The sequence below is a fragment of the Mauremys mutica genome, chromosome 4 (assembly GCF_020497125.1).
Source record: "Mauremys mutica isolate MM-2020 ecotype Southern chromosome 4, ASM2049712v1, whole genome shotgun sequence".
In the NCBI taxonomy this organism is placed as follows: Eukaryota; Metazoa; Chordata; order Testudines; family Geoemydidae; genus Mauremys; species Mauremys mutica.
In genome coordinates this window covers 138,686,676-138,757,586 of record NC_059075.1, presented here as the reverse complement: position 1 = coordinate 138,757,586, position 70,911 = coordinate 138,686,676, and the positions used below count along the sequence as shown (strand labels likewise).

The window sequence follows — 70,911 nt, the reverse complement described above, 5'->3', positions numbered from 1 at the left end:
GGGGAACCTGGGGGGACACCCAATATGTTCTATTGTCTCCGAGGACCCGGGTGTATTGAGGGAATTGTACAATGGGATCAAACAGCCTAATTCTGAAAGGGGGGGGCACTAAAAAGCAGTCCTTCAGATCTCTCCTTATCTCCCTTGCTATCTCCTGGGCTTAGCCTGGGTGTACTTGCTTGCAATCACTTCCTAACCAGCCCAGCAAGCCAATCAGGAGCCAAGCACAGCCCTCAGTCCCCTTGACTGAGGTGATTTATAAATGACTCACTGGTTTATATTTGAGCACAGTCCTCTGCACACCTCTACCTGGGGAGCAACTCTCTGCCTGGGCTTTCTTGACACATTTGCAGCTCACCTAGCAGAATTAGCCCTTTCTTCCCTCCAGCAAAGGTGAAGGTAAGTCCCTGCTCCCAACAATGGTGCTCTTTGTCTGGGTGGGCGTGGGGGATTCGCACTGTGGTTGCACAGCCACAGGGTGTGAATTTCAATATTTGGAGACCTGGTTGTTGAATGATTTTTTTTTCCCCCAAAGGGGATTTGCAGCAGCAGATATGCCAAGGAATTAGCAACAGCAAAGATCAAGGGGCCTGAGTTATGAAGAAAGGCTACAAGAGCCAAATATGGGAATTAATTATTATGGGAGCAAACCCTGCAGTCCTTGCTCACACAAACTCCCGCTAAAATTGGTGGCAATTTGCCTGAGCATGGAGAGTTACTCGTAGTTACAGAGCCTGTGGGTCTGGTCTGTTACCTGAGTTTGTGCTGCACCCATTCAGTCCATGGTGCTTTGCAGGCAAGTCCCTGCCCCAAGGAGTTTGCAACCTAAATCAGACTTTGCGATGCTCCCCACCGAGTTTGCAAGGTGGAGTTTGTATAGCTTAGCTAAGGAATAAATAGCAGGAGCATGGGGAGGGTGGCGGGGGGAATATAAAAGTCTGTCCCAGCCTAATATACCAAGGAGGAGAGGGGAATTATTGAAAGGTAGGATGAAATTAAGAAGAAATTCTAGGCTAGAAATCTGAAGGTGCTTCCTACCAGAGGTGTGTTAGATTGAGGGACAGTGTCCAAAGGGTAGCAGTGGGATTGCTTGGGAGTTTTAAATCTAGACTAGACCAAGCGTTAGGATCTGTATAAGGAACAGTCCTGCCCTGCATGGACCCTAATTAGGGTTCCAATTCTCTATACTCTGATCAGTGGAACTATGTTGTGGTGATTCTGCCTCTGTGTGCTGCTAAAATCCATCCACTTCTGACTTGTGCATAGGCTGAGAACCTTGGGACAGGTTCTCCCCTGGCACGATCCCTGAAGAGGCTCTTACCTACATTGTTATTTGCTGGTCAGCAGAAAGTGCTTTCAAGAGCTTGCTGGTATGCACGGAGATGATTTTTTGCCTAGGTTCAAACCCAGGATGTTCTCCTCTGCCCTTACTGTTGGGGACGATGGACTAGGTGACCCGCAAGGTGTTTTTCCTTCTCTTATATCAGGTTCCCCGGGGGAGGGAGTGTGTCTGTGTACATGAGAGAGCACTAAGCAGGCAACTTGGATAAGAGTGTTCTCAGGTGCTGCAGGAATGCTGCAGTCTGCAAACTTCCTAATTCCTGAAACTTACCATTGCCCATGTGCTCTTCAAAGGGCAACAGCAGTCTCAGTGCTCCGGGAACACATAGCCAGAGGGGTCTATTGGGGGCAGATTTTTCCCCTTAGCCCTCTAGTCTCTCTAAGTCAGTTCTCAGTCCTTTCCCGCAGAGCTGTGGAGATGCTGCCTCCATAAGGGGACAGGGAGCTGTGATGGAAAACTTCCCAAGGGCCAAACTCTGATGTTATTGAGATCAGTGGCAAGACTCCCATTGACTCCAGCAACACTGGGAGTTGCCCCTAAGAGTGTTCCTAAACTGGGTGATTCTGTAGAATCTAGCAGCCACCCACCTGACAGCACTTGAGAGAAGAGAAGAGAGGCCCCCAGGGGTTCTTATGACATTTAAACCCTGTAGCCTGCCAAGGGGCTGCTGCCTTGCTCCAGATCAGCTCTGACTGCACTAAGTCAATGGGCTGGCCTGGCCCTTGGAAGCCAGGCTGATGCTGCTGGTGGTGGTGGTGTTATTTTTGGTGGTCTGGGGGAAGGAGTGCATGGGCTTCCCACTGGAGACGTATCTGCTTCACCACTGTTACTGCCCCCCTGGCTGGCAGTCTCAGCAGAGAGGCTAAGGATTGTAGAGGACTTGGAGACTCCGCTCCTCTCCAAGCCCTAGAGATGCCTCCTGGGGGATCAGGACTGAGGCCCTGTGGGATGGGGAAAGCAGCACTCTGCTATATCTGTGTGGTGGCCATGGACAGAGGGTATCAGTCTCCAGCGCTGTCACGCTGGCACCTGCACTGAATTGTTCTGACGCAATAAGTGTATTGTTCTTCTGCACTGGAGCAGCGCTGCATTGGAGCCGGCAGAGCTGCTCATTTTTTATTCCATGAGACTAGTGCAGGGAGTAGGTCCTTCCCGCACTCGCTACCCTGATGTCTACTCCTGCTTGGCAAGCATGTGGCTCCAAGCCTCCTTGTACCCCGAATCCGTTCCTTTGTAACATGCCTACCGGCCTCCCCTTCTTCCCATAATTAAACTGGGACTAGTTGCAGCTGAAAAGTTGTGCATATGAAAAGTTGGGGCAGGGCTCAGAGCAAGTGGGTTATTTAAACAAATCAGAGAAAGACTGGGCTAAATTCTGGTCTCATTTATAAGATAGTCAATCCAGAGTAACTCCACAGACTCTAAAGGAGTTACTCCGGATTTACACCAGAGACCAGAATGTGGCCCAAGGAGTGAAAGCATTTTCTTTCATAAACCTCCTTTTCAACCAAATGCTTTGGCTTCACTTGCAGTAACTGGCAGATGTCTGCAGCTCTTATTATTATGGTTACCAAGTGCACAGCTAGTTTGGTTTGAAACGCCTGTGAAGTGGTACAACAAATATTGGCACTGGCCCAACGGTAGCAGCAAGAGTGCAGAGCCTGAGCTCCTGCCCAGTGCCTGCTCAGGTTTGTTCCTACCTCCCCGAGCCCTCCGGCCCCGAAGGACCATCTGCCTATGGAAATCATCTATTAACACTTCCAAATATTTAAACCAAAAGAAACCATTGTTTCAAACCTAGCTGCTGTGAAGCAAAGGGGCCAGACGATGGCCACTGGACTCCTCACTTTGGGCTGTAGGGGCTGAGCGTGAGAGTGTGAGAAAATACAGGCTATGGAGGGGTGAGGTGCGGAGCAAGGCATGCTCCACCTCTGCCACAGCGACCTAATCACCATAGGGTTTTGTACCCACCGCCATTGTGTCTGAGCACCCCACACAGAAAATAAAACCCGGTGACTTCAGGGTTGGGATCTCTGCTTTGGGATCAAGCTTTGGGTTTTTTATTTGTAGCTGATCTATCTCCACTCTTCCTTATAGCACTTATTATAGAGCCAGATTTTCAAAGTGCACAGCCCCTAGGGTGACCAGATAGCAAGTGTGAAAAATTAGGACAGGGAGACGTGTGTGCGTGTGTGTGTGTGTGGAGAGCTAATAGTATTGCATAAAACGAAGCCCCTAATACCAGGACATCTAGCAGCCCCCAACCACTCCCACTAGGCACTTTAAAATGTGGCCACTCATGTCTCAGTTCTGGTCTACATGTAAGAAGTTTTCCCAGCATAATTATGTTAGTTAGGGCTGTGGATTTTTGTTTTTGTTTTTTACCAGCTATTCCAGTAAAAGTCCTAGCATAGGTGCAGTTTTACCAGTATAAGGTGCTGCATACTGGGATGACTGGCATCACCAAATCAAAACCAGCTCTATTGTTATAAGCACTTTTATAAGACTATGTCTGCCCTCGGGGGTGGAGATGCGGGTCGAGGTTCTGCTTTGACTACACTGGCATAATAAAAGTAGCAAAACTTTTAAGTGCTTAAGCACTGAAATCTCTGGGTTTCCAAAGGACTGGAGATGGAAGTGGATAAACCTGTGGATTTTAGAACATTTCCTAGGTAAACTCATTGGGGTCGGGAGGACATGATTAGGAGAGGCTGGGGAAGTGGTCACGGTAGGGGATACTGGGATACAAAGATGAGTGCAGTAGAAATAGAAAAAGACTAAGTTTTCTGAGGCAGGGGCTTTTTACTATGTGTATGTACAGCACCTAGCATCATGGGGCCCTCATCCTGACTGAGTCCACTAGGTGGTACTAGAATGCAGATAGTGAACCCCAGCACGAGCAGGAAGGTGGAGTGAGTTTGATCAGCGTTCCTTGGAATGAGTGAATTACACGACATTCTGAAACAACTTGCACTGATTTAGAACAGACCCTTCTTTCTCCTGGAGCCTGTGTGATCGGCTAACCAGAGGAGAGGCTAAATGAAGGAAGGGGAAATAAAGGATGAGTAGTGTGGTATGTTGAAAACTGTGTTTAAATTACAAACTATCACTTTAAATGTAAGGGGTTTCCTGATCCTAATTAGAGGCTCAGGGACCTCTGTAGGGAAGTGTGCAGTCTGGATCTTCTGCAAAAAGTCCAGTCTGCAAAAAAGCCAGCGTAGAGCAAGGTGGGGTGAGTGGTGCCTCTCTGCCTTAGGGAGCAGCCTGCATGGTCTCTCTGCATTTGATTGTTTGTGTGTTAGATTTCTGAATTCTAAGAAATAAAATAATGTTATGTTGCAACCTTTCAGAAAGAGTAGCTAACTTTCTGTGTGCGTGCCATGAACCTAACAGGTGGGTGTTAAGAGGGGTGAGATGATGTTTAATTTGGGCAAGAGAACTTGCCACTATGGCAGTGTCATAGAAATACACTTAGCACTGGATCCTCAGCTTCGGTAAACCTACATACCCCTGTTGACTTCCGTGGAGTTGCACCAATTTACACCAGCTGAGGATCTGGCCCTTAGTCTTCTCAAAAAATTCCCTGCTGTTTCAATGGTTTCTATTTAATTTCCACAGAGGGAAAGCAGGAAGTGACCCGACATTATTTTAGCAGGTTTGGTTTGTTTAAAGTTTCTTCAGCACAGTCCCATTCCCCTCTCCAGAGTCACACCCACAGCATGTTGAGAAAACATCACAGGGATCCCAACTGCATGACATGGTTGGTTCCCTTGTCCATCCCTGTGGCCTCCAGGGCATCCCTACAGCACTGCTGGCTCTGACAGAGGCATTGAGGCTCATCCACTCCCACACTCCACTTGCAGCTGTGTTTGTAGCATTGCTTGCTGGGCCTTTTGAGGTATCTAGGTAGGAGTGACCAGAACTGCTAGAGGCAGCACTGCAAGGTCGGACAGAGAAGGCTCCAGTGAGCTAATGGAGTTACAGTGCTTGTGGTTCCCATGTGCACTGGGAACCAACATGGTTAGACAGCCCTGGTTCACTTGGACTAAACCAATAGGCCTAATCCTGGGTATTGCACCCAAAGCTTTACACCTGTGATGGGCATTTTATGGGTACATGAGGTTTTGCAGACTTTGCTTGAACAGCCTTGAATGTGCAATGGTTTGTTATAAAACTTCCTCATCTAGTGTAGACCCAGAGGCAAAAGACATTTTTAATGAAGCTTAATCTAAGGTTTGGAGACCCTGAACTTATTGAGACATTAAGAAATCAGGGAGAAAACCACAGGAGGCAGGAGTGAGACACATCATGTGTAAAAAGTCACATGTAAATGATTTGCATTTTCTCCTTAAACATAATGGGCCAAATTTCTCTTTGTGGAGCTCCATTGGAGACCCTTCACTTACTCCAGAAGTGAATCTGGCCCTATTTTAAACAAGATACAGTCCAACAACTGCTCTCAGAGAAAGTCAAGTTCCCACCCAGTTTTGCTAGTTTTAACTCACACACCCTGGATCTGAAGTTTCCCTCTTTCTCCAACTCTGTCAGCACCAAACAGTTGTTTTGTGCTGTCGGATCCTATCAACACTGAGCAGAAACTTCAATGTGACTTTCTCTCCCCAGACACAGCTATCAACAGTGCCGGGACAAGCGATAAGGGTTTGCCATTTGTGGCAGCGAGGCGGGTGCTAGGAGAAAAACCTGTGCTTGGCACACCTGGAGTGGTTTGAAACTGGCAGAACACGAGTTAACCAGTCAGGAGCTCACAGGGCACCCTGCAACATTGCAACTCAGCTGATACTTTGTGCTTGTCTGACCTCATGGAACAATTTATTTTGCCTGTTCCATATCCTTGCTGTGAAACAGTTCTGCCTCAATTCTGTGTGTGCTCAGAATTGTATGCCCTGGTTTAAGGATTTGGAGCGTTCCTTTATTTTTCACTCTCTAGACCCAGATTACCATGTGCTTGTCACTTATAATCAAGGCCATATTTCCCATTGCGCTGCACTTAGCACCCTGCAACACCCTCTGAAACACTGATGGGCCTGGCTTCTCAAAAGAGCTCCTCACTCAAGGTGTTTCCGCCATGCAGAGACTCCTGAGAATCTGGCCACTTGTTTTGGTGCCTAAACAGAAACTGAGTTCTTTGGAGAATCTGGCCCCGAGTTAACAAAATGATGGTTGGCAGCACAGCATTTTACTGGCTTTGGGATCCCGTCCCCGTAGATAACTTGCATTGTCTGTGGTCAGCGTTTTGCTGCTGTGACGAAGGCAAAACGCTATCTTGGGTATGTCTCCACCTGTTCACCTCCGTGTTACTCCTTCACCACCACGACAGCTGGCTTACCCTTTCGTTCACTGCACAATCAGGTGACTCCTGCTCTTTACTTCTGAAATCTCAGAGGTTTAGCCTGCTGTTTGATCTAGGGCAAGGCCATTGATAAGCCAACTCAAGAACTTGACTCTCTCCGAGAGGCTGACATCATCGGCCTGTTTGTTCAAGATGAATTTAATCATGAGAATATTTCCCTCCCCTCCACACTTGCTGTGTTTATTATTTTTTTTCACATTTGCCAGCACTTTTGCTCAGCGGCAAGACTTCACTAAAGAGCTGTGGTATAGTCAGCAGATTCAGTCCCTCTGATGGCATGACAGGCACACTCCTCAGATAGCAACGGGATTGAGAAATAAAGCTTCACACACCTGAAACTTAGGCCAGGGTCACTGGAGTTTGTGATCTTTTGCTGAGACTTGATTTGGGTTTTAGAATGAGCCATGGGGGACTGAGAATCTGGAGTAAGCCCGGGTGGGGGTGACTTGTAGAATCTGGAGTGAAGCCAGGAGTAACTCTGTATCCAGAACAAGCTGTAGGGGACTGAGAATTTTGGAGTGAACCTGGGGTGGGAGGGAGAACTGGAAATCTGGAGGGATGGGGCTCCTGGGGTGAGCCTAGGTGAGCTGGCAATCTGGACCAAGTCCAGCGGGGAGTGACTGGGAATCTCGAGTAAGTCTAGAGTGACTGGGCTTCCAGAATGAGCTATGGGGAGCTGGGAATCTGGAGCAAGTCCCGGGGTGTGGGGATTAAAGAATCTAGAATGAGCCTGGAGGGAATGAACTTGAAATTTGGGTCCAGCCTGGGGCTGTGTTTAGGGTGAGCCTGAGCAAAGTCTCAAATGACCCTGTCTTCATAATGGAAAAAACAAGAAAGGGAATGCCAGTCGAAGTGCTGACACCCGGAGGGTTCTGAACCCAGTGACCAATGATGCAGGAAGGGAAGGTCTCCTTGCACATGGTCAGACCACTGCTGCCTCACTCCTTGCCCTGTCATGTAAGCCAGGCAGGGGCAGTTTGGATAGAGACCTACCTAGTGTCAGGAGAAAATGGTCTTGGTCATGCAGTAAGTGACACTCCTCTGAGTCAGCACTGACCCACGCCCGAGACTGGTATTAGAGAGCCCAGCGCTGTTGGAGGTGCTGTATTTTGGATGATGGGTGCAACCTAGGTCTGGCTCCATGTGATAATTAGCGTTTTTGTGGCTCCTGTCACTGTATGAGAGTTGTCAACCTCAGGTCCCTGGCCAAATTTCCATTAGCACCATCATACTGCTGACCTATATTCCCCCAGCCATTTCAGCTGCTTGCATTATCCTTTGCTTCCTGCCCCAGACTTCTGTGCTATGTTACTGCACATTGTTCAAATCTTCCAGATTCCACCCCAGAGGTGGCTACCTCTCAGCTAACAGTGACATCATTCCTCTGGGCATACACTTCTGGGTGTAATCCTGGCTCCAGCAGGGCCAGGATTTCACCCAGGATGTTTAGGACCTGATCCTGAGCAGTGCCGAGCCTGAGGGGCAAAGGCTATAGGAGCTGAGCATGCTTGGCACCTCTCTGGCTCAGTCCTCTGCTGTGTAACACACTTGGGATGATATTTTTGGGCTTGACTAGGCAGGTGACACCATTGCCAAGTATTTAGAAGGCGCATCTGCACAGTAGCCCTGTTGCTGTGGTATCAGCCATTGGTCTCCATTAATGTCCCTCTCTATCAGAATGGAAAATGCTTTGGGAGCTAGTATAGATGGGAGCAAGCCATGGTTGATACTCATTCCTGGCAATCTATGAGGCTCCTGGTTTTACCAGGTGCTTGTCACACAACAATCAGTATGGGTAGGGCCAGAAGTGTCCAGAGAAAGAAAGAGTTAAGCCATTGCAAAAAACTTCAACTGCACTCAATAATCTTCCTGCCTGGGGTGAAATATTTCAAAGAAAGCTGGGCTGCCTGGAAGCTGCTGTCTGACTCAGATTGTCTAGTACAGGGGTCGGCAACCGGTGGCTCGCGGCTCGCCAGGGTAAGCACCCTGGCGGGCCGGCCTGGTTTGTTTATCTGCCGTGTCGGCAAGTTCGGCCGATCGCGGCTCCCACTGGCCGCGGTTTGCGGTCCCAGGCCAATGCGGGAGGCAGGAAGCCGCGGCCAGAACATCCCTCGGCTCGCGCCACTTCCTGCCTCCCGCATTGGCCTGGGACTGCGAACCGCGGCCAGTGGGAGCCGCGATCGGCCGAACTTGCCGACGCGGCAGATAAACAAACCGGGCCGGCCCGCCAGGGTGCTTACCCTGGCGAGCTGCGAGCCACCGGTTGCCGACCCCTGGTCTAGTCCCATCTGCACCTCCAGCTCTGTTCTTATGAGCGTGAACCTTTGTCTTTGGAGAAAGCCTGGAGGGAAAGCACAGTTTAGGAGGCTGGGAGAGCAGACTCCCATAGGAGTGTGTGATTGCTCTGTACAAAGCTATAGCCTGCAGCCATATGACCTTGGGCTAAGATCTCATCAGCTCTCAAGGTTGGACTTGGAGACCTCTCAAGATATATCTATGCTGTAATCAGCGGTGTGATTGCAGCACATGGAGACATACCTGAGTGTCAGGATCCCAACAAGGACAATCAGGCCAAGAGTCAGAGTAGGGTCAAACCTGAGGCTGGGAGTAGCAGAGGACTTTCACAGTCAGGTTCCAGGCCAGGGCAGATACCAAGGATCAGAGTCCAAGGGTCAGAGTCCAAGTCAGAAGGCAAAGTGAAAATCGAACCAAGGTCAAAGCCAGGATTTGCACACGGAGCAAGGATGGTCATGGCAGTCACAGATGTTCTTTGGGTTTATATCGAGTGGGGAGCCAATCATGAGCCCTGGGGCTGCTGCCGGTCAGACCCCTTGATGCAGGTCTTTCCATGGGCTGTGTTCATAGCAGGTCATGGGCAGTGGAGTGCAAGCTAGTTACAGCTGCTACTGGGTGGCAGCCTGCTGCTGTCTGCTGCCTAGTAGTTCTATAGGGTCTGGGTTCTGGATCTGTGGCGTCATACCCTGAGCTAGCTTTAATCTAGCTAGTTCGGGTACCACTAACAGTGAAACCCTCCCCATTTAGACTAGGAAACCTGCCTAAACTGAGAGGGCTTCAGTCCCACATTGCCATGGCTTTCCTACTATTGTTATTCCAGCTAGCTAGATCAAAGCTTTCTTGGGTATGTCTCCACATGCTGCAATCTCGCCTCTGATTACAGGGTAGACACACACGCTAAAGGGAAACCACTCTTTCCCCTGAGTCACTACTGAGCCAGGGCCTGGGAATGGGGCTATGCTGCTGGGATTCCATCTTTCAAATAATGGAAGACCACAGTCCTAGCCTCACGTAGGCCCGTCTATGCTAGACATGTTTGCTAGTAGTAATGGCAGATGGGGTGTGATCTCTTTTATGACATTCTGATACCAGCAAATGCCCTGGTGTAGATGCAGTTGAACTGGCAAAAGAAGTCCTTTTGCCAGTATAGCTGATTTCATTTGACCACTGCTATAAGTTATCCTGGCAGAAGAGCTCTTTCTCTGGTATAAACTGTGTCTACACTAGGAAGATTTGCCAGGATAGCCATACTGATATAGCTGTACCAGCAAACCCTTTCTAGTGTAGACAAGGCCCTAGTCACTAAAGATCCCTTGGGGCTGTTCTCAAGAGATGGGGTGTTGCTGGCTGTGCTCTGTCCACATTTTGAGGGTGGTAATTAACGTTCTGCCTCCCTAAGATCATCCCATGTGTTCAGTTGGATATAGTATCCTCCACTTCCCATCCCAAACTGGTGTGTTGTACTGATGTGCTCTCCTGAACAGGTGCCATCTTCTGCCCTGCATTTCAGTGGTGCATGGCGCAATCCTCATATACAGCCTCTAAAGCACCTTGCAGTCGATAATGATTCCCTTTTCCTGACTAGCTTTTGCCCCAGGCCATGTGCCTTGTGTTCGGGTATTTTAGGAACAGTGTCTCTCCAGATCCGTTGCCTGGACATCACATTGTTTTTATCCACCCCAAGACATGCCCAGACAGAGAGATTTTTCTCCTGGCATGTCAGACAGCAAGCCCAGGCCTACCACCCTCATTCACGCAAATGGTTCCCTTTTGGCAGTCACGTGAAATAATCTAGTTCCATTCTGAACCCGGATTGGGCTACAATGCAGAAAATACACAGAAAGTGCAAAGAGCCAAATTCATCCACTGATTTCAGTGGGCTGCCCCGGGGATGAATTAGGCCCAAAACATTTAATGTTAATGGCATCACTCCCAGACCATGGGTCTGTCTACACTGCAATTCAAGGTGTGATTGCAGCTCAACAGGGCCACCCAGAGGATTCAGGGCGCCTGGGGCAAAGCAATTTCAGGGACCCTTCATAAAAAAAGTTGCAATACTATAGAATACCATATTCTCGTGGGGGCGCCTGTGAGGCCTGGGGCAAACTGCCCCTCAGAATCCCTGACCCATCCTACTCCTTGTCCCCTGACCACCCCCCCGAGACCCTCCCAACCACCACCCCGGGACACCACCCCACACTAACCCCCCCCTGCTCCCTGTCCCCTGACTGCCCCGACCCCCATCCACCCACCCGCCAAGTCCTGACAGGCCCCCAGAACGCCCATGATCCAACCCCCCATTCCCCGACCCCTGATCACCATCCCCCAGAACCTCTGCCCCTCCCTGTCCCCTGACTGTCCCCGGGACTCCCTGTCCCTTATCCAACACCCCCCAGCCCCGGCCCCCTTACCATGCCGCTTACCCCTGCCTCCCCATCTCCCGGAGCCTCAGCGTGTCACGTTCAGGAGCAGCCCTGGACAGCGCTGCAGCGGCATGGCTCCGCGCCCCCCGCAGGAGGAGCTCAGGCCCCACCCGAGCCATGCCGCTTTAGCGCTATCCAGGACCACTCCTGGATGCAGCATGCTGAGGTGCCGGGGGATGGGGGAAGGTGGAGGTGGGGGGGAGCCTCCGACATTCTCGTGGGGGCCCCTGCGGGGCCCGGGGCCTGGGGCAAATTGCCCCATTTGCCCCCCCCCTCTGGGCAGCCCTGCAGCTCAATAGACATACCAGGGTGAGCTGTATCTGTGCTGGCGTGGCTGAAAATGAGCAGCGTAGATGTGGCAGCACAAGATTCAGAGCAGGCTAGCAATGCGAGCGCATGTCCAAGTTGCCTGGCATATTTGCATGCCCGCTGCCGTGTTTACACTGCTAATTTAGTTAAAGCTAGAGCAGGTACGTCTAACCAAACTGCAATCACACCTCAGATTGCAATGCTGACAATATACTCCATGCAGCCAGCACATAGCTATTCCTTTGGAAACCTTTATTCCTTCTCTCTGACCACCCCCTTCCCTCAGGCTTTCTCAGAGGATGGGCTCAATGTCATGTAGGCCTTTGTCTACAGGGGGAAATTGACTGGAAGAGCTATTGCAGCAGTCCCTTATTGTCTGCATGACCCTATTTTCAGACGCTTTGCTTCCTGCCACCCCCGACAGCATGGAAGATGCCATTCTGGCGCGAAAAATGGCATCCTCCGGGCAGCATGACCTTGCATGCACCGTATGTGTGAGGTTCTGCTGTACAGAGCAAAATGGTGTCCTCCACACACTCAGGATAGCTGTGACTGCATCTTTGGTTGCATGACCCCACTAGGTGTCACGACCCATAGTCACGACCCAGAGATATTTCTGTCATTGCACTATTCTGGAATTGAGTGATTTTTATTCTGGAACCGAGTGTTCGTATAGGGAGCTATTCTGGAATAGTTTATTCCACTATAGACATTCTGTTCAATTTCCCCATGCAAACAAGGCCTTAATCCTAGTTTACACTGGATGCTCTGGATATTCCTGGGCCCAGTAGAAAACAATTTTGAGACAGACATAAGGAGAATTTGTTATTCAAGTACTCCCAGAATTTTGGATGTAAAATGGCACCTGGTTCTAAACTAAAACGCAGCCAATGCAATACCCAAAACCACTTTGGATTTAGCTGTTAGACAGATGGGTCAACTCCAGAACCTTCTATTTGATTTCCTCTAAAATTTAGAGTTCTGGTAAAACAGGATCTGGATAAAAACCTACTCTGGTTTTGGTTCAGTAAGGCCAAAATATCCACTGACAAGGTTTTGCACAATGAAAACCTGACCCTATTGTGCCCAGTCTCTTGAAACAAAGGTCCAGGCCTAAATCTACGTAGCTCCATTGACATGAATGGAGCTATAGACGAGATTCTGCCGAATTCACATCTTTCAGCAATGTGCATTTCATTTCTGGAGAACTATTCCCTGAAATCCCAGCTTCTTTCCCGTCCTCGACGTGTGTGATGGGCAATGACATACTTAAATAAATGCCAGACAAAAATAATTATCCACATCCTCGTTTCAAATTTATGCATTCCCTCTCCCCACCCTCAGACTCATCAGCTCATAATGGTTCTCCCCTCTCCTCTGATGGCTTTGTTTATACTAAAGTGAGCCGTGGGGAGTTTATTATCTTCCTCTGGCGACACCTAGATATTGCATAGGACTGGTCAAACAGGACTGTTCGGCATCATTATCATACAAATAGGTCAGCAACTGTTACATCTCTGTGTGAGAGAAAATTGTTCCCAGCTTCTGACAGGAATCAAATATTAGCCCACAGCTCTGAGCAGGACAGAATAGCAACTCTAAATGCAAATATGAAACACTAAGGGTGTTATGTTTGTAGATGAATTAATGAGGCGCTGTAGCTGGAGCCTCTTGGTTGAAAGCTGCTCAGTACTCGTAATGTTAATATATCCCACTGCACAGCGCTTCACAGACATGCTAATTAATCCTCTCAGCAGTGCTATGACATATCATTAACCCCATTTTATGCATGGTGAAACTGAGGCATGGAAAAATCAGGTGACTTTCCCAAGCCCAAACAGTAAGTCATTGGCATAGCCAAGATTAGAACTGTACTTCCTGACACCTAGTCCTGTGCACATTCCTTTAGACCAAATTGCCTCACTTATGAGTTTCACTATAAAACAGGAGACAAAAATCCATTTTGTCCCAGAGGTGGTGACCCAGCTTGGAAACAGACAATCCCTTGCTCCAGAAGCCTGCTTGTGAAGGGGAAAGAAGACATTTAGGAAACAGAATACTCCAGAGGAAACCCTAAATGCCTGGATGAAGGAGGCTAGACCAAGTCTCTCTTTTTCTTCTCCTATAACTTCACTTGGTGGCCAGGTCTGCTCACGTTGATTCCTTTCTTTTCCTTTGTCTTATCTCGGAAGGATTTGAAAGACACGGAGATGAACCAAGCCCGACCTCGCTATGTTGTCGACCGGGCTGCGTATTCTGTCAACTTCTTCGATGAAGAGTTTGAGAAGAAAAAGAGAAGTTACCCGCTTGGGGAAAAAGTCAAGAACCTTTTCAGGTAATGTGGAATGCTACTGAGTCTCCTTCGGAGCATGTTGCCAGGTCAGATTTGGCTCAGCAGTGCGGTGTTTGGGGGCGTGGAGAGAAGGGGACGAGAGACTGCGAACCCTAAGATCAATACAACATTTCCATTTAAAAAAATTCCAGGGGAAACGTTTTTAAGCAAATAAATAGTCTCCTGTGGCATTTTACAACCCAGGCATTGCAGCATAGGGAAAGCAATGACAACCTGTTAGTAATTTTCTAATCAATTTCACAATTAGTAGAGAGATTTTTCAAAGGCACAAAGGGCAGTAGGCAGCCAGCTGCCGCTGAAGCAGTCCACGACTCTGGAGGTTTGATATATACACACACACACAAAGGATCTGTCATGCAGCTCTGGCTACATAAAAGAACCTTGAAATAATCAGAAATGGCCCCTTGAAAATACCCCCACGTATCTGGGGACTCCTCAGCTGCCATAGACCTAGTGTAAGGGCTCTGCATCTGCCCTATTATCAGCTCCCAGCATAGGGAGTGAATCAGGGGCAAGGCTGGAGTGCACTGCATTATGGCTAGTCCTTGCTTCCCGGGGTCTAGCATAGGCCAGCTGCTTTCACTTATATTGGGTGCAGGGCCCTGCCTCAGAATACAGGGAGTGCACTTTAACACTCCTCCAACATGTATAGAGTCCTGGCCATGGCCCCAGGACAGCAATGGACTAACTGAGCGTCAGGCCCTGCAAACTAATAGCTAACTGAGCACAGATATTTGGAGTGGAAAGATTTCTGTACTCTGAAATCATGATGGGCGGCTGTTTGAGGTGCTCCCTGGGCTTTGGATAGGTGAAGCCATAGGCTGGCGAGCCTTTGTTAAACTCGACACATTGATGCCTCAGAGGCTGTGGCTGTTCCCATGTTGACTTTAGATTTGGGTGGCATCCAGGTGCTTTTTAAGTGGAGGGAGTTTTTCAATAAGCCCCAGGAATAACTGCTCTCTATCTCACTTCGCTGAAGTACGGAACAGCACCACCCCAGGGAGAAAATGCAATCACAGCAGCTGGAGATTAATACATCTGGGATATCCAGAGCTGAGTAATGAATATATATTTGATTAGGTTTGCAGTGTAATTGAAAGGTAAATGGAGTTTATGGTTTTCACTTCAAATGAATCAGTCTGCAGTGTGCCATGACACCAGAAATGAAGGCAGCCTGGCTGTGCTCAGAAGAATGCTTTTGCTTTGCATTTGTATAGAAAACATCTTTCATCCAAGTATCTCAATGGGCTTTGCAGACATTAACTGAGGAAGGCTGTACATGTATTGTTAGATTCATAGGACTGATAGGTAAGCTGAGGTTCACTGACATGCTTAAAGCCTTATAATGAGTCAGTGGCAGAAAGGAGAACAGAACCTAAAGAAACCTGCGTAGAGAAACCCTACAAGTCCTATGTTCTAACCACTGAAGAAAGATACTGCCTGAGATCCCTGAACAGTTCAGGGGATGTAGATATAAGATCTTACTTTAATTTCAATAGCAGATATGTGTCTAAATCCCTGTAATTGCTTTGGAAACTTCACCTGCTATTTCTAAAATATAAACCCTGTCCAACCATGCATTCTAGGGTAATATACAAATCCTAGAGATCCACTTCCCTCTTCCAACACCTGTGACGTTCAGCCTATGCTAATAATCGGGGCAGCTTCTGAGGAATGTCTGTCCGTCCCTGTTTTTTCACAAGACCCTGTGTTTGCTCAAATGGTTTATTCAGGAATGTTAAATTAGTTTATGTGACTTCTACAGTCTGTTTCCAATACTTGTTTGTTTGTTAGTTTTATGTCTGATGGATGTGATCAACAAAGCTGCAAATTCTTTCTTTTTCGACTGAGTTTTAAAATGTATTGGTCCAAGGCTTCTGGTAATCTAGGATCAGAGCTGGGGCAAACCAGAGGTAGTTTAGATTTTGCTTGGTTGGGTTTTGATTTTGCAAGGTCAGAACTGCAGTCAGAAAGTGGGGCAGATCCAGATCCCATGTTATCTGAACCTCCAAAGCTTTGGAGAGGGGCTGATCTGGATTATGTTTCCCGTTTTGGTGTATTGCTGTGTGAAGCAGAATTGAACACAGTTTTGATCCAGGTAGTATTTGCTCCAAAGTTTGAGGATGGGTTGGATAAATGGTTCTGACCCATCCCTACCTGGGACACGGCAATATAGCAACTAAGAGTAAAAAGCCTGGTTCATCTTTGCGCTGCTCCTCGTGTCAACACCTGTTTCAGTGTGAAGCATGTGCAGAACGCTGCCACATCAGCCTGGTGATCCTTCATACCCAGGTTGGCTTTGTGTCTACTCCGGTCTAATGTAAATGACTTCCTAAGGCAAGAGGCAATGAAAATCAGGACCATTGTCATTTGCATAGGAAACCTTGTAGGGAGGGAGAAAGCTTGTTATCAGGACCCTCCTTCCTTACTTGTGTTCATTTCCTCTCTAGATGTTCATCGTCCAGATTCAAAGTCATCATCTACAGTCTGTTTCCAATACTCGTCTGGCTCCCCAAATATAAATTTAAAGACTACATTGTGCCCGATGTCCTCGGGGGAATCAGTGCGGGGACAATACAAGTGCCACAAGGTGAGACCAGGTTTCCTTTCCCTAGTGGGGGTTAGGAAGTCACTTCCCGCCCCCCTTGAGCAGCTGTGAGGAGAGAACATTCCCACCTTGCTCCAATTAAAGTTCGGACATGCTGTCGATGGCTGATTTTATCCCCTTCCTGGGGTTGGCTTTATTAGTAACAACAGAACATACAACCTCAGCCAAAGCTTTCTCCTCAAAGCTGGCTCTGCCCCTAGTTCCCTCTCACCAGAGGGTCACATCTCATAGCCTGGGAGAGTTAACAAGCTGCACTTACCACAAAGACCCAGCAGAACTGACTCAGCAGCTTTGTGCAGATTTTTAACTTCCGCTAACAGGATGAGCCACTACTAGAAGAGTCCTGCATCCCTATGAAGGCGCATAGGTCCTGCTGCCTTGGTACAGTAGCCCACTCCATAAATGTCCATTATGGGCTTTCTTGCATTTAGTACATTGTCAAAGACAGGCTGCAGAACTAGCTGGGCCACTGTTCCGTGCCAGTAAGGGAATTCCCAGGGACCGCAGCTGTAGCTGAGATGGAAGATCTGAAGTCAATTTCACTTGCATTTTTCAGGGATGGCCTTTGCGCTGCTTGCCAATCTGCCTCCCATCAATGGACTCTACTCCTCCTTCTTCCCTTTGATACCCTACTTCATCCTAGGTGGTGTCCACCAGATGGTCCCAGGTAAGTTCCCCTTTCTAGTTCTGAGATCTGAATGTCTGTACATTCCAATTACGTTCATTGCCCGAGGGCACCTCCTCCAGCTGTACCATATCTCCTGATAGGGCACTGTTTTACCAAGCCTGTTCTCTGGTGCATTAATCAAGGTCCTGGATCCCTGGTGCCTGCTGTATAGCATTGCGCCATGAACTGATAAACCACTGCCATGTTCTGCTACAGAAGTGGCTGCATTGCAGTGACGGGTGATTCCCAATCTACATTAATGCTTTTCAGGATGGGATGCTTTGTATACCTGCAAGTCACCTGTTACTGTTTTGTCTTGCAGGCACATTTGCTGTCATTAGCATTATTGTTGGGAGCGTCTGCCATGATCTGGCTCCTGAATCCGATTTCCAATACTTTAACCATACCACCAATGAGATAAACATCAACAACACAGCCATGGAGGCAGCCAGACTGGAGATCTCTGCCACATTAGCCTGTCTGACAGCCATCATACAAGTAAGGACATCTCCGCACTAAAGCTGCAGTAGTGTCCACTGCCTGAGCTAAGCCGCCTAACCCTTCCCCTTGTATGAAGTTGAACAGTGACTGGTTATGCAGGAAAACTGCAGTAGGATTTTGTCATTTGTGCACCCTCGAGGAAGGGGATGGCAGTGCCAGCAGGTGCAACAATTGGGACTGTTTCCAAATAGGTGATACCTGGAGACAAAGGGTTTGGAAGGGTCCTGTGGTCCTGGCCCCCACTTCAGAAACACTGGACCTCAGACACTATCGTGATTCCTAAACTATAATAGGGATCTGGATAGATGGACCCATCCTATATTAAAGTTTCTGAACAAAAAAGAGGCACATTGGGGTCTCTGTTCTTTCATGAGCAGCAGCTCATAGCAATTGTAGGTGTATTTTTATTCCAAAGACACTTTGCATGGGAGCACATGGGGTGGTAGAAAATGAAGCATGTGGCAATGCCCATACTAGACATGGCGTATGCTAGACATGGCATGTGCTAGGCAGGGTGTGCACTAGACACATAGTCAGTATTTCCACTGCCTGTGTTCAGAGCGGGCATCTGGCTCATGGTGCAGGGCTGAGGGGAGGATGCAGATGCCAAGGTGGTGCAAAGCTCACCCTGTGCACTCTCCCAATCCTGTGAGCAGAGCTAGTTAGAGCACTCGCCAGGTGACACTAGTGGCCCCAACAGAACAAAATGGCATCCCAGCCACACTCCCCTAGCCTCTGTATTGGCTCTTTGCCACCAGAGAATGCTCCCAGCCTGGCATGACTCTCCCTGGGCTACTTACGCTGGCTCTGTGTCCAGACCGCCTCAGTGCCCAGTGCCAAATGGCTGCCCCACACTGCAGGGGCCAGCCTGTCGCGTGCAGCAGCTTTCCATTAATGAGCTCTGTGATGGCCCCAGGGACGGGGTCTGGGCTGTTTCCAGTATGTTTTCACTGTGATGTGTGCGTCCGTCCATCCTTAGATCTGTCTGGGATTTGTGCAGTTTGGCTTCGTTGCCATCTACCTCTCGGAATCCTTCATCCGGGGCTTCATGACTGCAGCAGGGCTCCAGATCCTCATCTCGGTGCTCAAATATGTCTTTGGCTTGACAATCCCGGCCTACACTGGGCCCTTGGCCATCGTCTATGTAAGTGAGCTCACTGGAGTAGGGACATTCTCTCCACACCTCGGCCCAGGGGCTAGCAAGCTGCAGACATTGCGTCAGCAAATACATGGGGACGTTACTTAATGAATCCGAAATCAAATGAGCAGAGGACTGAGAGGGTGCAAGCACAATGCAGTCTGCTCCATTCCCAGCACTCTCAGCTTGTACCCAGGGTCCTTTGTGCCGTTACTGTCATAAATAAAACCACAATCAGACCTGAGCCCTGATCGTTTTTAATTATTAACGTTGATGGGTCTTGAGGGAGTTTTGGAAGGAATATTAGCCTCCTGCTTCAAGGCCCGAGACAGCCTCTAGCTATTAGGGGTCAGGGGGAAACTACCTGTGGCTGCAGGTTATCCCATAAATATGACCTCTTGCGCCTTCCTCTGATCCATCTGGTACTGGCCACTGTCAGAGATGGGACACTGAACTAAATGGTCCCCTGGTCTGGTCCAGCCTGGCAGTAACTCTGAGGCAAGGTTCGGTTCACTGAAGGCGACACTGCTGGATTGACCTTAGCCCTGTTTAGGTTTGAAATCACAGAATCAGATGAGTCAGCAGAGAGTTGGGCATGTCAGAGCGTCCCTGGGGCCAATGCAGGAAAATCCAAACCTACAATCTCTAGAGACACCTCCCTGATTTTTAGTATTCCAATGAACGCAGGTATTCCGTCTGGATGTAAACATTTCCCAGCATTCTTTGCAAGTCAGGCACTGCAGCACTGGGGAAGTGGATGAGAATTAGGGACTAGGGGGAAAAAAAAGAGAGACCCATATGGAGTTGATCCACATTTCATCCGCCTCTGACTGATGTATGGCAATGGAGTGACAGTGGCATAAGACTGGTAGGAGAGGGGAATCAGGCCCTGGTGAATCTATTTTCACTGTCCTAGATGAGTGAAACAACACAAAAAAGGATGCAGTCAGCACTAACGATGGAAAATAAATGACCGTTTTTTTCAAATGCTTTGAGTTTCAATAACTGAAGATGTCATTGGGGCATGGGTAAAGGCACTGAATGTTTTTAAACATATAGGCCCAGATCCTCAATAGCTATGAATGGGGTAGCTGCACTGAAGTCAGTGGAGATGTGCTTTACGCAAACTTGAGGAGATGGCCCTGCCCCTCTCTGGGGCTGATCCATAGTCCTTTCCATTGACTTCAGTGGCTTCTATGCACCTGGAAGTTTGGCTGCGTAACTGAAGTAACCAGACACAGAAGCAGGCTGTCTTGGGATTTCTGGTGCTTGTTTCATTCCCCAGTGCTGTTTCATATGCTCAGAGCAGGGGTGCTGGAACGGTTTGTAGAGTCAGGGGGCTGAGAGCCATTGAACCAAACTGTAAACCCTGGATATGATGGAAACCACTTCAAGCCAGAGGCACCCCCAGCACCCCTAGTTCCAGCACCTGTGGCTCAGAGATGTCCATGGGGCGGCCAGAGTGGGCTGGGGGTGAGTTCTCTGCTTTGCCCACTGGAATTCCAGGTAGCCCTTCTCAACATTTTGCTGACTGCTGTCCCTTCTCCCCCCTCTAGACATTCATTGATATTTGCAAAAATCTCCCCAAGACCAACGTGGCCTCCTTGATCTTCGCCCTGATCAGCACTGTGCTCCTGATTATTGTGAAAGAGCTCAACATGAAATACATGAAGAAGATCCGGGTGCCCATCCCCATGGAGATCGTCATAGTAAGTGACACCCGAGCTTTGTCATCCTCTGTCCATGAGAGAGGAAACCACCTTTCCCTGAAAGAGCCTTTTCCCCTCATCTCTTCCCAGCCTTTGCAGGAAGGTGCATCTCTAAGACATGGTCGTTTACACCAGGACAAAGTGGGCGTAGAGCACTACACTTCTCATTTGGTTGCATTTTACACCCTGCACTCACTTTGCCCGGGTGCACAATGCAAGGGCGATGGAACATCAAGGCCCCTGAGTTTGGCTTCAGTTTCAGAAATGCAGCAGCTCCAAAACCTCCGAGAGAAGCTGCTGATCCTGCTGAATTTCATGTCAGAATGAGGGTTGGGCCTGAGTCAGAAAGTTTGGCTCAGGGACCCCCAAATCCCAGGTGTGTGTGTGACGGATTCAGTCACCCCGTTGTGGTTCATCTCTAAGTGAAACCATGACAAACAATACATCTCCCCAGCCCCAACAGAGCCACAGCAGGCTAGGTTCATATCTGCAGAGGCCTTGCCAGCCACACTTCTGCTGTGAGCTCTCTCTAAACCATATACAAGCTAAGTCTCCCCTCAGAGCATGTGTAGAATGGCCACAAGCTTCCATGGGGGAGAGAGTATAACCGAGATTTTAGGACAGGAAACTAGGGGTCAGGAACTTTGGGTTCTATTCCTCACACTATCCCAGCTCGCTGCTATTTCGGGGCTCTGTCTCAGTTCTCCAAAATGGGGGATGACATGACTGATCAACCTTGTCTTGTGTGGCTCCAGTAATACTCATCATGGATATCCTGTGATGAAAGGGGATAGGGAAGCCCAAGTATTATTATATCCTCAAGAGGAGGAGAACCCCTCCAAACCTTTGTTTCTTTCTCATATTTTGGATTGCCAGTGCACTCCTTTAATGTCTGTGGGGGTAAACTAATCCATGACATAAACGGACATAACACCCATTGAAGCAGATGGATGTTTCTCCCGCTTGATCCAGGGCTGAATTTGGCTTTATGGGTCTCGTTCTCGGCTGTAGTAGGCATTAGCCACTATCTCACCATCCCGCACAGCTAAGTCCGTGCAACGCTGCATAAGGATCTGACAGTGCTGCTTCCACTTACAGCTCCTTTACTCTTTGTGATTTCAGGTCATAGTAGCTACTGCGGTCTCTGGCTGTTTGAACATGCCTGAGAAATACGACATGCCAATCGTTGGGAAGATTAAGATGGGGTAAGTGCGTGTGCAGGCCTGATTCCATTTCCAAGGGCTGATTCCCTCTGGACCAGGGATAGTCCCCTACCAGCCCATGCTGAGATACAACCCCCACCGAAGTGAGAGATAATGAAGGACACTGATTGCCGAAGTGGAGAACTCAGTGAAAGGGACACCATTTTATTACTGCGATTGTCTCTTCTTCTCCTCAAATCTGACCCTGGCCCCGTTTACTGAGGTTCCTCCATAGCTCTCCCTGAGTGATTGCCTTGACCCCAGCAAAATCTATGCCCCTAACAAACAGCCTCATGCAGAAAGGCACCATTGGGCACTACGAGGGGGTAGAGAGGGGTTCCACTCTGGTTCAGGTTCTGCACAAGGCGGGAGCTGAATGTGACCATTGTCTGCAGTGTGACCAATGTACAGTGATTGCAGGAGACCTGGGTTTGCGTCCCAGCTCTGCCACAGCCTCCCTGAGTGACCTTGGGCAAGTCATTTTATCTTTCCAGGCCTTGGTTTCCCATCTGGGAAATGTAAAATCTTCCCTTCCTTTGTCTGGCTTATACTTTGTGTCTGTGCAGCACCCAGCACAATGGGGCAACAGTTTTTGCTGGGGCCGCTAGGCGCTACCAGAATACAAGTTACTTGTAACAAGTAATAATAACTACAGCAGGGAGTGACTGTCTTTTGTGATTGGTATCCGAAGAGGCCACTAATTTGCCTGAGCATTCGTAAATCATCCTACAATATCCTAGGATAAGGACTAACCCCAGGCTGTAGCAATAGTCCTGCTGCACTGCACTCAGATATCATTGTGCTGGGTGAGGCATGAGAACCAAAATAGAACAGAATCTAGGGCAGGTTGGAGTGGAAAATGTCTCCTAATCCTTCTTTCTTTATCTGAGTCAATGCATTAGTGGATTATAAAGGGCAGCATATAATTACCAAGCTACAATTGTGTAAAGCATACAGTACTGCGCTGCACAATCTTATAATTACAAGGGACACACAGCACCAGTCCTGTGTCGAAATAATAAACAAGGCTGGAGCTGGGACTGTGTCTAGGGTATTCAGCATGTGCAAAGCACGGTAAGTTCTGTAAGCCTGGGGAGCACGTTGGCACTAGTATTCTTTTTAGAGATCTATTCCATTTAGGTTCAATTGAAATGTTGTGTTTCAATTATTATATCAGAGAGACAAGGTGGGAGGTAATATCTTTTCTTGGACAAACTTGTGTTGGTGGGAGATATAAGCTTTTGAGGCACTCCACTCTTTTTTCTTCAGTCCTGAAGCAGAGCTTTGTGTAAGCTCAAAGGCTTGTCTCTCTCCCCAACAGAAGTTGGGCCAAGAAACAATATTACCTCCCACCTGGTCTCTCTAATATCCTGGGACCAACACAGCTACAACAACACTGCATAGTATACGATCATATACAATAAAAGTCAAAATGAAAAAGTTGTTTCAAAATGAGAAAGTTAAAACATTGTTTCAACCTTATCAAAATGAATCATTTTGATCTTTTTTCAAAATGAAATTTCATCGACATTGTCTCATTCCTGTGAAATGTTTCGATTTGGTCAAATTTTCTGACTCTTCTACTGGAAAATTTTTGAGGAGCTCTAATTCTTTGGTGTTGGTGATGCAATTCCTGGCACTCCTCTGTCGGTCGGTTCTGAGCCAATGGCTCTGCATGGCACTAGAGGGGGCTGTGTTGCTTGGAGGTGCAGTCTTTCAGATTAAAGAGAGAGCAAAAGATGTGGTCACTTGGGGTCATTTAAAATCCTCTCGCACTTTTTGCAAAAGCCCCAGCATCCTGACCAAATCCCAGCTGGAGTCCACTGACCTAAATTTCCCCCACAGTTTCATTTGGATATGTCATTCTACACTCATCTTCCTGAACAGTTGTGCAGTGCAGCTGTGCATCGTTAAACAGCTGCTGTGTTCCTCCCAGAGGTGACTGCATTTTGGTAGTGGGTGAAGTGAATCCTGTATATATAAAGTCAAATCGTGGTCCACTGGCTCCATCTCTAAACACCTATGTCTTGACAGCTTTCTCCTCTATTCTTTGGCTGCAGCTTCCCAGTCCCCACACTCCCACTGGTGAGCAAGTGGAAAGATATGATTGGCACAGCTTTCTCACTTGCCATTGTGGGCTACGTGATCAACCTGGCCATGGGACGCACCCTGGGAACCAAACATGGCTATGACGTAGACCCCAACCAGGTAACATTTATTTAAAGAGATATAGGCAAGATCAGGGGTGGGCAAACTTTTTGGCCCAAGGGCCACATTGGGGTTGCGAAACTGTATGGAGGGCGGGGTAGGGAAGGCTGTGCCCCCCCAAACAGCTTGGCCCCCACCCCCTATCCGCCCCCTCCCACTTCCCACTCCCTGACTGCCCCCCTCAGAACCCCTGACCCATCCAACCCCCCCTCTGCTCTTTGTCCCCTGACCACCCCCCAGGCCCCACCCCCTATCCAATCCCCCTGTTCCCTGTCCCCTATACACACCCCTGCCCCCTGACAGGCCCCCCCGGGACTCCCACACCTATCAACCCCTCCCGTTCCCCGTCTCCTGACTCCCCCCCCCGGAACCAGGGGCGGCTCCAGGCCCCAGCACGCCAAGCACGTGCTTGGGGCGGCATGCCGCGGGGGGTGCTCTGCCAGTCGCCGGGCGGGCGGCAGGCGGCTCCGGTGGACCTCCCGCAGGCGTGCCTGTGGAGGGTTCGCTGGTCCCGTGGCTCCGGTGGACCTCCCACAGGTGTGTCTGTGGAGGGTCTGCTGGTCCCGCGCGGCTTCGATGGAGCCGTGGGACCAGTGGACCCTCCGCAGGCACGCCTGCGGGAGGTCCACTGGAGCCGCGGGACCGGCGACTGGCAGAGCGCCTCCCGCAGCGTGCCACCCTGCTTGGGGCAGCGAAATGTCTAGAGCCGCCCCTGCCCCGAACCTCTGTCCCATCCAACTGCCCCCTGCTCCCTGTCCCCTGACTGCCCCCCGGGACTCTCTGCCCCTTATCCAACCCCCCTGCTCCCCGCCCCCTTACCATACTGCTCAGAGCAGCAGGAGCTCGCAGCCCTGCCGGAGCCAGCCACACTGCTGCATTACCCGGCTGGGGTGGTGGGCCAGAGCGGGGGAGGGGCCAGGGGCTAGCCTCCCCGGCCTGGAGCTCAAGGGCCATAGTTTGCCCACCTTTGGTCAAGATACAGCTGGGTATAACGGATGTGAAAGTGGAAGCCTATTTAATAAGTTGGGAGCTTTTAAACACACTCCGTTTCTTTAAAATTTGTGTCTTTCTCTCTTACGCTCAAACTTGCATAGTGGTAGGGTTGCTCATGACTCTGGGGCTAAGTGCACTGGTTTGTTGTTGTATGTAGATTGTCTGTGGGCTAGGGGGAGATTGTACAGGACTGGGGGGAGTTTAGGGTGTGATCCCCCCTGCTTTGCTTTCCCCCCACGACAGTCCCACCTCTCTCTCTTCTTCCGCCCAACTGACCACATCGGGAGGCCTCCTTTCCCAGACACTCTAATATCAGTGCTCCCTGCTCTGCTCGAGACCCGTGCAAGGAAACGGTTGCACGTGCTACAGAAGGCACACCCCTGATCAGCACATGGCTCTCTGTTCCGGCCATGTGTTTCAGGCAGAGTGCGAAGGAGGGGAAGACTATGCCTGTCTGACTCATGCAGAAGGCACCCTTGTAAAGATTTTTAGGGCATTTGGGATTCCAAACATTTGTTATTCCTCATTGTCCCTCCTTTTTAAAATGCCTCTGCAGCTGGTCGCAGACACAAATTAAGGCAGGATATTTGGGAACTGGGTCCAGCTATCAGCCTCAGTGCAGGACTGAATCATCCAGAAGTGGAGAAACAGCTGGGGAAAGGACCTAGACAGACAAAATGACACCAGAGGAATGGGGTTTGATCTGGAAAGGAGGACTAGCAACCACAGTCTGTAGCACAATAAAATAAAATTTCTTTAAGATACTGTTTCAATGGTACCTCAAACCCATCAGGCTAAAAAATACATATAGATTGAACAGGGATAAATGTTGGAGAAACTGCAGTGAAAGAGGAGATTTTATGTATCTATGGTGCACGTGTCCAGTCATTAGAGAGTACTGGGATGCAGGCAGGGGCGACTCTCGGAATCCCGCTGCCCCAAGCAGGGCGGCGCGGCGGGGCGCGCTCTGGCGGTCACCGGTCCCGTGGCTCCGGGAGACCTCTGGCAGACGTGCCTGCGGAGGGTGCACTGTTCCCGCAGTCATGCCTGCGGGAGGTCCACTGGTCCCGCAGCTCCGGTGGACCTCCCGCAGGCATGACTGCGGAAGGTCCGCCAGAGCCGGCTGCCACCCTGCCGGCAAAATGCCGCCCCAAGCGCGCGCTTGGCGCGCTGGGGTCTGGAGCCGGCCCTGGATGCAGGCTATAACGAAATATCACAAATCCTTGGCTCTCTGTTACCAAATGAACCTTTGGTAATCCTCTTGGGGCTTCCCAGCAGAAATGGTCAAACAAGAGGAAATGAAGAATTAATCTCTCATCTGCTAATAGCTGCTTGGCTGCTGAGGCCGTCCTTGGAAAAGAAAAAATAGCCCAACCATAGAGGAATGGTTCAAAAACAATGGGAGGTTGTGGTTAGGGAAACACACCAATTATGTACCTAGGAAATAGACAGAGGACAGATAGATACTTAGATATTTGGTTATCTTTTATTCAATACTCAGACAAAGTACATCCACCTGCAAAAAAACCTCTTGCACCTGTCCAGTTTTTGGGAGTATTAATAAAATCGCTAGAGATGACATATTATAGGTGTTGTAATGATGCTCACTCTGTAGTATGGTAACACCCTGTGAAACAGAAAGATCTGATGATTATATTCCTGTATAATGTCTCTTTAAACAAAAGCTAACGGCTGTGATGACTGTTTTGTTTCTGATGTTTGCATGGCAAGGATTTGCCAACTTGTTAAAACTTCCTAAAGACACAGTTTTTATAGAGAAATCCAGCTGGTCTCTTGTTGCCAGGCACTGGCTGGAGTTGATGTGTCATCATGGGCATAACTTAGGGAATCCACCAATGCCTCTGGGAGGAGAAGGAACAATCCTCTGGGTGAGGAAAAGGGGCAGGAATGACTGCTGTGTGCAGGGCGGACAGTGCTGCTCACACAAGCAGAGCAAGGGAATCCCCGTGACCTACTTCTCTCACCTCCCTTTAATTGCTGCTAGAGGAAACAGTAGGGAGCCGGCACAAGAGTGATGCTTCCTTCCTCCTCTGACAAGCACCTTCCTCTTCTCTCCACAGGAAATGCTTGCCCTGGGCTGCAGTAACTTCTTTGGATCCTTTTTCAAAATCCATGTGATCTGCTGTGCTCTGTCTGTAACCCTAGCTGTGGACGGGGCTGGAGGAAAATCTCAGGTTATTACTTTCTTCTTCCTGGTGCCCAATTTCGCACTAGCAACTGTGATGACACCTCCACGATTAGCGTATAGACAGCCACAGAAGGGGCACCTAAATGTGTCCAGTGGAGCCATTATCTGCTAAAATTCAGAGCCAGAGATTCAGACTCCACTGTTGCTAATCCAGAGTAACTCCACTGACTTTAGCAAAGTCACTCCAGATTGACACCATTGTCACTGAGAGCAGAATTTGAACCGGAAGGCTGTTTTTCTGAGGGGCTAGCTGGATCACATGACTAATGATGGTCATAGAGCTGTTACTCCCCAGAGTGCCAGCTGGAATCCAGACTGGGTCTCTATCTGGCTGGAAGTTGTTACCATCTGATGGATGTCTCCAATGGCCTCTGTATGGGATGGGTTTGGTGAATCTCAACCCATTTTCCAGTGAGCAAGGGTCTACATCACCAAAACCATGCTCCTGACTGGCTGTCGTGCTGACAGACTCAGCAGAGAGGTCAAGGACACATGGGCCACCGAGACCGAACTGCCCTCTCTCCCACAGAGGGGGGTTCCTCCTCATCAGACATTAGTACTGGCACTTTTGCTGCCCATGCTGTGGAGCAAGCACCTGTTGATCTTGAAGGTTGTTCAGTGTAGGCAGCTCCCTGGGACTGCACTGGGCATTGTGGGTGCTCAGCACCTCCCAGGCTCAGGCATAAGGGAAGCACTTTGTTCTCCATTGCAGCTAATCCAGGAGATTTCACCAATACTAAATGCATTCAGTGTGAAAGCTCTTCTTCTCCACGCCAGCAGGCACTCCTGTGTCTAACATGCTGGTCATTCCACTGGGTCCCCGAGAAGAATTTTCTGCTCCTTATGATTTCCAGATGGGCACTGGTCATGTGATGCCAGACCCTTCTTCACTATTTAGCTGTTTTTGTTTCATCTGGCACCAACAGCAGTGACTTTTAATGGGGGCCTGTCACGGGGACAAGTCTTGGGCAAAAGCACAGAGCTCAAGTGAACTGAGGGGCAGAGAGATTAGGTATCATGCCCCAGCCCTCACTGCAAATCAGTGGCAGGACTAAGATACCCCAGAATCCTCAGCCCCATCCTGACACTCAATCCATTAGCTCCATAGTTGCCCCAATTTAATCGGTCCCCAGTTTAAGGAATGACATAAGGTTTAAAAATGCCAGGTTACCGCTGTAATTATTCTTTTTGTTTCCTCAGGTGGCAAGTTTCTTTGTAGCACTGGTGGTTATGATAACCATGCTGGCTTTGGGAATCTACCTCGACCCCCTTCCAAAGGTAAAACCACATGCAACCAGGAGGGCCATGGAGGGTGGGGGGGAATGTAAGTAGGGACATCATGGGGTATAGCTAACCTGCTCCATTTCCTGTGTCGTGTATGTCCAGCCAAACCAGGTCAGCCTTCCTTGCTGTTTGTAAATCAAAGAGCCATCAGATGAAGCTGCACATAGCTCTCATAAACAACACTCCCCTCCCCACTCCTCCTTCCCCATCCCATGAAACTCACTTGATCTGGGGTTTTCTCAAAACCAGGTCCACTGAGTGAATCTGGATCAAGTGTCAAGAGAACCTGAGCTAATTGCTGGTTTCAGCACAAAAACTAGTGAAAGGCTTGGAGTGAACTTGGAGTTTAGAAATTGGGTTTATTAAAACTTGAAATCCAGAGGGAGCAAAGTGATGGGATTGGGACAGGGCTTAATTTGTGCCAGGGGTTGGCAGGTCAGAGCCCTGGCACCTCTGGGCTTGCTGCAACAGTTATGAATGTAAACAAATTGTTTGAGTCCTGGCACCTAATTGCTTGAGTCCCGGCACCTCTTTCATTACAAATGAAGCATTGAGTTCAGGGAAGTATTAGACCATGCTGCCTTTTTCTTCCCGTCATTTTGACTTTAGTTATGTACATCCAGGTGGAGGATGCTCTATGAACAAATTATTTACTATTGTAATTATGTGATTATTTAGTAACTAAGTGTGGGCTGTGAAATCTGGCCCAAAGTTCCCCAAACTTCTGGGGGTTTGGATTCAGGGTATTGGTTTGGTCCATTTATTTAGACTGAAGCCAAGCTGCTCCAGTGTTGGGTGTGTTCAGAACCAGGTATTTGGTTCAGGCCTGTCTCTAATAATGACGCTTACCTAGTGTTAATTATTTATGATTAGCTGTACTACAGTAGCATCTACCAGCCCTAATCATGTACTGAGATTCCCCTGTGCTAGGTGCTGTACAAACACAGAAGAAAAAGATGGCCCCTGGCCTCTGCATAAAAAACCGAGCCACCCCATAGCATAGTTTCATAGTGTGAAGGGGGCATGTCCACACTGATTCTCTGGCAGTTGAAAAGGAACTGGTGGGGATAAAACAAATTATTTTGGATCCAGATTCAAGCATGATCTTTCTTAGCTTCGTCACCCATTGCTAATCCCTCTTGGCAGCCAGACCTGAGAGCACGCGATATTTGCAACAAGCAGTTTCCCCTTAAGCAATAACACTTTCATGATTCCTGTCTTGGAGTCTAATTTGATACCGTCTCCTTGGCAGGCTGTGCTGGGAGCCCTGATAGCAGTGAACCTGAAAAACTCCCTCAAGCAGCTGGCTGATCCCTTCTACCTGTGGAAGAAAAGCAAGCTGGACTGTGTGAGTCCTTCACCGCGAGAGTCCTGGGGGAGAAGGAGCAGAATCTGATGACGTTTTTCAATAGGAGTGAAACTCACCCCTGCGTGGTGGGGCAGCCCAAGACATAGGCACCACCACTTGAGCCCTCTAAGCAGGGCTTAGATAGGACCTAAGTAGTGCCTAGGCCTCATGCTGGCCGCATGCAGAAGGGTGAGTTTCACCCTATAAGCACAATAACGCCTCCGACTCAGTGTTAGTCGGCGTTTAGCTTGATGATCACAAGTAAGGTGCAATGTAGAATTTGTCTGGTCTAGTCGAGCCCTGTCGCACTTAATGCATGTAATGCAGAGATCTGAACTATTACCTGCCCTATTTAAATGCCAATCAACCTTAAGAGCCTGTTTGTCAAGAACAAGCCAAACCGGCCCTACTCAATATCTCCGAGTCATGACTTAAAAACTCAGCCAATAGCCCTCCAGGGGAAGGAGAGGCCATCATCAAAGATAAGGATCCCAGGCACTGGTTGACATATAAACCTAATCTGAGAGCATGGGGGAGACAGAAAGGAATTTGGAAACGTCTGACATTTAAAGATTTTGTTTGAACAGGACTTATGCTGGTGGGTGGTATCTGTGCAAACTGGGCCAGAATAGCCTGCCCAATCCCAAGGAAGCTGCTTTATCAGAGAAACAAGGAATCCAAAAGGACTGACTTGAGCTTTCCTAAAATACTGTTCAAACAGGTGCTGGAGAGATGGGCGATGATTCCAGGCAGGGCCTTTTAAAGCGGTGTGAATAGTTCAATCCATTCCGTGAATGCACCACATCACAACACATTAACAAAGGCTCTGCGCTACCAAGGACTGATCTATATTTCAAAGCAGTCCCAGAATGCCTATGAGTTAGGAGTGTGATTTGGTTTTGCATACTAAGGCCTGGTCTATGCCTAAAGTTAGTTCGACCTAGCCGCATGGCTCAGGTCTGTGATGCAGCTGTAGAATTCTTTCGTCAACCAAGCTACCACCTCCAGAGTGGATTTACTGCAGTGAGGGGAAAAACCCCTTCCATCATGGTAGTAACTGTCTACACTATGGTGCTGCATCTGTGGCACTTGTAGTGTAGACATATTCATAGTTATTCCAGTAAAAGCCCTAGTGTGGATGCAGTTCTATTGGCATAAAGGTGCCTTATACCTGTATGGCTTATTTAAATGCCTGAACTGAAATAAGCTATACCTATATACGCACTTTTTTATACTGGTATAATTACAGCCACACTGTGGCATAGTTAAAACTACAAAACCTTTAAGCATCCCAACCTGTCTTGACTAGTCAAAAAGGTACATTTCTAAACTAAGTGAACTCACCTGACTTGAAACACCACTTCAGTAGCTAGTTTAGACACAGTTTAACTCTTTTAAAATGCTGCCAGCTGGTTTTGTTGGAGCCTAAAGATTTGTCTTGTCTACTAAAAGTATTTGTGTTTAGGTTGGGCTTAGCCAACTTGTTCACTGAACTCCATCTAAACCAGACCACTTTTCCTAGTCAAGACAAACTCAAGTCATATTACCTAACCCGATTTTAAAAACACCTGTTTTCACCTTAGTCCAGACAGACCCAAAGTTTGGATCCCATCTGTGATCTTCCATAAAGTTCAAGAGGCTTGGATCCAATTTTTGAGTTCAGATCCATCTTACTGACATAGGTCCAAGCTGTGCTGTCTTTTGGATCAGATAATAAAGCAGGGCTCTGGTCACCTGTAGTTAAGAAAGATTGCACTACCCTTTTTTGTAACACAGGGCTGTTGATCCCGGTATCCTGGCCAAATTTCAGTTAGGTTAATTGCATTCTGCTGACCTAAATTTTCCCTGGAATTTCAATTGGATACAGTGACCTTCCCCACTTCCTGTCCTAAACTGTTGTCACGACATTGCTATGTGATATCAGATGGCTATCATGAGCTGGCTGCATGGATCACTCTTCAGGTATCACATAGTTTATAAAGGGCTTTTGAGGAAGGGAAGTCACTGATCAAATGAAAGCTTTTGGTTCTGCTTCTCTGGGCTGGTCTACACTGGGGGGGGATCGATCTAAGATATGCAACTTCAGCTACGTGAATAGCGTAGCTGAAGTCGAAGTACCTTAGATCGAATTACTTACCGTCCTCACGGCGCGGGATCGATGTCCGCGGCTCCCCATGTCGACTCCACTACCGCCGTTCGCGTTGGTGGAGTTCCGGAGTCGACAGGAGCGCGTTTGGGGATCGATATATCGCGTCTAGATGAGACGTGATATATCGATCCCCGAGAAATCGATTGCTACCCACCGATACGGCCGGTAGTGAAGACGTACCCTCTCTCTTATACCAGAGTAAATCTGGGATTTGAATTCAGTGGCGTTACCCCCTGGTGTGGATGAAATCAGAATCAGGCCAATTACTCCTGTTGTGGGTGGGATGAGGATTCTAAAATGCTTCTCAAAGGGCATTGCTTCTGCTTCAGTTACATATCTAGGTCTTTTATACCAGCTGTTAAAAAATGTTTTCAAGTATATGTACATCCCTACTAAAAGACTTAGCAGCAGCAGCAGCAGCAGGGGCTTTCAGAAAGGCATGAATACATTAGAAAAGGGCCTAAGCAGCGAAAGTCCTGTCTTGACTAGTCAGCAAGGTAGTGAGTGAGCTAGTCTGGGTACTGAGGGGTATCTGAAGTACTGTACAAATGTACTGACACCTTGCTAAAGCTGAGGAACTTGAGTTTATGGCATTTGTGCCTCAGTGTCCCAAGAACAGACACTGCACATGAAAACTTTACTTGTGCACCAAACAGCAATTTACAACTAGAAAAAGGTCTAAGCTGCAAAATTTAGATTTAGGTTTTTTAATGCCCAAGCCATAGGTATTTTGGTTCTGGTCCATCTGTCCTTGCAAACGTTTCGTCAGAGTGCCCACTGCCTGTGGCAGAGAGAAGTGACCTGCCATTCTCGTCTTTCCACAGTTGGTCTGGGTGGTGAGTTTCCTGTCAGCTTTCTTCTTGAGCCTGCCGTTCGGACTCGCTGTCGGAGTGGGATTTTCTGTGCTGGTAGTGGTTTTCCACACTCAGTTGTAAGTAGCATCTCGGTGCCAAGCTGCAATATGGCCACGCAACTGCAGAACATTTTCCAGTTACAAAACAACCTGGGGGGGTCTTTGTATCAATGGCCTTCGAGCTAGATTTTCAAAGGAGGATCTGACAGGAGGCCCTGGGAGAATGCAGGCTCCAAATCTTTCCATTTCAATGTGCAAACAGGAATGTCAGTTGTTAATTACTACCTGGTTTCTGTTCCTGTGCACAGTAACTCAGGTGCCCACTCCAAAGTGTGTGTATTTACCTGCTGCTATTTACCCTGCCCAGAAAAACACCAGCTCCATGTGTCCTTCCCTAAGGAATCCACTGCTCATAAAGGGTGAAATCCACCCTTTGCAAAGTCTGGCACAAAGCCTATGTGTTACTTACTCCCCTCAGCATACGCCTTAACTGGTGCATAGGACCAGCTGGAGGCCTCTGCACAGGGGTGAATTTCAGCCAAAGAACAGAGCAGTCTTGTGAATTAACCTTGCTCTCACCAGTACCGAACACACTGAGGCACCCAGTCCTGTGTGAGCCTCTAGGTGTTACCATAATATAAATAAACAATAATCCTTGTATGCGTGGCAGCAAGAGAAGCAGCATTTTTCTTCCTCGTCTTAAATTTAATCTATCTGTTGTATTTTTTTTTCCCCTAGTCGTAACGGCTCTGCCTTGGGTCAGGTAACTTCCACCGACATTTACAAGAACCCCAAAACCTATAATAAGGTAAGTGTGGAAGCTAAAATCTCCCAACAAAAAATGCAAGCCCCCCTGTTTCTCATTCCTGCATGACCTGACCAATAAGTGATTCAAAGGGGTGTAGGCTGTGTTACTGTCTCTCCTGATTCAGCTCAGCAGGGTTATTTGCTTGTTATTTTTTTCAGAAGCCATAACAGTAGATCTGTTCCTTCTGGGGGAGGCCTTTGTGATCATTTACTACCTGTTGGTCTCATTTTAAGCAGAAGGCCCCCAGATTTTCCACCCGTCTGCCCCACCTGCAGGGCTGGTTCATTGGTTACATTATTACTCCATGGTAAAGCTGAGGGAGCTGGCAGGTGTGTCTAGAGTTGTGCAAATCACTGATTTTTCAGTTTATTGGCAATGCCCAGAAATAATTGCTTTGGGTCTAGCAAAACGTTTCCTTTTTTTTGGTTTCCTTTTTTATTTTGTCCATTTTTAAACGTTTTTGATTTTTAATAAAAACTTAAAGAAATTTTGAAACAAAAAGTCATTTGGAGTAAAAAAAATTAAAACATCTTGTTTCAAAAATGTCAACATTAAATGTTTTTTATTTTTTTCTGATTTTTTTTTTGTTTTAAGGTTTTGGGGTTGTTGTTTTTTTTTCCCCCAGCCAAAACAATTTGGCGAAACAGACATGAATTTGTGAAATGTTTTGGTGTTGCCGAATGTGGATTTATCACCAAAAGAAGTCTCAGGCAAAAATTTTCGTCCAGCTCTAGTTGTGTTCCCCACAGATAAGCAGTTATTGAAGGTTACCTGAGATTTCTTTGCCAGATCTATTCACCCCACCTGTATTTTCTCTTGTTGCAAAAACTCCAAACCCAACAAGCCCATGCAAAGGCTTGAGTTGCTGTGCATAGTCTGATCTCTGATGTCTGTTGCAGGTCCATGAAATTGATGGGATTAAAATTGTGACCTACTGCTCCCCACTGTACTTTGCCAACTCAGAGATATTCAGGGAGAAGGTTATAGCGAAGGTAAGAAAACTTTAGCCAGCTTCTGTTTGCAGAGATGATGGAAAGCACTAATTGGTTTCAAAAGTATGTGGATCTCAGCCTCTGATCTGACTGCCCAAAGCCAGCACGGCCTGGGAACACCGTGGGGGACTGTGTGTTCAGTTTCTGAGGGCAGAGACCATTTCTCATGTCAGTCACCTTAGCTAGGAAGGGAGCTCAGCTGAGGCCTCTGCTGATAAGGAGCATTGCTGAGTGTGGTCGACAGCAGACCACCTCCCAGCATAGCAACATAGCCTCCATTTTCCAGCTTAGCCATCCAATCATGTCACAAACACGCAGGAGGTTTAATTAATGTTTCCCCTGCATGGGCCTGCTTTATTAAGCCCTTCGGGTTCCATAACATAAGCAATTCATTTGCCTTCTCAGGTACCAGCAGTTCCTTTCCCAATCAGCAGGGTTTCATAAATAATCCCTTCTACGCTTCCAGGTCATAGTCCTTTTCTTCCCTGGTCAGTGGGTCTCTCTACAACTCTCCTCTGATGCACCCTCCTGGCTGCTGTCATGTGACTTTTTGTCACCTGACTCAGACACAGCTAGTGTGCTAGCTGCAATGTAATCCCACTGTTACTATCGCATCTCCTGTACCACATGCTGAGTAATAACATGAGATGATTCCATGCTTGCAAAACTAAACTGGCTCTTTAGTAAAACAACTATTACCAGAGGTGCTGCAATGGCCGCTAGCATTCCAGCCATGTGCACACAGACTGACTTCCCAGTGCCTCCTCCAAACTCTTCCCTCCTTTTGCAACTTGTGCTCCTCCATCCAAGTTTTGTGCATGTTGCTACAAGAGCTTGGGACTTTAGCCGTTCAGGGTATGTCTACACTGCAGCTGGGAGCAAGTCTTCCAGCCCATCTGGACAGACTCACACTAGCAGGACTCAAGCTAGCACGCTAAAAATAGCAGTGTGAACATAGCAGCTGAGGCAAACACTCACCCTGAAATGGGGAGTATGTAAGCTGGGGGAACAATTAGTTCCATTCCAGCCCCTCTAGTCCTGCTGCCTTTATATTTTGTGCTCCTGAGAAGGGAAGTGTTGTTAGACCATGTGCCAGCATGGGCAGTGGTCTGTTTCCCTTTCTGTTTCTCATATATGGGTACAAGGCTCTTGAGCTCACATCACTGACAGATGAGCTACATAAGCAAACCCAACTCACTATCTCTTTTTCTCCGCAGACTGGGGTAGACCCCAGCAAAGTGTACTTAGCCAGGAAAAAATACGTGAAACATCAGGAGAAGAAGGCGGCATCACAAAAAACAACAAAGCTGCAAAAATTGTTCTTTGGGAACAAGAAGGTAACTCACTCTGGGTTTCTTTGATTGCTGTATAGCCCCATGTACATCCATGTGTCCAACCTCCCCGTGGCGCTTCCCCATTCCCTCTCTTACCTACAGCGCATGCTACAGTGACCAGGGGCGGCTCTACAAATTTGGCCGCCCCAAGCAGTCATGCCCGGGAGGCGCCCCCGAGCCGCGGGAGCAGCGGACCTCCCGCGGGCATGACTGCGGAGGGTCCGCTGGTCGCGCGGCTCGGCTGGACCTCCCGCAGCTGCAGGCGGTTCGCTGGTCCGGCGGCTCCAGTTGAGCTGCCGCAGGCATGCCTGCGGGAGGTCCAGCCAAGCCGCGAGACCAGCAAACCGTCCGCATTCATGCCTGCGGGAGGTCCACTGGAGCCGCCGGCCGAGCGTCCCCTCCGCAGTCATGCCTGCGGCAGGTCCGCTGCTCCCGCGGCTCCGGTGGACCTCCCGCAGGCATGACTGCGGCAGGTCCGCCGGCCCAGCCTGCCACCCCCCCGGGAAAGGGCCGCCCCAGGCAGGTGCTTGCCCCACTGGGCTCTGGAGCCGGCCCTGACAGTGACCTACACAAAGGGCCAAACCAAACTCGGGGGCAAAAGTCCCGTTGAGTTCAGTAGGAGCAGGATTCAGCTCAATTTGCCCAGAGAGTCTAGATCGGGAATGACTAGCCCAGAAGCCCATAACTTGTAACTGCAGGGAAAGATCACCCGTTAGTGATCTGGTCTCCTCTTCATGTTGTGGCTAGTGAATCCAAAATGACATCTGTGATGGAAGGGGGCAAATATGGGCACAGTGTATCCAGTCTTGATTATTAAAATGTATGTGAATATTTATATGCAAAGTAGATAAAGCCCTTAGGAATTTTTTGGCAAGTTGTCGAAGTGGCCTCCCGTGTTGGAACACAGCTGGCTGAGGTAATTGGTACCTGGGAAGACAACTTAGAGGATCCAGGAAGCAGAGGCTGTATCAGCCCTGGCTGTGCCTCCACATTGTTCTCCTCCTGACTGGATCCTGAGGGCTTTCTATATCTCACCCCTTGGCTTCTCTTTTCATGGTCGGGGAGGCTGTCAAATGTCCTGTTCCCCGCTGGGTACCTTGAATGCCCAGCCAAGGGTAACGAATGGGCCGAGTGGGGGTGGGGCTTTGTGGCCAGAATGCAGCTTGCAGTTTGAGACGTTGACGATGTTTGACAAACTGGCTGATCCTTTGGGCACAGACAAAAATCAGCTTGTGCCTGCTGTAACTCCACTGAACCGTATAGAGTAATGCCAGCAATGACACTGGCCTGATGGATGTCTTTCTAAAATATATGCTGTAGCTCAAACACAAAATTTGGGCTGGATGCTGGCCTCATGAGGTAGGTCAAGAGCACTGCTAATCGCATCCTGACCTGGTTGCCTTTGTTTGACTGCAGACCTTGTCAGTGCAAGAGCTCCAGAAAGATTTTGAAAGCACCTCTCCGACGGACACCAACAATAATCAAACGACTGCCAACGGCACCAGCATCTCCTACATCACATTCCACCCCCCTGCAAACAATGCCGGGCAGGTCCATACCTCAAGTGAACAGGGCAGCATCTCGAGCCATCGGGGCAGCACTTGCAGTGTTATCCCAGCTGCAAACGTCGACCCGATGATCACAGCACCGCCCTATGTCAGCTTCCACACCATTATCCTGGACATGAGTGGAGTGTGCTTCGTGGATCTGATGGGCACAAAAGCTCTGGGGAAGGTTAGTTCTCTGCCACTAATTCAGCATGTGAATCCTTGGACAAGTCACTTCTTTGCAACTCTATTTGCATGGAAGGGAATGGGGATAAAGATACTTCTTCAAGTGATGGTCCCTATTGTATTCCACTGTGGGTTTACGTGGGTGCACCATGTGCCTGGAGCCAGTGAGAAGGAATACAGTGGAATACAGATAGGGACCACACATCCTGAAGAACCTCCAGTTGCAGGTTAGTAATTTCCTCTTATCTTCCTCACTTGCAGCTTGTGAGGGTGTATGAATTAGCATCTGCAAAGTGGGTTCAGATCCTTGGATTAAAGGCCTTGTATAAGTCCAAAGCATCTCTAAATATTATTATTGTTTCTTATTATCCTCTCTCTCCATCTTCCCGTCCAGCTGTGTTCCAGCTATCAAAAGATTGGGATTAAAGTCTTCCTGGCAAACGTGCATGGTAAGCATCCAAGCATAGCACATTTCTTTGTGCTCTTTCCCCCATTTCTCAGACACAGGCGTAGTGGTGATATATTTCTTATATTGAATCAATGGAAAGGGTGGGAGGAAACCGTAGAGAACCAAAGAAGTTTTCATTTATCTAGTCCTCTCCTGTGACTAACGCAGGATTGGTCCCTACAGTATATTCCCCACTGCTACTATGAAATCTCCTAAGTGATGAGGTTTCCGCCACATGCCACTCCATGCTGATTATTTTAGGAAGCGGGATTTCATAGCTCAGGGCCATTGAGAATAAAGCAAGCTTGTAGCAAGAAGAAAGGGTTTACAGAGCTATTTTATTACACAAAGGCAAAATGAAAAGGGGGATGGTTTTCTTTGGGCTTGAGGCTTTTGGATATGTTTGCCGCTTGAAAACATTTATTTCAGGCCCCGTTGTGTTCTCTTTGGAGCTTAACAGCTGTGGCTAATGGTTATAAACATGCAAGCTTATTGGCCCACAATAGGACAGGATTATACTTGGACTTTCCTGGCTTCATTGTTCTCCATAATAATGTGTAATTGACATGTCAGAGCAAATCAGAACAGATGGGACGGAGAAAGGAGGGGGAATGTAGACTGGAAAAAGTCTGCGCTTGGTGTGTATAAATGTAAACATCTTATCTGGGATTGGCTATAGCTGTAGTACCTCCATAGTTTGAACCTATAAGAATACATATATATGCAGTAAATCTGTCTCTCCTCACCCTTCCTTTCTCTTTTCCAACCACCCTGCCTGCGCTACTGACCTGCTCACCCCAGGACAAAAATTCTGCCAGAATCCTCCCCATCCCAAAATCATGGAAAACTGCCTTCTCCACTGCTGCCCCCCATGAACCACTGAAAACCCTCCCTGAGATGCCAGTGTAATCACCTTCCTCCTGCTCAGCCCAACAAACCATCTCATTTCAGTCACAACCTCAGAAACCAACCATAGCACAGAACGTAGGACAAAATTCTGCCCTCATTTACACACCTGCAAGTGCATCAACAGCAGTGGGCCCTCCGGCTTTAAAAGAGACGCCAGTAATGCACAGGCTTTGTGCAGGCACTCTGCTCTGCTCTGGGGAGAAGTCCCAACCATTTCCTTTCTGATCTGGTAAGCGTCTGCCCACCGGGATTGCTACCGGTTCAGGAACTCTCCATCAGCCCCGTTTACTTTCAAACAGCTCCTCCTTCAGTCTCTTTCTCTCTGCTCATAGCGTCTTTTCCCCTTCTGCAGCCCAGGTGTACCATGACATTAGCACAGGCGGAGTCTTCGAAGAAGGGGGCCTGGACCCAAGTCACATCTTCTTGACCATCCACGATGCTGTTCTGTTTGCGCTGGCAAATGCCAAAGGAGTCTTCCGTCCTCCTGGTTTAGAAGAGGTACGCCTTGGGCTTTCCACCAGGGGGCAGAACCGCAGGGCTGCATTCTGCCCTCAGCTACACACCTGCACTAACATGAGAGGATAAGAGCCTACTACTGTTATTCCATTAGCTCAGCGGTTCTCAAACTTTTGTACTGGTGACCCCTTTCACACTGCGAGCCTCTGAGTGCGACCCCCCGTTTATAAATGAAAAACACTCTTAAATATATTGAACACCCTTATGAATGCTAGAGGCAAAATGGGGTATGGGGTTTGGGGTGGATGCTGACAGCTCGTGACCCCCCCCCCCCATGTAATAACCTCGCGTCCCCCTGAGGGGTCCCGACCCCCAGTTTGAGAACCCTGCATTAGCTCAAGTGGTAGAGGGCCAAGGGTATAGACCAGACACGCAGATAGGGGTCACTGTTGAAGTCAGAAGCATTGCACAGGTGTAACGGGGATAATTTGATTACCAATGGGGAGGCATAGATGCAAACAAGGGCAGCGATCAGCCCATAGAAACTAGAGGCAGAACACGTCCGAGACGACCAATGGGAGGGGCAAGGAAAGTGACGTGCAGCAATGTGGCACGTGCTGTAAATACAGGGGTGACATAGGTTATTTAGTAAGATACCGGCCGGTTATTGCATAGTAACTCGAATGGAAACAATGGCCAGGCTGCCGAGTTTATCTCATGATAACGTGTTAAAACATCCAGACTTGCTACTATGCGTGTGCGCAAACAGCAGCTCAGCCAGGGGAAATACGCTACCGAGAGACGTTCCCCTTTGGAAACCCTGCTTCCCTTTGGGCCCCTTCTCCCAGTGTATTTCTACCGCCACCGGAGGGTTGGGGGGGGAGTGGGTGGGGCAGCATTTCTAAAGAGCAGCAGACGGACTATAGGACTCCATGGCAGCCTGGAAAGAAGAAGAATTATTATGATTACTCTGGGAACTCTTGTTCCCCTCACTGTCAATCACCACCTACTCCCTTACTGATCACCCCCATATTATTTACACTGCAGTAGCTGTTAGAGACCTGGGTGCTGTATACACACATACTGAGAGACAGTCCCTGCCCCAAAGAGCTAGCAACCTAAATAGACAGGCAGACACAGGGTTGGAGGGGAAACAAAGGCACAGAGAGATGAAGCGATATGGGCATGGCAACAGTGGCAGAAGAGAACTCAGGCCTCCTGAATCCCAGTCGAGGGCACTATCCACTAGCTTATGCTGTCTCCTGAAAAGCACAAAAATGGTGTGCTTTTTTAGCTCCCAGCACAAGGGCAAAACCTTCCTAAAACAACGTATGTGACTGAATCGTGGCCCGTGCACTAATGAGGCATTCAGTGGGTACGCACAATATGTGCACCTTACACCCCAAGGGGAGTAGCAGGGAAAGCAACCAATAGGATGGTGAGACTGGAGAGTCTTATGGGGGGGCTGGAGGGGGTTGGGCTGAAGAGTCTTATAGGGTGACTATACGTCCAGTTTTGGCTGGGACAGTTCCTTTTTTAAGCCCTGTCCCAGTCGTTCGTTTTTTTTTTCCCCAAAAGGAGGAATTTGTCCTGTTTGCTCTTGCTGACTTGATCAGTTGGCAAGAGCAAACAGGACAAAGGCCCACTTTTGTCAAAAAAGTGGGGTGTGAAGGAATGTGCGCGGGGGGGGGCAAGGGGCAACGCCAGCCTTCCACTAGGGCTTGGGGCGAGCAGCTTGGGGCGATGTCCCAGGGAACCATGGGGCAGCTGGAATTTTAAGTATAGCATCTGCGGTGCTGATGAGGGCATCAGCAGCACTCACAGACAGACACTGAGCTGTGCAATCATTTTGTTTTGTTCTTCTCCTGCTGAAGGAGAGGCAATCAGACACCACAGTGAACCAACACAGACAGTGTGGTGCACACAGCTTTAAGCGACCGCTTCTGAACACCAGTCTTGCAGTTCACTATTCCCTGAACAAGCGAACTGTGGTCTGACCTCTCCCTTGCCTATGCTGTAACTAGCTGCTCACAGCCATGGGCTGCTCCCAGCCCACTTATTTGCATTGCTACACCTGATAAAACTTCTGCAGCCCCAACCTTGGGCTGATCCTAGGAAAGACCTTATCACTGCCGCACAGCAATTATTTGCTTTTTAAGAGATTTGCTGAAGGTGAAACCGCCTGGCTACCACTGAGTTTTAGGACAAGGAAACAACTGACTCTTTTTTAGTTTTGTTTGTTGAATCTAAATGTTGGGGCGGGTGGGGGGTGTCTTACAGGGTCACTGTTAACTCCCCAGATTCCAGTTATTGTACTTTAAAGAGGTAGTTTCACACTGGAACAAATGTGGTGGTGGTGTTGTTTTTTTTAAAAAGAAGATCCAGAAGGCAATAGGTCTGATTCTCATTTGCATTAATGCCTTTTTATACCACTTTCACAGCCAAAAGGGACCACAAAATGTAATGTAATGTAAATGTAATGCTGGAGTGGTATAGTTCAGCCCTAGTGTAAATGCAAATCAGGACCAATGCACTTGCCCAATCCATTTTCTGTATCCACTTTACTGGTTTTGGGGTCTGATGTTTTGGTCCACGCCCATGTCGAAGAATAATTTGTGCTTCCAAACTATATAGGGCAACTTCATGGGCTGTTCTCGGGTTAGCTACAGTTTTATCCCTTTCAGTCCTGTGCCTGCTAATCATTGATTTTGACTTCTTCCCATGCAGAGACCAAGTCAGACAGAGCTCTCTATCTATGACGAATCTGTGGATGAAAGCAGTGCAGAATTCAAGAACTTGGAGGAGGTGAGTAATAGGACCAGGAATTACTTTGTATTGTGGTAGCACCCAGCTGCCCCAACTAAGACTGATGCCGCATTATGCTGGGAGCTGTACATACACATAATAAGCCCCTGCCCCGTAGAGCTTAGAACCATTATAGATGAGACAGACCAAGGGTGAGGGAGAGGTGTTATGCAGTATGCAGCTGGGAAGCTGAGGCACAGAGTAAGGAAGTTAGTGGCCCAAGGTCACACAGGGAGGTTAGTCTGTGGCAGCAGCAGGAACTGAGCCCGCATCTCTTGACTATAAGACCGTCCTTCCTCTCATGAGAGACTCATTCATCTTTTGCTGCTGTGTCTGCTGCCTTTTATCTGTCATGTGCCTGGAGGCTGGTGGGCTATCAGTCCTCATGCTTAAATGCAGAAGCTTTTGGGGTGGGGTGAGGACCGGAAGAAACCCTCACCCTCCGTGGTATGGTATTACACACTGTGGTGGATGGTTTATGTTTTCCTCTGAAACATCAGGCACTGGGTGTCACAGGATACTGGGTTAGATGGGCTGTTGGTCGATTCCAGTAGAGGAACTCCTGGGTTCATATTAGAGATGGGCCTGTGCTGCAAAGTTCATGTCCTGAAGGCCTCCAAAGTTTGGAGAGTGTGGAGCATGAGGCCTATCACTAGATCTCAGTCCAAGCACTCAGCTGGTACAGGGCCGCCCAGAGGATTCTGGGGGCCTGGGGTCTTCGACGGTAATTCGAAGGCAGGGGGTCCTTCCGCTCCAGGACCCACTGCTGAAGTGCCCCAAAGACCCGCGGCGGGGGGCCCCCCGCCGCTGAATTACTGCCCAAGCGGGACCCGCCGCCGAAGTGCACTGGGTCTTTGGCAGTAATTCGGCGGCGGGGGCCCCCGCAGTGGGTCTTTGGGGCACTCCGGCTGCGGGTCTTGGAGGGGAAGGACCCCCCGCTGCTGAATTACCGCCTAAGACCCGGCTGCACTTCGGCGGCGGGTCCCGCTTCGGTGGTAAGTTGGTGGCGGGGGGTCCTTCCGCCCCGGAGCAGAAGGACCCCCCACCAGCAAAGACCAGGAGCGGAAGAAGCTCCGGGGGCCCTGCGAGAGTTTTCTGAGGCTCCCGGAGCGAGTGAAGGACCCCGCTCCAGGGGCCCCGAAAAACTCTCGTGGGGGCCCCTGCGGGGCCCGGGGCAAATTGCCACACTTGCCCCCCCCCATCCCCCCCGGGCAGCCCTGAGCTGGTATAGATCAGTGTAGCTCCATTGACTTTTATGGGGGCTAAACTGTTTGCATCCGCTGAGGGTCTAGCCCAAGAAAGACAGTCATTGGAAAATTGACCCTTTCAGCCTATTATGGAACAATGCAAAGGAAACCCTAAAAACCAGGCAGCCACAATGCCAATAACCTTCCTGAGCTTTACCCCTCAAAAGGAAATGAAGAAGGTGTAAGGCTGGGTAGAGACGTGGAGATCAAGTGTAGTGGCTGTGTGGCAGGACACCAACATGTGTAAATCGCTGGTACCGTTCTAACCAAACCCATCTTCTTGTCCCTTTAGGAGATGTTTGGAACCATGTTCCGATCGGAGGCCCAGACAGCGCTGTGAGTCCCTGGGGGAATGTTAAAGTGCCGGCAAAGCCTCCGGAACTGACTATTCTCACATATTCCTTTATGAAGACGCTTCCCCTGTCTGAGTGGTGCACAGAGCAGCCTTTCTGTGCTTCCAACCCGGGGTAGCAGTGAGTTTGCGAGGCGAGGGGCCATCACACCTCTCCTCCTGATATCCTCTCTCCTCCTTCCCTCTGTGTGTGGAATTCAGAGCAACGGACTCTTGGAGCAAGTAGCAGAACACAACAGAAGCAGGAACTCGGAAATAACGTTCATCTAGATGTAGAAGAGCAGCAACTTCATTTAATGGCAAGTGGCTCCAGGCAGAAGGATTATTAATATTCAGCATCGTTGTCAACCCTATGTCTCTCCTCCTCCAGAACCCACTCACATACCCAGTCATATGGATTGCATAACCTAGACATCACCTTTATTCTCCTTCCTTTTTCCAATGAGGTGAAATATAAGGAAATTTACAAGCCTTTCCTGGCTTTGATTCACAACCACAAAAATAACCCTCTCAAGATGCAGTCACGCAGGTTTGCTTGGTGATAATATTTTAAAATGTGCACTGACTTTTGGGGAATCTGCACACTGAATTTAAGCCTGTGAATTTCTTGGGGTTGCCGCTCAAAACCACCTCTGTATTCTCTATTATCCTACAGGTCCTCCTGCGCTGTCCTGTCTATTACCAGGTACCATTTACTGAGCCAGTACTCTGTTTTTGTTACCCTAAAATCCTTGGTACCACTGCGTGGGAGTAATGCTGCATTCTGTATTACATGCTCAGACTATTTTTGGATATCAGGCACCCTTAGCAAACATGACCAAGAGCTCCTACCAGCTCTAGTGGGAGTTATATGCACACACTGGCCTTCCCAATCGTTTGGGTAGTTAAAATAAAGCTTATTCAAAACACCGGCAGAATTAGGGCCTGATTCAAAGCCCATTGAAGTCAAGGAGAATCTTGCCTTGTACTTTAACAGGATTTGGGTCAGGCCTTTAGTCTGGGAATATCACGTGAGCAGCCATTCCTGTGGTGTTTTGATGCTTCCTCTTCCTATTCTCAGTATCTGAACATTACTAAAAAGTTCAGTTTAGATTCAACTCTAGAAATAGGCAGGGCCGTCCAGAGGATTCAGGGGGCCTGGGGCAAAGCAATTTTGGGGGCCCCTTCCATAAAAAAAAGTTGCAATACTATAGAATACTATATTCTCGTGGGGGCCTGGGGCAAATTGCCCCACTTGCCACCCCCTCTGGGCAGCCCTGGAAATAGGTAAGTGTTTCAGGGTGAGTGGGTTTTCCTAACCAGTTTGCCCATCTCTAGCAAATTCAGGGACAGGGGGAGAGAGACCCTTTAGCTCAGTGCAACATCCAATGGTTTTTGATGATGCTATAACTCAGGAGCAGTATAATTAAAGTTTGAGCATATTTTGGGTATGCCAGGAGTCAGGAGCTCTTGTGATATCCAGCACTAACCTCTCCAAACTTGGAGCTTCCAGGTGAAGAGATTTTAGGTAATCACCTAAGTGACAAGAGAAAGCTCATCTACTGGGTTTGCTATGGTGTCTGGTCCCTCATGTGTTATATGAATTTGAATAAAAATCACCACAAACTGATGCCACCAGGACAATCTACCTCTCGGGCAAACAAGCCTGACTCGATAACCCATAGACAGATGAGATCTTTTTAATGTTTTTTTTTAAATCCTAATACTTTTATATATAAAAGCGTGAGTGATGTTAATAACTATTGCTATTTTAGTTTTCTGTTATAGTTCCTTCCTTTCATCCCCATATTGATTCTCTGAAGCCTATGATTAGAGGAAATGCATTTAAAATATATGTAAACGCTGAAAAATACTGTATGTTGAAGATTAAAGGGACACTTATTAATACATTTAGGCCCCAAATTCAGGTTTTGTGAAAAACAATTCTGCACAAATTAAGATTAGCAGAATTTTGTCTATGATATTTTTAAAGTTCTGATGAAAACAGTTTTTTGTCTGGATTTTAAACCTTCCCCTGTGGTGTTTCCAGCCTTGGGATAAAGCATAAGGGCCAGAAAATGAAACTGCTTAGAAGCAAATGTGAAACTGACTAGTCTGTTTTTGGGAAATGCAAAAATAAATAATAGCCTTAATAAATGCAAAGAAAATTTGCTTTAAAAAAGTTATTTCTGTTCTAATAACCTAAGATGTTCACACTTTTGTGTTTTTACTATACGGTTTTAAATCTGTTTAATTCATAAAACACTCTTAAACCACCCTGATAAAAGGGTCTTTGAGATAACATTATCAGGGAAAGAAAATGCAGCTGTACTGTGGCTCCCAGATAAATGATGCCCCACTTGCAATGAAAATAGAACTGCATGACTCATCCAGGCTATGCAAACATTCCATGTTATAACATCAGAGCTGCCTGGGTTTTGTGTGGCACCTCATTAATTAAGTCACCACTGCTCTACCTCAGTCTCTGATTACATGGTGCAGGAGAAAATTATTAAACAAATAGAAGTACAGTTTTCTTTAGATGGGAGAAGAAGAACACACTAAAAAAAGGTTACTTTTCATTCTGACCTTAGTGAGACAATCATAATTTTGCTGGGACTGTCATGTCCTACAAGCTAAGATCAGAATATTAATTCTTTCAAATTATCCTTGAGGCTAATGCACCATAATTAATTACTCTTGGTCTACTTCTCTGCTGCCTGAACATTCCTCCTTCTTGCTGTTTTGAATAAACAAACAGCTTGGTGCAACGGAACAAGGGACTTTTTAATTATAATAAAAGTTCTGTGGTGACCTAACTTTGAATTAGTGATATTCCTAATTGCAATTCAGGAATCAGAGAGTGTCTGCTAAAGATTCAGTTCACAGTCCCATAGGTCTGACAGCCAAAGAATCAGTTCAAATACAGGAAACCTCAGAGCGACAGATCCCTGTGCAAAGGATGTATTGTTTCCTTTGCAGTTCCCAGATGGGCTGTCAAGAATGATGCCATGAAAGTAGTGGCAATAATTACATACTCTGCCACCTTGAAGTCTCAGGTAGAGGGATACTTGGTTTCTGTAGTCCAGTGTCAATTCTGGTGACAAATGCAGCCCTCAGCAGCTGACAGGTATTTTTGAAAGCATAACTCCTGTCACCATTTTGCTACTGAGTAGCACAAATGTTTTAGATGTAGAACCCTGACAAGCCTATGGGTCCCCGAACATTAGTTTCGAAGGCTACATTCACCAATCTGAACAAAACAGAATGACAAGTTAGCATGACTTGCATTTCTCTTTCAAAGGTTCTATGTGGCCAGCTCAGAAAGCTTCATTTCCAGGGTATCTTGACCAGGGAACTAGAGAAACTCAGAAAGAGAGTCCACTGGGGTGGAAAATTCTAAACTTCCAATGACCTTTTATGTTTCTGAAAGTCTAGTGATATTAATATGTAATTACTTTGAAGCCTTATTTGATACCTGCATGATGCATAACCAGCTCAAAATGTTTGTGTAATTTATTTAATTTAATATTGGTTTGGTTCTTCTTTTTTTGATAATAAACAATATGTGACTGATCATATGCTTTATCTACTGATTTGGAAGTACACTTTCCCAGAACCCTTATGCCAATTCTACTTGGTAGTATGGTGATAAAAGCTTTAGGCATGCCTATAGTTAATTTATTTTACCAGTGCTATCCTAGAGTTTCTGTATGCTTCTACACCTTTGCAGAATTAATGACTCTTATAGAATCCATGCTACACAACTCTCCTATATAAATCACATGGTTATTTATCAGCAAAGGGTGCTCCTTTTTCTCAAGAGGTCTCTCATTTTAGAAATAGTGTTAATACCATAGCTGGATTTCCTGGTCTGCTGGCCCCAACAAGAGGTACACTGCAATTGCATTTAGGTGAGCGTGAACTGAGTTATGTTAGAGAACAGATCTTGCTCTCCTGCCGCTAATGGCAGCAACAAACACAACACATGTAACATGACTTAGGCATACAGAATTATACACTTCTATGGTGGTGTTCACTTGCAGATCCCGATGTGTATTAAACTGTGTGACTAATTAAGCTTCAAAACATCCCTGGCCAGTAGGTACGATTACCATTTTACACATGGGGATACTCAGGTGAAGTGATTGGCTGAGGTCACAAAGGGAGTCAGCAGGAACAGACCCCAGCCCCTGGGGTGGGCCCCACACTCTGCCCGCGGCTGGGAACGGTCCCCAAGAGCCCTGGCTCCAGCCCCCTGCTCTGGGCACGGCACGTGAGCTGTCAAGCTTCCGGAAACCGCTGTCAGGGCCAGGGAACTCCAACTCCCAGCAGGCCTTGCGGCGAAGGCCGAACGAAGCCGCCTATTGGCCAGTGTCTCTGAGTTGGCGGCGGGTGGCGCGCGAGGCCCGCGGAGCGGCATGGCGGAGCGGAGGGGGCGGCTGCGGGGGGCGGCCTGGGCCGCCTGCCTGGGGCTGTGCGGGGTGGCGCTGGCCCTGCTGGCCGCGGTGCTGGTGCGGGCCTACGTCCTCCGCCCCCCGCCGGGCCCGCGGCTCTGGGAGCGGGGTGCCGCGCTGGGCTTCCAGCTCAGCGCCCGCGACAGACAGGAGCTGAAGGAGGCGCTGAGAGGTGAAGGGGCCGCGACCCCTCAGAGCCCATCCCGGGGGAGCCCCCCCCGCCCCTGAGACTCCCTGGCCCCCAGCTAACTTCCACCCCGGGGGACCCCCAGCCAACCCCCTCGGGACCCCCAACTAAACCCCACCCCGGGGGACCCCCAGCCAACCCCCCTCGGGACCCCCAACTAAACCCCACCCCGGGGGACCCCCAGCCAACCCCCCTCGGGACCCCCAACTAAACCCCACCCCGGGGGACCCCCAGCCAACCCCCCTCGGGACCCCCAACTAAACCCCACCCCGGGGGACCCCCAGCCAACCCCCCTCGGGACCCCCAACTAAACCCCACCCCGGGGGACCCCCAGCCAACCCCCCTCGGGACCCCCAACTAAACCCCACCCCGGGGGACCCCCAGCCAACCCCCCTCGGGAACCCCAACTAAACCCCACTCCTGGGGGACCCCCAGCCAACCCCCCTCGGGACCCCCAACTAATCCCCATGCCCCACCCCTGGGGTACCCCCAGCCAACACCCTGGGACCCCCCTGCCCCCCAACTAACCTTCACCCAGGGGGTCCCCTCAAACTATCCTTCAGATCTCCAGGGGAAACTGCCCCTGACTAAACCCCCTGGGGGGACCCCCACCTCCAGACTCATTCTCCCACCAAACAACTCCTCACTCCCAGATTAGCCTCCCCCCCACCAGGGATTCCCCAAACTAACACTGCTCCCGAGAACTCATGCTCCTAGACTAAATCTTTCCACAGACCTTCCTCCCCACATACACACACATAAACCAGGTTAACCACCTGGGGCCAAACCCCTATTCCTGGCAGGCTCCCACCAGCAGAACCACCTCCACCCCTTGAGAAATCCTGTAGACTATAATCCCATCCCAAATACCCCCACTCCTCCCATCCCTGATTGATCTGCCCTAATGATGGACCATTTTCAGCCCCTGCGCCTTTGTGGCTAAGTCTCTCCCTCCTCCCACCCCAGGACCAGCACTCCATCTCTGCTGAGGAGTGCACCCCCTTGGATCCCTAAAGTTACATTCCCTAACTGCCCCACCTCTCGCCACCAAAACTCCATCATGACCCTCCCCCAAGCAACTTCTACTAGGCTGCCTCCCCTCATTTCCTCTGGGGCTAAGACCGCATCCCAGGGACCTCTTGAGATTTAGTGCTCTGAAACCCCCCTTCACCCAGGACTCATCCTCCAGCTGAATTCTCCAGGGTCTGAGACTGCCCTGAAGACACTGAGCACCCAGAAATCCCATAAGTACTGATGCCTCCTCATCAGTTACTAATGCCATCCATTTACCAAGACCCCCAGGGCACTGACCTCTCTAGTCTGGTGTCCCTGGCAGAATTTCCTCAGTGGGCACTTCTCTCCCATGTGTACCATGCACCCTCAGGCACAGACAGAAACTGCTTGAGCATTAGCGCTCCCTCAACTGACACTATTCCCCCGCCTCCACTAATGTCTTCTTCCCATTGTGTCACTTTACTTTTAAGCATCTATTCAGCCCCTTATTGCTTGCTTAGATATTGGTCTGCCCCCCTCCCAGCACCTCTTCTCAGACACTGCCACATTCCCAAGGAAACAGCTAACCCATCCTCAAGCTCTGACACCCCTCCACTGACTGCCCTCCAGCAACTGAGGCAGCTGACACCACCCTGAAACTGACAACCTCCCTTTATCCCCATAAGGCACTTAACTTGTGTATTACATCCCTCCCCGCCCTGCTTCCATGACACTACAGAAAGTACATGCTATGGGTGTTAGGGAAGAAAGAAAAACTGCAGAAGAAAAAGATTGAAAATCATTTCTTAAAAAAAAAAAGAGGATTTATTTCTTCTGCTGACAAATGGAAGAAGGGAATAATATTGTTTTAATATCTCTTCTGTGTAATTCATTGCTTGTTATCAGTTAAGATTCTTTAGCACCGCATGACATGGTGCCTGTCTCAAAATACCTGGTATGTTTACATTTGCAGCCATATACTTTGACCTCAACAGATATCCTGAGCAAAACCTGGAGATGTGTCTTGGAGATAGTGGAGGACACAGACATCTGAGTGTCATCTGTGTATCAGTGACACCTGACTCTGACAATTTTGCTGAGTGGTCCAATGTAGATATTAATGAAAAAGGAAGACAGGATATTGAGGGATTCCACAACCAGGGGCCTGGGTGTCTCAGAGCGGTATAGCTGTTTTAGTTTATAAAGCACTTTGGATGAAAGATGATCTTTAAATGCAAGGTGCTGTTACTGTTGTTGGTTGGCCCATTCCTCATCCCTTGTTCATAAACATAATATTAAGTCTATAGAAGAGGGACGATAAGAAGTAGGTGAATCCATTAGGCTGCACCATATTTGGAGTGGATGTCAGGGAAAAACTAGCCCAGAAAGCTGTATAAATGTTTTAGAATTTGCCAAATGAAAGTACTGCAAAGCTGAAACCTGGCAATAAATGAACTATTATGCTTTCCCACAGCAGATATTCTTGTCTTAACTGGGACCAGAATTTCACACACCTGCAGCCTTTGTTTCCTCCCACTGACAGTATTCTCCAATATCTCATCCCTCTTACATACAAAACACAGTTTGTCTGCATTCTCCAATTGTACATCTTCAGATGTCCCTTTGGCACACTAAATAAATTAGTGCCCCCTTTTCCTTTCTGGCTCAAATCTTGTACCCCTGCCTTGCAAGCATCCTGTCATAGAGGTAATGTATTTGTGCTTTCAGACACAAAGACTCTTGCAGGAAACCTCTGGGGTATATGGATTACATTAGGATTGGCAGCTAGTAAAAAACCAGACACAGGCATCAAAGAATAGTTACAACTATTAAAATAGAGGAAAAGCTCTTCTATATTTAGTTGATGGAATTATTACCTCGCAGGTGGAAATGTTTTTTTTTAATTAGAAACCAAAAAATCTTTAGAGAGACCTTTGATGAAGTAGATGGGAGCAGGAGCAGGTCCATAGTGGGGCATTATGAGCCATCATGGAGCAGCACTGTCTGAAGTAAAGGATGATTTAGTGAACCCCACTGTTCCCATATAAATTTGATGAAGCAACTCACATTTTCCACTCAACAAGCTCCTGTGAAGTGCTAAGCGCTGTCTTCAGTGAGAGTTGAGTGTACTCAGGCTTGAGCCCAAAGTAATGTTTTTCATTAGGAAGCTTATTGAAAAAGATGGTGCAATTATATTTGAATTCCCATCTAGTAATATATTTGCATTTAATCCTAAAACGTTATGTTGACAAGGAATCAATCTTCACAATCCAGTGAAATGCAGCTGCTTCCAGAGTGGAAAGCGTAGCATTTTTAACAGTGCACAACAACAAAACACAACCATTTAGAACAAGTAATAAAGAAGAACATGCTATATGAAACTGCACAGGCATTAATAGGGTAGCCAGAATGTACTTAATGAGGTTAAAATGTGGTCGATTCTTTGAGGGTAATACCACCTCTACCCTTCTGTCTTGGGATCTGTAAAGTCTACAAAATACTCAGGATCTTAATTTTCCTACCTATTCAAATTACGGTTAAAAGGACTGTCGGACTGATTGTCATCATTGCCAAAAATCCTCTACTTCATATTTTCATTTAAGGTGCCATCAAAATTCAAACCGTTTCCTTCTCTCCAGAGAACCAAAATACAACAGCCTTGGCAGAATTTGGGAATTATATTCAAAAAGGTACAGAATTTACATTCCTACATATTTTTAATAAAAGGGCAGGAGATTGGCAACAAGTCGAGAAGAAGTTTAGATTCTGAATATAATGGAATAGTACTGTGTTTGGCATAGCACTTTTTATCTTGATTTTTCTCAAAAGGGAACTGTATTACCATCGGGGCCAAAATGGGACCTGCAGTTCAACTGTGGTGTATCTCCACTGATGGTATAAACTGTGCATAGACAGGGCATAGGTGTCTTTTTACTTCCATGTCATGACCCTGCTCTGAAGAGAGTTGGACAACCTTGTGATAAAAAAGCCTAAACCTGTCTGAGCCCTGTCTGTAGGTTCAATCGTCCAACACAGCTGCAGTGGTGGTGAATTACAGGTCCTGTTTTTGCCAAGGGAGACAAAACTCTAGTGAGGGTTTCCACTGCAGATTGGGACAGTTTGGTAAAGCTGTTTGAGGGAAGCTTTCATATTTGATGCCTGCAACAGATCAAGCTTTGTATCTTATTGCCATGTGTGTTAAAATTCATTATAGACCATGCTTCCATTAAAGTCAGTGGCAAAATTCTGCTAATGGGTTTGTGTCATATTCCCAATAATTTTGGTGGTGGAATAGAAAAGATCTTGCTGATTTTTCTCCTTTGTATATTTCTCTCTTCTTTTGACTTTATTTTTAAACAGTCTTTCCTGCTGTATTTTCTACCAAGTTCATTCAACATGAGATCATTGGGGGATACAGCCATCTCTTCACTGTCCAGGGTTCTGACCCCCAGCTCATGCCCTACATGCTGCTTGCACACATGGATGTAGTCCCAGCTTCCCAAGAGGGGTGGCATGTCCCTCCTTTCTCGGCTAAGGAACTTGACGGTTTCATCTATGGACGAGGAACAGTGGACAACAAAAATTCTGCTATAGTATGTCTTCTCTGTCACCTCATTTCAGAGCGATGAAAAACTCTAAGGAATGTTTTTGTTCAGGGTCTGATGGGTAAATAATTAACAGTCCCATAGTTTTGTGATTTGAGAACTTCTGTTTTGGAACTAGCTAGCTATTGAGAAAGGCAGTAATAATCCCAGAAACAACTAAATCAAAATTAACCATTGCAGTGAGGCAAAATGGATGCTGGCAAGACAGCAGAAATGCAAACTAACCACTGCTGATTAGACAATGATCACAGTTTAGGAAGGAAAAAAAAATAGATGAGACTGGAAAAACACAAGTGTCAATGGATGACAAACTTCATCCCCACTGTTCTTATTTTTCTTTGTTCTTCCTTAGTAATGTTTTCGTAGAAAAAGTTAATCCTCATTAAAGTAATGGTTTTACTACAACTAGCGAGAGCCATATCATATGCAGTCTAGATGTAATTTAAAGGCTCAATTAAGTGGGGGTTTTCAGAGATAGAGACCCCAATCATGCTCCCTTTGAAGTCAGTTGGAGTTTGCCTTGGCCTCCAGTAGGAGTAGGATCAAGCCTATACTATTTTATATATTTATTCTGATATTATGTAACACACTGAGTCTTAAGGATTATTAAATCTCTTGGATTGTGCTTGCAAAAGAATATGATTATCATCAACTAGGTGGAGTGAAAAAAACCTGCAATAGTTAAAAGAATGAAGCCTGCTTGAGGACTGTGAAAGTACTGGATTTCCTTTACATCTTCATGTTCTTTGTCATATGAAGTAGCTCTTCTTTGCAGCCTCAGAGAGCAAAAGGACACAGTGGCTAACATGCTGCCTCTGTTCCACAGGGTATTCTGCAAGCTCTAGAATTCCTGCTGAGAAGAGACTACAGACCTCGCAGGTCTTTCTATATTGGCATTGGACATGATGAAGAGGTATTTCTCTCAGTCGGCATGCATCCGATGAAGTGGGCTGTAGCCCACGAAAGCTTATGCTTAAATAAATTTGTTAGTCTCTAAGGTGCCACAAGTACTCCTGTTCTTCTCTCAGTCTGTCTCTCTCTTGTTTCCTCCTATAACAGAAGCATGATTCTTGGATAGCCAGTTGCCTGCATTGCCCTTGTACTTGACTAAATCAACTTTCTAAGGATTATTTACCGTGAAACCCCCTGATGATCATTGTTGCATTGACAAATCACTCTTTAGCGCACGGCAGTCATAGCTATATATTGACAGTTCAGCTCTCAGTGACCTGGGCATCAGGGTTTTGCTCAGTGGAGAGAGAGGAAAAGGGTAAATCTGTACTGTTCTTTGGTATGGCTGTCAGACAAAAAAGTACAGTGTATGAGTGAAATGTGAAAATCCAGGTTAAGATGTATTTGATTGTTCCAGGTGAACAGTGTTATCTAACAGAGTCTTCATTAATGACATAGAGCTAGAAATAGAGAATGATAGGGTGGCAGAATTGCCCATTCTCATAAAGACAAGAAGGGCATTCAGTGAAATTGAAAGCCAAGACATGATCAAATTAAATACCTTTTTAAACAATGCCTAATTAAGCTGTAGAGTTCATTGCTGTGGGGTAGCATTGAGGCTTCTCATGAATAATGAGAACATCTTCAGTTATATTAGACTGGATGTAAACTCTCTTGCTTCAGAGCATAAGCAACCACTAATTGACAGGGGTTAGAAAGAAACTTCATCCCATGGACAGTTTATTTCATAATTGCTCACTCTGTAGTTTCTTGCACCTTTCTCATGTAGCACTGGTCACTGTCAGAGTCAGGATACTGTACTAGATGGACTTCTTGTACGATTCAGCATGGCAGTTCCTCTGATTTGGACTCTTGTAGGTATCTGGTCATAAGGGAGCAATGAAGATTGCGGCTCTGCTGAAAGCTAGAGGAGTGAAGCTTTCTTTCCTGCTAGATGAGGGAAGCGTTATCTTAGATGGGTTCTTGGCGGGAATAAAGAAGCCAGTAGCAGTGTAAGTAAAGAAAGAAGAGAATTTAACACAATGAGCCTGATCCCTGGCTTTATGGGTAAGTATGAGAGTCTGCTAGTTTGGACTAATGCAGCGGTATCCATAATACAACATAAAGGCCCTCTATGGCAGCTGCTCTTTTCTTCCTTGGTGATGACACAGCCAATGAACTACAGGGTTTTATTACTGGTGGCTTGATTGCAGTTTCTGTTCATCTCAGTGAAAATATAAATACAAGCAAATGTTCGGGCTGTGTGCGTATTTAAGAATTAAGTATATTTACATACTTACATACATTTGTGTATGGCTCTTAGGCTCCTGTCAGATTTTCATTGCAGCCCTCGGTGTTGCAAAGATTGGGCAAAGATTGGGTGTTGCAAAGATTAGCTAATGCATAGAGCACTTGGCTGGGAAACCCACCCTTAGGTTTTCATCCCACCAATCACACTGTTGTTATACCTCTTTGTTTACTTGAGTAGGTGAGTTTCGCTAGGTTGCAGATGAGTCACAGGGCTGAGGATGGAGATGCCCATATTTATACGCAGCCGTCTTCTAGGCTGTCATTTATAGCTGCCCAGGGATTTTATTTTTTTTTTCTTTAGATAAAAATTTAGTAACTTTGATGTGCAGTTAAGGTTTTGGCAGCAGAACCTGAGGCTGGTTCACCATTGTGGCAATCCGTGTTTCAGCCTCCTGACTGCCATTTGCTGGTTGTGCAAATGGCAGGATGAGGGCATGCAGTCAATGCTATTTCTCTTTGGTCGGCTTAGATAGCGACCCTGATTTAGCTGTGAAGTTTGTCTTTGGTATGCAGCTTGTAAATTTGATTCATACCTTTTCTGAGGGAATGCAAGGGTGACCCTTTATCTTGAGTAGGAAAGAATGAGGAAATGGGGTATCTGTTGAGTTATGAATTCTGTTCCTTTCCCTCTGTGGTAGACAATCCTCTGAAGACCTGGGATCCCTCAATGGCCTCGCAGAAATATCACCTGGAGCTGGAGGTTAATTTAGGAAGCCCTGTGATGATTCAGTCTCATTTATTTGTTGTTATAAAAAGCAGGGCAAAGACAACCAGGCACTAACAGGATGTGGAATTGTGATGTAAAGAACTTGGTGACAGTGCCCATGTTTATCACATTTGTTTTATCAGACACTGTTGGTAGAAGGGTCATATCTGACTGCGTATAGGGGTTTTACAAATCCATTTCCTTCCCCAAAGCTGCAATTTAGTCTTTGTGGGGAGCATTCTGGTTTTCATGCAGAACTGTAGTCAAAAAGAGACCCCCATAATCTTAGTGTTGGCTGTGGGAGCATATAAAAGGGACAAGTGCATGGGCCAGTTTCCCAGTGGAAAATATGATACCTATATATTGAAATATGAATGCAGTTTAGATTTAATAAGACAGCAATTGGCCCTTGACATCAAACAAGAATTAAAATGCTATCATTTAAGGTTTTAAAAACACTGCATAGGATAAGTATTTCCTATTGTCTACCTCCACAAAGGTGTTTGTAAACATTAATTCATTTTAATTACCATGAAAGGCTCTTGTTATACTTAAATGACATTTGTTTTTAAGACACTTGGTCTGTCACTAATACTGCAGCCGTGGTACAAAACGTAAGCAAAGAGCCTTCCGAGTGCACTTACTTTCAGTCTCTGAGCAGTGCTGTCACAAGCAGGGTACTGCAGCTGTGCCAGAGCAAGAGTAGTTGTGTGATGTGAAATTTGGAGAAAAAGCCAAAACCACAATGGTCCTACCACTCAAGTGTGGCTTTAAATGCTTTTTGTTGTTGCTGCTGCTGTTAGAGTATTTTTGTTTGGTTCTAAAAAATAAGCATATCAGCCCCCTCTGTCTACAGTCAGTAGAGGCTGAAGAACTCCGGTTATGTAATATTTGGAATCGGCTTGATGAAGTTATTTCTTGTTCATCAGAATAGCTATCACAGAGAAGGGTTCAATTACAGCGAACTTCAGCGTGGAAAAAGAGCAAGGTCATTCCTCTGTCCCTCCTAAGGAGACGAGTATTGGTATTCTTGCAGCAGCATTGTCCAGGTGAGAGTTTACCTGACTGTGTAACAGACTTAAGATTGTCATGCAAAATCTCCGTAAACAGACTTGACTTCAGTGCTATATATTGTACCGCTCTGTGTATGTTTAAAACTGAAGCTTATGGCTCATATAAGTGTGCAGATATGCAACCCCTGGCTGAGAGGTTGTGGTCAGGGGAAGAGGGCGTGGCTGGAGCACCTCTGCACTCCAGCTAGTCACACTTCCTGGAATGGTCCCTAGGGACCCTGAAAAGCCAGGCATAAATTCGATGATCATTTGGGCTACTCAGACTTACTCCAGGGGCCTAAATGTCACTCAGTAGCCCTAGAATTTGGATATCTGCAAAGGTGACATGAATCTATTTTTGTTCCATCCTTTTGTCTGTTGCCAGAATTTCTCTCCAAGAATCTTTTGTGACTGTATCTGCTGCCTACAGGTGATATCTATGCAGGCAAATAAACATGGTGTGGTATCAAAATGTTATATCCCCTAGGTTCTGGTACAAGGTAGTGCTCCTGCTTCTCAGCCTCTCTATCCCAATGGATACAGACTAGATTGATGGGAGCAAGGGTGTTGTTTGATAGAAGGGCCTGAAATAAAGAGAGACTTGCTAGCTTTTTGGCCTACCATTTTTATAGATTTCCACATCTCCCTTACTGTCCTTTCCTTCCCATTGAGAGCCAACCTTGGCTAGCTCTTCATCCTCCCCAAAAAAATATCTTGGGATGAGACAGGAATGCTCTGAAATCTGGGGTGAAGTTGTTCTTGATTTGTGAGCTATGAGGGATATGGCTACATTTCAGGCTCTTGGTCAAATCTATGAATGCAGTCTGTTTTCTGCAAAAATGTAGAATGAGGTTTTTTTTCAAATGCTCATTTGCTTGTTGTAGGTTGGAGCAGAATCCCATGCCCAATCTGTTTGGCCATGGACCAGAAATCATGATTCTTGAGCACTTGGCTTCAGAGGTGAGTATTCAACTGTAGCTTCATTCTCAAGTTTCACATAATTAATGTTAATAAATTAAAAGTAGCCCCAGACGCAGATTACCTAGGGGGGTTTCCTAGTCTCTGTTAAAATCATTTAACTCAGGAGAATTCAAAGCTTAAGTGCAATAGTTCTCCCTCTGCAGCATCCCTCTTAAACTGAACGTAGCAGTGATCCCTTAGCCCCGTGTTCTGCTCTGAGTCGTGACATCACTTCAGTCTCTAAAGCTGGAATTTTGATAATTGGTGTATCTTTGTTTTCTTTTGCCACCTAGTTCCGTTTTCCTCTCAATCTCATCATGACCAACCTGTGGCTGTTCTCCCCTATCGTCAGCAGGTAAAGGGAGCACATCCCCTCTTCACATTCCCAGCCTCTGCCCCCATGAAATATGGGAACCAATGTCCATTTAGAAACTTTGGTCCTCTAGTTTTCTTGGCAGTAAGCCTGATCTTCCCTGGGAATCAGCCATCCTGTTTCTCAGTTTATCAGACTGTAAAGCATTTACCTTTAATTAATAATTGAAATATACTGTAGCTGCTCTGTTAATGCATAGGTTGGTCTAATCAATTTAATTCTCACTTTTGTCACTTATATCTTTTATAAATACAAAACTCCTTTTAAAAACTTATTTTCATGCAGAATTTTGGAGCAGAAGCCCTCCACTAATGCCTTGGTTCGGACCACCACAGCAATCACCATGTTTAATGCAGGAATCAAGGTAGCTTCATGTGTGCATTTGATTTTTCCTCCATGTAGCATGAGGAGAATGCTTGTATTATTTAGAATGGTGGTTCCCACATACTACTAGATGTACCACTATGAATGGTTGGTGTAGTCTCCTCCTACACTTAATTTTAAACTCAGCCTCTATACTGGGCCTTCATGCTTTGCCAACCTCACTCCATCTGAAAGTATAGCCCAGTTCACACCTTAGGGTTTACAACAGAAAATTGTTTCACTGATGACAATATTTGTTATCCAGTTCTTTCTAAACTGGTGCTGAAAATGGTTTAAGTGCTAATGTAGACAGGATAAAAAACATTTGCAACCCTGTTACACAGTGCGTGATTGAGACTTTGGACCACCCAATGTCAGCAACAGGACAACTTCCTACTCTAGATGGGACCTTTGTCCCATGATCACAAGACTGATATCCCTAAACTCCACAGTGGGTTAGAGCAAGCACAGCAGAGTGAGAGGCAGCCGGTTCTGGCTGGTACAGTCAAGGTCTTAACCTGATAAACTGCACGGTTGAGAATTGCAGCTCTGGAACACCAGTGAGAGCAATTAATAGTTTGGGCCTACTTTCTGCATTCCTCAAAGGAAATCTTTACTGAAAAGGATCATTTGTCTAGAAAACAAGTAATAGGTAAACAGTGACACTGAGTGGTGAGAAGAGAAATAACATGTTGTTTGCATTTTTACTGTGTGTGTTCAAAGACGGTGTAACTTGCATACTTAACAAAGTATAAAATATATTTTGTAGAAAACAGGAATTCTGTATCTCTACTGATGCTGTTAAGTGACGTACATGGGTCATGCCTGGTGTGCTTTGGGGAAATGGACTCAGCTATAAAGGAGGATTTTTTGGAAGAGTGACATCAGATAAAATGAAGTTATTATTTAAAAAAAAAAATGCCAAGCCCTTTCTCACATAGAGAAAAAATTCTAAATGAAAAGCACCTAATCCTTATATAACTACCTGTGTGGTAAATGGCTAATGTTTACAGTAATCAAATGGTGGAAGGTTTGGGCGTTTATTTCAATAGGAGCTGGTTGGGGCCTTACACTGTGAGCCCTGGAACTGCAAGAGCAATAGTTTAAACTTTTTGACAGCAGTGCATATCAGGCTGATGTAGTGGCAGTTCTGTGATTGGCCTTTGACTCTGCTTATGGCTTTCTTTGTATTGGTTGAGCCTCTTTTTTCCCCTAGTCCAATGTCATCCCACCTTCCGCAAAAGCAATTGTGAATTTTCGGATCCACCCATCACAAAAGGTTGAAGAGGTAATGTCTGCATGTTACATTTGTTCACCTATTTTTTTTCATCATGAAATTTGTCCCTGACATGTCATTTACTTAACTTTCCTATACCTTTGAAATAAACAGTTGTTGACTGGTCTGGAGATTGCAAGCTTTCCTCTGCATTGTGGATCTTGCCTCTGCCATCTCCAGACTGCGCAGTTGTAATACACTCTACCTAGGGTTCCCATAGATGACCTCTCAGCAGCTTCATATAGTGCAAAATTGCCCGCCTACATTTTGCAGATGACAGATGTGAGCATGTAATATCTGTGCTCTGTGCTGGCTTCCTTTATGCTTCCAGGTGCAAGTCAAGCTATTGGTTGTCTTCTGTAAATCTCTGAGTGTAATGGCATCTGACCAGCTGAGAATACCTTATCCCTTGTTGCAGCAGGTCTTTTCCATCAGAAAGCTCTCATTGGCTGTTCCCAAGTTTAGAGTCTAGGAGAAGGGAGTGTTCTGCAATTTGCAGTCTGCCAGAGCCAAGTTTATCCAAGATTTTTTTCCCTTTGAGCACATAGCATAAGATGCATGTGTCCACTGTGTCTTTTTCTTTATTGGGCCTGTAACCAGGGGAGATTGTCCCTTTGGGCCAGTTGTTTACTTTAATGTTTGTTATATGTGCCAGATACCACGGTGATGAATGCAGTATAAATGAGAGAGATCCTCAGTTGTTTGTTTTACAGGACTCTTTTTGAAGACTCACTTTGGATTCTAAACACTACCTTCTAAATATGGAGGCGAACAGGAGACAGCCCGGATTCTGAGGGACACCCTCTATGAAATATAGACTTGCAGCTATGTTAAGCAGCCTTTGGGAGTCACTCTTGCTTCAGAGTAACCCATAGACAAGTGGCTCCCACACTTCATTGGTTCACATACCCCCGCCTTAAAAAATTTGTGAAGTGAATTGATGAAACATCGAGCTCACATACTACCAGTGGTACATGGTGATCCATGGTTTGAGAATCTTGCCATGGACCATACATGCTTATGTAATAGAATTAAGGCTTATCTTCTGTCAGTTGCAGCCACTAGAAGGTGACCTGATCTCTCTCACTTGAGTAGGTCTGACATAGCCTATTATCTATGAATAATATCAGACCCTCTCTCTGGACAATCATGCTGAAAGCTTTTTTGGATTCCATTCACTTGACTGATCCAGCTACACATTGGTGCGCTTTTGTACTGAAGGGGTTAAGGAAGGCCTTTTGAGGCACTGACCCATAAGTGATTGCCTTGGAAGTACTTCGACCTTTAATGCCAGGAGCGCATTGTGTAAGAGGAAAACAGACTTCCACCATGAGGCCACTACATGGCCCCTGTCCTGATCGTATGTCTTCATTTGGAGCCATAGCTGGCAATTGATTTACAAGGCAAGCCTTGAAACTGGCACCTGCACAGACATCCACAAGGAAAACTCTCATTTCCTTTGCTTATTTGTTCCTCTGGGTGTGTTCATAGGTGCTAGAGATAGTCCGAAACACTATTGCTGATGACAGAGTAAAGATACACCTACAGGACGCCTTTGACCCACTCCCTATCAGCCCCTGGGATAATCATGCCTTTGGAGTCCAGATTTTCCGAAGAACCCTACTGGATGTTTTCCCCGATGTCAGCAGCGTAGCTCCAGGTAAGAGCAAACACATGATGATTATTGTTTCCTCTTATACTTCCACATTCCTGTCTCTCCCCTCCCACCCATTGCTTTGTTTCCATTTCTGTGTATCCCTTCACCCCAGCTGTTAACGACTGGAAACTGCTGTTGTTCCCTCTTCTGTTAGGTTCCATCTCTCTTCTCTAAACTGTGTGTGTGTGTATGGGGCGAGTTATGGTGGAAATAGAAAAAAGCAAACAGGAAACTGGCAGAAACAATGAACTTTGAATTGAGTCTCCCTGCAAAACATACCAGGGAATCTCTTCAGGCATGTAAGGAGTGGCAGGGGAGGTCTTCTCGTCTTAGCACTTCAGTTTGCACTTCCATGACTGGCAAAATCATCTTTCTTCTTCTGTACTGTACCTTACTATCTAAAGTCCTTATCATGCAAGCTGTTCCACGCTGGTGCTACAGCTTAAGGGATAGGAACTTAAGCTTGAAATTGACACATAGAAGAATAAGAGCCTGATACTGACAGATGCTGGGCACCACAACTCCCATTGAAGTCAACGAGGTGTGGTGCTCAGCTCCTCTTGTTGCTGAAAGAGTTCCAGCATTCTTTATTTCCTGTGCTGATGTGGGAACAATAATTTGTTTTAAAAAGGAGTTTAAGTTTTCAAAGTGTAGAAATGCAACATCAGCCGAGCCTTTTTCCTTGAAGACTAATTGGTTTCACTTGTGCTGAGACAACCTGACCTGTGGGTTTGTTTTCCAGGTATTTGTATTGGAAACACAGACAGCCGGCACTTCACTAATCTCACAGATGCCATTTATCGATTTAACCCACTGGTCTTTAAACCGGATGATTTACCAAGGTATTGTATTCTGCTGGTGTGGGGAATACTCTAGGGACTACCATTAAAGAAAATTAGCATATGCTGGCCTAGAGAATGAAACCAAACTTTGTATACTGTGGTGTGGCAGTATGGGTGCCTCAGAATCACAAAAGCCACCCATTTCCTGCAGCGTTGGGTGCTGCACACATAATGGGTGAGAACTGCTGTGGGAGAGAGTTAGCCCCGGTTCGTCTCTGTTTAAAATGTAGACAGGACCTGGTTCAAACATCCCTTCCAGTGGGACAGCTGAACTTGGCTGGATCACAAATACAATTTCTGGGTTCTGAAAGGTTTGGTTCTAGTGTGAAGCCCTTATTTAATATGGATGCCCACATGCCGGCACAAACATGGTTACTCCCACTTGATTAACCTTTTAAAGCTGGGAGTTATGTGAATACAAAAGTATTAACCGTGCTAGGAGTTGGTTCACTGGCTAGCGTATCAATTTTATCTTCCATGCGAGTGTAACTGAAATAGCAGCAGTGTGTCCAGGTAGCTGTTCTGCACTCTGACTCAAAGGGTCTGTGGTAGGTTAATGCAGGGACCGACAGTGCCTGCTATACTTCCACTTTCCTGCCCTATCCACCCACTCCATGGTCTTACCCACTGTGCTCTGGCCTTAGAATCAGTAAGCCATTTATGCTGGCCTCAGGAAAAGATCTTGCTTGGAGTGCATTGTTCTGTAGATTTTTATTTGTCTCACACTGTTTCCTACTTAAGTCCTGACATTCCCGAGCCTTTATAAAGAGAACTGGGGAATCAGCAGTCTGGACTGGGTTTGCAGTTCCCATGTAGGTGGCTCATGCATATTGTAATGAAAAATACTCTTCTCACTTTAACAGAGTCCATGGCTTGAATGAGAGGATCTCAATTGAGGGCTATGAGAAACAAGTGGAGTTTCTCTACCAGCTGATTCAGAACTCTGATATCAGCAAGCTCCCAGAGCCTCATATAAACTCCCACGAGCTGTGAGACAAAAGAGATGGGGAGAGGAGCCGCTATGGAGGTGAATCATGGGATGGCAGCGACTTGGGGTATACAAAGCAGCTACTTATTGACATTGCACTGTGTTCTGGAACTAGGTTATTGTGGATGGTAATTTGCATAGAGATGAAAAGCAATGAGGCTGCTGTCAGCAGATACAAAGCCTGCCAAAAAGTAAAGAGAAACTTGAAATGGCAGAAGAGAATTGGAGCAATGGAAAAAGCCTCTGATCTCCACACCTCCTCATCTCCCTACCTTCACCTGCAGCCATTAGATACATGCTAATATTAAAGGGAAGTGCTGTGGGATGGAGCTTGGGGGGAGGGAATGTTAAGGAGACACAGAACAAGCACAACATGGAAAAACTGGTGGAAATGGCCAGAAAACAGAGATTTATTTTCTGGAAATATCCATCTCCTTTCATAACCCCACTCCTTTACTGTACCACAAAATGTTCACCCCTGTGGAAAGGGTCAGTGCAAGGCCTAGGCACCATCCAAGTCCTATCTGGAGGGCTTAAGTCCCACTAAAGTAGGTATTTAATTAGGATTTAAGTGGTGCCTACGCCTTTTCCTGGGCCTCTACACGGGCGAATTTCATCCAAATGGATCATTATATGTATTCCCAAAACACTGAAGCGCCGATCTGCAAGGTGCTGAGCTGAGGTCAGTGGAAGCTGCCACCGAGCACTTTGCAAGATCAAGCCCCAGAAGCCTGAAAATCCTGGTGCTGTGAAGTTTAAAGACAGCATGAAATGCTGAATATGCATCCCCCGCAGTAGTATGTGGAGCATGCTGTGGAGCATGCTGTGTAATGCCCCTGGTACTGCAGCAAGCTTGCTTTTGCCATTAAGTTGACTTTCCCTGATGCTCACATGCCATCCATTGTTACAATTTTCCTGAGCTGTGGTGCGTTTTACCTGTGTAACAGATGGATATATATGCCTCAAGGAGTGCTAGTAACATACTGATAAGGCCACAGGAGCATATGCCCTCTCCTCAGCCCCCTCTGTATATTTACTGCCTGTGGCCATTTCAGAAAAGACTAGTGCTTTCAGAGGCCCAACCTGGAACACTTTTTAGGGGCCTGGTTTTCAGAAGGTGGCTGTTCAGCACTTTCTGAAATCCCATTTAAGGGATCTCCCAGTCACTAGACATTTGAAAATCTTGGTAATAATTTACAATAATTTTAAAAATCTCCGAAAGATTGAATTACATAGTTCCAACTGGTGGTGCCTCGGATTTCTTTTCTTCCTTTTTTTGGTTGCATTTAAGTATTTCTGTCTCTCTCTCTTTGGTAAGCTCCATGAGGCACTATGTGATCGTGGTGCCAGAATTATAAATTGCAGATTTAAGAAAAAATAAATCAAAATTGTGTGTTTGTCTATTTTCCCTTTTCACTGAATAGGTTGATACCTAGGAGATATATTCTTCCCTTTTCATCTTTAGTTTTCCGTTCCTAGCTTGTTTCTGTATGGTGCAGAATGATTCCAGTTCCCTTCCAGTCAGGTGGAGCTGAGAACACACTGCACCTTATTGGAAAGGTCCCTAGCACACTAAAACTGTCTACACTAGCACTTTTCAGGAAATCACCCACCCTTGCCTTAGTAACGATGGCAGCCTAAGTGTAGACAGGCCATTGGCATTTTTACCACCATGTCATCTAACCCTGCATGCTTTGCACTAGTGCACTCATCATTGTTACCACCCAGGGGTTTGCACCAGAGGGAGATTTCCCAGAAAGTGCTAATGTAGACCAGGATTAAGTATCCTTCTTTTAGGCTATTGCAAAAATGTTCCCTTTCACTAAAGTTGCCATTATTAATCAAACAAACAATTGCCAAGAAGTGGCATCTTATTCAGGTGCTATCCCCAAGTGCAAATAGGGTGAAAGCCACTTCATGCACTACTAACACAGGAAGTGCAATGCTGGAAACAAGCTAAAACCTCTTTCAGCTGCACTGTTCCATAGATGTCTGTCAAATTGTACTTTGGAATGGAAAGTGCTCTCTGTATTCTTGGTGAAGAAAATATAGGAATAAGGTAGGTTACAATGAAATGTCATCTTGGAAAACACTAAATAATGAAACTGATTCTTGTACACCTCTACCCCAATATAACACAAATTCAGATATAACACGGTAAAGCAGTGCTGGGGGGGGGGGGGGGCAGGGCTGCGCACTCCGGCGGATCAAAGCAAGTTCGATATTACACAGTAAGGTTTTTTGGCTCCCGAGGACAGCGTTATATCGAGGTAGAGGTGTACTTTCCTTCTTACCAAACTGTTTATATGCACACTGGTTTTTTTGCAACAGATGCACTAAAATTAAATTACTGATAAAAAATAAAACCTGCTCTTGATTTGAAGCTAATAAAATTGGGATTGCAGATTCTTTCCCGGTCTTTATTTAATATTCTAACATGAATGTATAATTGCTGGGAAGAGGTTCATCTCTTCCCTGCCATCAGTCATTTCCACACCTGGGTCTTCATTAGAGCTAGTCAAAAAAATTCCATCAAAACAAATTTTTGCCAAAACAGGAAAAAACCCACATATTTCCAACCATCTCCCCTCCCTGGTGCCCTCCTTTCTGTACGAAGCCTGTGTCAATTAATTTTGTCTATTCCCTTCCATAAACTGTTTAGGGGTCTGCCTAAATATCCAGCAGGATTTGCTACTTCCGTGACAGGAGGTTCCCCTGGAACCTGACACTCCCCACCCCCACTGAGCTAGATAGCAAGAAGTCTTTAATCAAGCGTCTCTCTCCTTTGTGCTACCACGTGGCTGGCTTTGAGAAGAAACCTGTCATGCTTGGAGTGCCAGCTCTCAAGTAGGGAGACTACCACCCCAAAGTCAACTTTCACAAGCTACCTGCGTGGCCTTAGAAAGCTGCAATGACACAGCTTTTTCCCTGAAACCCCCTTGTCCCTTGAAGTATCAGGCTGAAGCTGAAGTCTCAGTCTGAATCTAAAATAGAGACTTGAACCATTGGTAGTTGAACCAGCCAGGAGCCCTCAGCAGTAGGACCGTTGTATCTGTTACACCAGTGATTCCCATCCACACTCACCCTTCAGCAGCAGAGATCGGCACATTGAAGACGCACATGGACATCTAATCCAAATGGTGATCTCATAGTTTAGGTGGTGTTGGAAACACCTTTGTGTGGGGGAACCACCTAGTGGTTAACACACTAAGTTCTGGGCTAAGCTGCCATTTGCACCAGTGCAGGTTAATGTGGTTTCAAGCAGAGAGTGACCTGCACTAATGCACTGTGGCTTATTGCAGTTTTGCTTATTTAGACTAGGGGTTTGCACCAATGCAGTTGCAACAGTGTCTGCAATCGCATGTAGGCAGGGGCTTGGCGATGGAGGCAGACCACCTCCCTTACTGATTCAGACACACCAAGTTGCAGCACCATTTAACTGGGCAGGAGCTGTCATGTTTCAAAGGGGAAGATTAAGAAGTGTAGAAACCATAATCATCACTTTCACAGCATTCCGCCTTAAGCCAAGAGCAACAGAATGACCCCAAAATGTCGCCATTGATTTGTTTAGAAAGGAATAGAGAAAATGTTGAGGTTTCGTTAAGTCTTTAGTGGCGGGGGTATCTGCTAAGTAGCCTTTTGCTTCTCCCCTGCCTTTGCCTTGTGTGGACCCCTCACCGTGTCTGAAGTGGTAGAGTACACTCAGCTCTCCCTGGGATTTGGCCCTGTTTGCAGTGGGCATGAAACAAAGTAACATTCCACATTGCACATAATTGTCTTAATCAGGTTAATGTAAATTAAAGAGCAGCTCCCAGCCAGACTTCTAATAAGACTTAGTGCTTAATAGAGCATGTTTCATCTTCATTTTGTTAGCACTAAATTGGCTGCAGTCCTGCAGTGAGCTCTGGGTGGGCAGACCTCAGCCTCTGGGCTTAGAACCATGGAGGGATCAGGGCCTTCATTAGTTCCTGACAGTTCCTCTCCCCTGCTCCATCCTGAACTCCCGCCCCGATTCTCCCACCCGCACAAATCCAAATTATTCTCTGCAGCCTTGACAAATACAATCTTGTCCCGCTCATATCCCTTCAACAAATAGTAGTTAGTTTGCTCAATCCAATGTCTGCTGAAGTCAATGGAGATGCACTGACGTCAATGGCCTTTGGATCAAGTCCTCTGATTCTCACAAGCACCCATCTGCAGTGAGATAGGTAAGTGTCATCCCATTGGACAGGGAAACAGCAAGGGAGAGATGTGCAAAGGCCTGAGTAAGATAACTCTTATCCTTAAGAATCAGGTGGGTTATGGATTGACAAAAAATCCTTCAAGCTGACCATGTATCTGGAGTGCAACTGGACAATGTGCTGCTGTACCCCTTAATCCTTCAGTCTCTCTTTAATGATGGTTTGGGAGCTGTGCAACCATTAAATGTAGGAGTATAAGTACTGGAGTTTACAGATGATTCTTTAGGATATAAATGCGAATATAATAAACATTAGTTACTGATGCTAAGGGCTTTACACATGTATATGGAGATAAGAATAATATAGTGCCTGGCCCAGGGGCCATACTTTCAGCTAAGTATCTCCAGATGAGTTACAAAGAGCTAGTTCAGTCTCATAACACCTCTTTCAAAGTTAGGTAAGGGGAGTTATTTCCCAGGGTACACATGGGACAATTTAGATAGAGACGAAGACTCCAGTTCAACAAAGCACTTAGGCAGTGGACTATACCTATCCCTGCTGATGCCAGTACAATCTCTCCTGTACTTTGAGCAGGTGCTCAAGTGCTTTGCAGGAACGGCCTAAATGACACCTAAGGTTACATGGGGAAATGAAAGCGGAGCAGTCCCCTGCTCTAACAATATGAAAACAACGTGGTTCCAATTCTCCTTTCCCACTAGTACACAGCAGAAGTAAATGCCCTGTACTATAAGATGATACAATGAAATAAAGCTGGCATAATGAGGTGTATAGATTACTTTAAAGTATTTGTTGTATTTAGTCACATTAACTCATTTTTAAGTGCCCGACGTTAGTTGCGTCTGTGGCATGACATACTGCAATATGTAAGGTTGGGCAGGAACTCGCTCCAGTCATCTGCCCCCCCATGTAATTTCAGTCCACATACTATAATTTCATTAATCCTGCACCCATTGTAACAACAAAATGAATACGAATGTAGCACACCCCATTCCCTCCCTCTTCTCTTCCCCCCCCCCCCCCAAAGTGGGAGGCAGCTTCCTCTGGCCGGCCCCAGCAATGGTCTCTTCTCTGAAAGTTTCAGCTTCTTGCCTTGGCAGGGCATAAACAAAGTGAGTGCTGCAGGTTTGCATAATCCTAACTCAGGTCACATTGTTGTACAAGCAAATACCAGGGCCTGAAAAGAGGCATTTGCCCTCTGTTGCCTGTAGCAATCGGAGCAAAATCTGGAAGCAAGCCAGGCAAAAATGTCCTTTACATTTTGTAGTGTCCGGCTACCACACAAACCTCACTTCCCTCTGCCTTGACGCAGGGTTATGTCTTTAAATGAGATTCAATGAAGCACGTTTCACTGTGAGGGGAAGTGAAGGGCAAATAGCACTGGCAGGCAGGGTTGGTTGGGGCAGGTGCTGGGTAAACGTGTGCCACGCCGTCCTGCCAATGCACCACAGGTCTGAGCCTCAGTTAGGCCCTCCTCCTCCAGCCCAGAACCAAAGCTGGGATTGTGCAGTGTCTGTCCTGGATAAAGGTTCATAGATGCATCTTGAAACCACCACACTCAGGTGCTTTTGATAGGCTTTAACCTGAGGTCTCTAGTGGTACAAGCCTGTAGTATTAACCCATTGCTCCAGCTGCCCCACTTCCTAACTGAGCCGTTTTTTTATGGTAAGCGTGGGGTTTTCCCCATCAGCCAGGACTCCCCTACACCTATTCTCCTTCCCCCTAGTGCCATTATTGGCTGTCATGTCTCGCTAACCTGTCTAGGTTTTTACAGGGTTACACATCACCCTGATAGCTATAAATCTCTCCCTACAGAATAGCTTCTCTTTCCATCCCATACAATCTTTCTCATGGGCTGGTTATATGCCTCCTAAAATGCCTCCTATTTAAATGGTATTTAAGATCTAAGGTAATTCATAAAGTGCAGTGTAAGGGTGATTCATTGGCCTTTTTTGTAAAGATCAAATGTAGCCTGACATGGGTAAGTAATTTTTATTATGGAATGGAGCGCAGTATAGAAACCTAGCTGGATGGTATGGCTTCATTCTCTTACATGCTCTATGAGGTACTATGGTAGAGAAACAGACTATCATCCAGTAGAGAAATGGGCCTAAGCCAGAACTCCTGATCCAAGTACACATGAACTTTGGAAAACTTCTGCTCTGAATCTCAACTTTGTAGCTTGGACTCAGTTTCGTTACATCATGAACTACTATGATCCTCTTACGTATGTGGAGAAGGTTTCCTCTCCCTATTGTATTCACCTTTGCTCTGTCCTTTCCCCTCATCCCCTTCCCATGTCCATGAAGCTCACAATCCTCTGACAATAGTTAACGAAAGTGAACATGAACATGTCTATGGTTGTCTAACCCCACCAGCCATCAGGTAGGCAGCAGCCAAGCTGGGCCTGGATCACACCAGGGCATACAGGGCTGACTGATGCAGAGCTAAGGAAAGGCCAAATTCCACATCTGCATTTTCTAAAGAAAGCGCTGTTACCGGCTTCTGTTTAAAAGGGCCGGGTTTATTTTGAGCCCTGGATGACTGTGGATGATTGTCCATGACTGTCAAGCGCTGAGTGAGAGGAGCAGGCAGGAACAGAGTATTTACAAAAGCATTTCCTCCAGCCATCTTGCCTTCTTGGCTCCCCTTTTGCCTTCTCTTGCCTTTTCTTTTAAGATTGTAGAGCTTGTGAGACCATTTTTTCATGCAGATACTGTGGGAACGTCCCCTCTCAGCTTAGGCAATGCCCCTCAATCCCAGCATGCAGCATCCCTTGCTATCTTAGAGCTGGGTTCCCCTCACAGCTCTGTCAGTGATCCTCAATTCTGGCATACAGCATCCCTGCTATTCTACAGAAGGGTTCCACATACACAGCTCTGCTAGTGCCCTTCAGTTCTGGTCTTTGACACTCCTGTTCTAGAGCATGGGTCCTGTGGAAAAATTGCCAGCCCAACATGTCCCCT

At 46.9% G+C, this 70,911-nt stretch overlaps 2 protein-coding genes across 3 annotated transcripts; both read left to right on the top strand.

Moving 5' to 3' along the window:
* The first annotated feature begins 13,950 nt into the window (after positions 1-13,950).
* SLC26A9 (solute carrier family 26 member 9) lies at positions 13,951-44,034 on the top strand. Its single transcript, XM_045016384.1, has 20 exons — positions 13,951-14,075; positions 16,544-16,683; positions 17,258-17,368; positions 17,691-17,866; positions 18,849-19,013; positions 20,564-20,716; positions 21,839-21,921; positions 23,979-24,126; positions 27,201-27,314; positions 28,529-28,606; positions 29,865-29,960; positions 32,934-33,040; positions 33,701-33,770; positions 34,670-34,762; positions 35,980-36,099; positions 37,513-37,830; positions 38,224-38,278; positions 39,539-39,684; positions 42,370-42,447; positions 43,987-44,034. The coding sequence occupies exons 1-20, from the start codon at positions 13,951-13,953 to the stop codon at positions 44,032-44,034; spliced, it is 2,424 nt and encodes an 807-aa protein (XP_044872319.1).
* Positions 44,035-48,431: 4,397 nt separating this feature from the next.
* PM20D1 (peptidase M20 domain containing 1) lies at positions 48,432-66,154 on the top strand. 2 transcript variants are annotated; one of them, XM_045014814.1, is made up of 13 exons: positions 48,432-48,654; positions 52,302-52,352; positions 53,023-53,255; positions 54,094-54,180; positions 55,098-55,231; positions 57,165-57,284; positions 58,172-58,247; positions 58,541-58,602; positions 58,906-58,984; positions 60,200-60,271; positions 61,751-61,919; positions 62,659-62,758; positions 63,622-66,154. In XM_045014814.1, exons 1-13 carry the CDS (start codon positions 48,447-48,449, stop codon positions 63,749-63,751), a joined length of 1,521 nt encoding a protein of 506 aa, XP_044870749.1. In that variant the 5' UTR covers positions 48,432-48,446; the 3' UTR covers positions 63,752-66,154. The 2 variants fall into 2 exon arrangements, with proteins under 2 accessions (XP_044870749.1, XP_044870748.1); XM_045014813.1 differs by having other exon boundaries at positions 52,266-52,352.
* Positions 66,155-70,911: the final 4,757 nt, after the last annotated feature.

Bases quoted from the DNA above. Each gene is read 5' to 3' on its own strand.
- SLC26A9 (XM_045016384.1), top strand. From the start codon at position 13,951: ATGAACCAAGCCCGACCTCGCTATGTTGTCGACCGGGCTGCGTATTCT. The intron at 16,684-17,257 runs GTGAGACCAGGT...TGCATTTTTCAG, and splicing joins GACAATACAAGTGCCACAAG to GGATGGCCTTTGCGCTGCTT. The intron at 17,867-18,848 runs GTAAGGACATCT...GTCCATCCTTAG, and splicing joins GTCTGACAGCCATCATACAA to ATCTGTCTGGGATTTGTGCA.
- PM20D1 (XM_045014813.1), top strand. From the start codon at position 48,447: ATGGCGGAGCGGAGGGGGCGGCTGCGGGGGGCGGCCTGGGCCGCCTGC. The intron at 58,248-58,540 runs GTGAGTATTCAA...TTTGCCACCTAG, and splicing joins TTGAGCACTTGGCTTCAGAG to TTCCGTTTTCCTCTCAATCT. The intron at 60,272-61,750 runs GTAATGTCTGCA...GTGTGTTCATAG, and splicing joins CATCACAAAAGGTTGAAGAG to GTGCTAGAGATAGTCCGAAA.